The 72,089-nt window shown below is 32.4% G+C and overlaps 4 protein-coding genes, 2 long non-coding RNA genes and 1 pseudogene across 20 annotated transcripts in view; 3 read left to right on the top strand and 4 right to left on the bottom strand.

Annotated features, from left to right (window-relative positions):
- Window positions 1-7,683: 7,683 nt before the first annotated feature.
- On the top strand, window positions 7,684-22,112 carry LOC107934079 (uncharacterized). Its single transcript, XM_016866422.2, has 12 exons — window positions 7,684-7,770; window positions 18,224-18,333; window positions 18,572-18,647; window positions 18,734-18,844; window positions 19,266-19,382; window positions 19,634-19,981; window positions 20,080-20,402; window positions 20,566-20,665; window positions 20,753-20,812; window positions 20,990-21,076; window positions 21,187-21,327; window positions 21,504-22,112. Exons 1-12 carry the CDS (start codon window positions 7,684-7,686, stop codon window positions 21,831-21,833), a joined length of 1,890 nt encoding a protein of 629 aa, XP_016721911.1. The 3' UTR covers window positions 21,834-22,112.
- A 10,129-nt stretch (window positions 22,113-32,241) lies between these two features.
- LOC107934086 (uncharacterized) lies at window positions 32,242-44,356 on the top strand. 11 transcript variants are annotated; one of them, XM_016866434.2, is made up of 18 exons: window positions 32,388-32,568; window positions 32,779-32,871; window positions 34,295-35,994; window positions 36,105-36,476; window positions 36,746-36,910; window positions 37,311-37,708; window positions 37,886-38,376; window positions 38,627-38,679; window positions 38,772-38,879; window positions 38,948-40,725; window positions 40,938-41,043; window positions 41,435-41,615; window positions 42,292-42,359; window positions 42,477-42,592; window positions 42,682-42,997; window positions 43,223-43,536; window positions 43,821-43,914; window positions 44,034-44,356. In XM_016866434.2, exons 3-18 carry the CDS (start codon window positions 34,305-34,307, stop codon window positions 44,048-44,050), a joined length of 6,267 nt encoding a protein of 2,088 aa, XP_016721923.1. In that variant the 5' UTR covers window positions 32,388-32,568; window positions 32,779-32,871; window positions 34,295-34,304; the 3' UTR covers window positions 44,051-44,356. The 11 variants fall into 11 exon arrangements, with proteins under 11 accessions (XP_040930783.1, XP_040930788.1, XP_016721923.1 ...); XM_041074852.1 differs by having other exon boundaries at window positions 32,391-32,568; window positions 32,782-32,844; window positions 37,889-38,376; XM_041074849.1 differs by having other exon boundaries at window positions 32,242-32,568; window positions 32,779-32,844; window positions 37,889-38,376; window positions 42,682-43,536.
- A 919-nt stretch (window positions 44,357-45,275) lies between these two features.
- On the bottom strand, window positions 45,276-50,073 carry LOC107934088 (O-fucosyltransferase 29). Its single transcript, XM_016866435.2, has 9 exons — window positions 49,288-50,073; window positions 49,094-49,184; window positions 48,586-48,662; window positions 48,246-48,334; window positions 47,956-48,145; window positions 47,389-47,570; window positions 46,776-46,878; window positions 46,299-46,627; window positions 45,276-45,814 (listed from the first exon to the last, which is right to left on the bottom strand). Exons 1-9 carry the CDS (start codon window positions 49,522-49,524, stop codon window positions 45,490-45,492), a joined length of 1,623 nt encoding a protein of 540 aa, XP_016721924.1. The 5' UTR covers window positions 49,525-50,073; the 3' UTR covers window positions 45,276-45,489.
- An 11,101-nt stretch (window positions 50,074-61,174) lies between these two features.
- LOC107934078 (protein NONRESPONDING TO OXYLIPINS 2, mitochondrial) lies at window positions 61,175-64,101 on the top strand. Of its 5 annotated transcripts, none has more exons than XR_005899809.1 (5): window positions 61,179-61,477; window positions 61,623-61,796; window positions 62,811-62,875; window positions 63,476-63,487; window positions 63,854-64,067. XR_005899809.1 is itself a non-coding variant. In XM_041074855.1 (4 exons), the coding sequence occupies exons 1-4, from the start codon at window positions 61,311-61,313 to the stop codon at window positions 63,877-63,879; spliced, it is 324 nt and encodes a 107-aa protein (XP_040930789.1). In that variant the 5' UTR covers window positions 61,177-61,310; the 3' UTR covers window positions 63,880-64,101. The 5 variants fall into 5 exon arrangements, 3 of the variants coding, with proteins under 3 accessions (XP_040930791.1, XP_040930789.1, XP_040930790.1); XR_005899810.1 differs by having other exon boundaries at window positions 61,623-61,741; XM_041074855.1 differs by lacking the exon at window positions 62,811-62,875 and having other exon boundaries at window positions 61,177-61,477; window positions 61,623-61,741; window positions 63,854-64,101.
- A 1,126-nt stretch (window positions 64,102-65,227) lies between these two features.
- LOC107934085 (S-norcoclaurine synthase 1-like) lies at window positions 65,228-67,124 on the bottom strand (annotated as a pseudogene).
- Window positions 67,125-67,540: 416 nt separating this feature from the next.
- LOC121204631 (uncharacterized) lies at window positions 67,541-69,000 on the bottom strand. Its single transcript, XR_005899811.1, has 2 exons — window positions 68,175-69,000; window positions 67,541-67,879 (listed from the first exon to the last, which is right to left on the bottom strand). It is a non-coding gene; the product is annotated as an uncharacterized lncRNA (long non-coding RNA).
- A 1,546-nt stretch (window positions 69,001-70,546) lies between these two features.
- LOC107934073 (uncharacterized) overlaps window positions 70,547-72,089 on the bottom strand; it is a 5,270-nt gene continuing 3,727 nt past the window's right edge. The window contains exon 5 of the long non-coding RNA XR_005899812.1: window positions 70,547-71,407. This is a non-coding gene — a long non-coding RNA (uncharacterized lncRNA). The remainder of the gene's footprint in view (window positions 71,408-72,089) is intronic.

The following is a 72,089-nucleotide window of genomic DNA, read 5'->3' on the forward strand; positions in this document are numbered from 1 at the left end:
TAATATTATTCACTTTTATCCAATTCAAAGGTATATAATCCATTTGTCTCAGTCATACTTTAGTTCACTGTTTAATATCAATAAACTATATTCAACTATTCGCTTCTCAATCAGTGTTCTGTACTTATCCATTTCAACAACAGTCATTATTTTTCTGTAACGGTCAATTGATCTTTATTATTTAGTAACAATCAATCATTAAAGAAACCAGTCATTTAGTATTTTTATTTATCCCTATTAACATGACTCGAACATTGACGGATACATGGATTCCAACCCAAACACACCAGTACGGCACATTGTGCCTAAACAGTACTAGTACCTGATCAATATACGACACATAAGTGCTTGAAACGACACACGAGGTGCCTAATATGACACACGAGGTACGTGATACGACACATAAAGTGCCTGATCGGCAAAGCCGATAAATACCGTACCCTTCTAAATCCTATGGTATGCCAATTATATCCGACTCAACCCGACTAGTTAATAGGGTATTCCATATTACTTTTCAATTTCAATTTCATTCTCAATTTAATTACACTCAATTCAATATAATTCAATTCACTTTTCAATAACAAATATTCGATTTCACAATAGTCACTTATTCATACTAATTTCAATTTCATTCTCAATTTAATTACAACTCAATTCAATATAATTCAATTCATTTTTCAATAACAAATATTCGATTTCACAATAGTCACTTATTCATACTAATTTCATCACATTTCTAACCAATATATTTTCCAATATAATGTACATTCAATATTCAATTTCCACCTCAATCACATATATTCATATAAATTCAATAAATTTATCACATGCTAAATCAATTCATTTCAATTATAAAGACACAATACAAATAATTCTCATCTTAATTATTTATCATAACATTTACTCAAAATTCAATTATCATAATTGCACAATATCACATTCACACACATATATATATTTATAATATATAATTCAATTTAATTCAATCAATATAAATTCATCAGACACCAAATTAATCAATTTCCATTATAAACACAACAATTCTCACTTCAACATTTACTAAATGCATTGAATAAAAAAATATAAAAATTAATAACTAGGTTCGGATTATAGAAATACAAACCGTAATTTCCGAGCTAACCCTCGTCGACTTTGCCTTTTTCTTGCTTAGCCGAGATTTCCGGCACAATGTTAGTTATTTAGACTTCAAGCTTCAAACCCTCAATTTTCCTTTTTTTTCTTTCCTTTCTTTCTTTTTTTCCTTCCTTCTCTGTTTCGTTTCTTCTATTATGTTTCTTTCCTTCTTTTTCTTTCTTTTATTTTCATTAAACTATTATATATATATGTATTATTTATACTTAAATTAGTAATACTTATTTATTATTTATTTATATGTATACTATTAGTACATATGTATCCATTTATAACCATACATTTGTCATAATTTAATTTATTTATTACATAAAAATCTACATTTGTCATAATTTAATTTATTTATTACATAAAAATCTTATAATATAATTATTTAACTAATAAATATCTTTTACTTAATAATTATCTATTTAATAACTAAATACAAGTATTACAAATATATGTATTTTTATTAATACACTTGTATCAAATCATCATCACACATTTGTCTTTCTTTAATTCATTTATTTATTTACTTTATTTAATTAATATACAATAATAATTTTAATATAATAATATTTACTTAAATAATAAGTAAATACATACATGTATTATAAATGTATGTATAATATTTATTACACATTTATATTTTTATTACCACACATTTGTCACTATTTTAATTTATTTAATAATATAATAACTTAATATCAATTAAATAATAATATCCATAATAATAATAAATTAATTATTCTAAGAAAAATCTTAGATTTTTCCATCTTTTGCCGATTAATTTGGACAAATGGCATAATTATCATTTTGGTCCTTTACATTTTCTTTTAATCTATAATTCAACTTTTATACTGTATTCAATTTAATCCTTATACCTATTTAGCCTCAATTTAAGCTAATTCACCTTATTAAACTCTAATTAATCACTCAATTAACTTCGTAAATATTTTTAATAAATATTTATGAATCCATTTTTCAGAAACGGAGACCTGAAAATGAACTTTTTCAATAACCATAAAATTCGGGTCGTTTCAGGAAGATAATCTTGTTGCGTACCCGTTCATTAGTCCTAGATTAACTAGTGATATTGGAAGATAAATCAGAAATAATTCATCTAAGTCAATAAAATTAATATCGGAAGATAAAATTGAGCCATTTAGTAATTTAAATGATTTAAGTCCCTTGTCCGAGAATCAGTGAACCACATCAAAATCAACCGTCACTAGTCATTTACTGGTTAAATTCCTAGTTTTATATTATTTGCAATCTAGTCCCTAGGTTAGAATATTTAATTTTCTTGCAAATTCTTCTTGTTATGATTTGTCGTACTATAAGATCATATTAGTAGCCACTTAAACTCTATTGTGTATGCTATCTATTGCTCAATCGCCATCTTCTTTGGATTTGATCGTTGGAATACTCTGATATTCCATTGTAACACTACAAATATTGCAACTGACCTATACATTTGCAATAAAGTAGCGCTTTAAAATTGTTTTATAAAATCATTGATTTTATGCGCACGGGCAAACAGCCTAGCATATTGGCTTGTGTTTTGGCTTTGTGTCCCCTACATCTTTAAAATTTCAAAACAGAATGCTCAAAATTGACCCCTGCACCTACACATGGCCTAGCTCACAGGCCGAGCACACGGATGTGTGACTTGGCCGTGTGACCCAAGTTAGAGAGTTACACGGGTATAGACACGAGCTAGGACACGATCGTGTGCCCCATTTCAAATGCCCACACTGCTTGAGACATGGGCGTGTGTACCCCGCACATAGGAAAAATTTTGAAATTTCGCGAAAAATTCTCTGAGTACCCGGTTTAGTCCCGACTTGTTTCTAATGTATGTTTTGGGCCTCGAGGGCTCATATAAGGGACTTTATGAATAATATCTGACATGAATGTTAAATAATATGAAATGTCTGTATTTGATCTGTTTATTTCAATAATGCTCTATAACCCTATTTCGGGGACGGATACGGGTTAGGGGTGTTACAATTTGAGAGACTACAACACTTCTTTTATGGTAAAACTTGGGTATAACTTGATGAAGAATTCTAATGCTCTGTGGGTACATATCCTTAGGTCGAAATCTAGGATTTAGGATGGAATCCCTGAGAATATTTCGTGAGAAAAATATTCCTTCATTTGGAGGATACTTTCAAAAGTTTGGTCTTTAATCTGATAAAAGTTACTATAGTCAGTGGGTAATGGAAGAAATGTTAAATGTTGGATAAACCCATGGATTCCAAGTGTCGGTTCATTAGTAGATCAAATTCCATCCCATGATAACCTCAAGAGGGATTTTTTACTTAGAAATATGATTACTAAAGATGGTCATTGGAATCTGGATTTCTTTCAACTCTGGTTATCAGGATATATTATTAAGATGATTGCGGGGATCCTTCTCCCGAACCCATTAGCAAGGGCAGATAAAGTCGTATGGGCCAACACTTTCACAAGTTATAGCCTACCCCAACCCAACTAGAACGACCTAAATAGGTCAATGTTGTAACACCCCTAACCTGTATCCGTCGCCGGACTAAGGTCACAAGGCATTACTGAACATAAGCACAGTTCTAAACATTCTCATATTATCACAAGTCATATTCTTATTTACATGTAGAGCATATAATTAATTAAATATAAGCATATTACATATATAAATCACAGGTTAATCACTTTAATGATAAATGAATACTAAAATAAAAATTAAAGATTTTATTTCTTAATTCTATACATGCACAGGATTAACCAATTAAGTCATATTACAAGGCATTATCAATTTCATAAATAATCAATAATATTTCATTAAACATTTAAGTAATATCAATTCCATCATTCAACTTAAGTTAGAAGTTTACCAAATGCATATCCGCATACAAATATATACATATATATGTTACTTATTAATTAACCATTTTACTATCAATACATTCCTAACACATACTCAATATTTACCTTCATCAATTGTACCTATTTTACAAATCATATAAGCATGATATATGCATATGCATTTCCAAAACAAACCGAATCATAAGGACAGGTATTATTCAATTTTACACATATACCAACCATAATATAAGTGCATTTATACATATACATTTATAAATTCAACTAACAAAGCATTTCTGATTAAATTAGCACATATCTTTTGCCATAATAAACAATTCATGAATTATACATATCATTATTCCGAACCATAAGGGAACACCAAATATACCCTATGCATGTATCTTAATTGTCACCTAACTAGTAGGTGATATACTTAGCTCATTTAACAATCATTATATATCATGTAGCTGAAACACATAAACAACTTCATAAGCATTTTAATACCTTGGATATATTTTTAACATAAGTTTAGTCCAAGACCAAATATTAACACATCCCTTATCATATAAACTACCGCAATTCACATGAATATATATATGCCGAACTAATAATCAATTATAGTCAATATCTCTTACTATCATTTAACCGAATGTATTAGTCAACTAAATGAGGTTATTACTATCATTACAAGTCATAACCGAAGCATTTCAACCAAAAGTAACATAACAAATATACTTCATACTTACCAGTATACCATGGTCGAATCATTCAAACCACATCCAGCTCACCAATCAACTTCAATGAACAAAAATGCATATCACAAATATTATTCAACCATAGTACCTAATATTATAACTAAAATGAACACAAACCATAATTTAACGTAACCAATTTCAAGCAAGGTAGTTAAGCTATTTTCGCATGGCTTTAATACATACTCATTCAAAATAATTAACTTTAAGACTAGCCTATGCATGCCACATAACCGAGTCTCAAAATATTATTTACTAAAATGATAATCGTATAGTGTGATGTCATCTCCACCGACTTCCAACCCGAGCAGATCTTCAAAAATCTATAAACATAGGAAAAACACACAGAATAAGCTTTGAGAGCTTAGTAAGCTATAAGCAAATAAATAACTCATTGTCAATATTGATTTAATTACCAAACCAATTTATACTATCATAATCACATTTAACTTCAAACTTGTAATTTCATATAATACATATACTTTCACTTTTACCAAATATCCATACAACTAATATTAATATATATATCATTCAAATTTCAAAGCCACATTATCAGTAATTAACTGAATAAATATATAAACTCATATACGTATATTCATGAATCACTTATAATTATTCTTTCTTTATATCATTTAGGCAGTATATAATCATTTATATAAGTTTGCACATAGGCCACAATATGACATCACTATACATAACCTTTGAACGAATGTACTATAATGATTATCAATGTAACATTCAATTTTAAAACCATAATACCATTATATAATCGAATATACACACCCACAAACATATATTCTTGAATCAAACTTTAATATCTCATTCTTACACTTATCGTGTAGCCGAATATACATGTATCTATACCAAAATGTCATGCACTATGAAAATCATATTATTAATGCATAAAGTCGAATCTTTAAACACTTGTTTTCATATACTCATGTCTCAAACCTTCATACCACATAATTATGCTTAACTTTGGCCGAATATATTTCATAATTACTCACAAATTTTAGACTATCATACATATGTTTGTATCACATATCAAATAATCAACTTACCTTATTTTCAAGTAAACAAAAAGCTAACTCATACTTGATCATTTAGCTCGTTTAACGTATTCAATTACCATATCAACATAAAGTCTTTTAGGCATAAACTTATAATAATTCACCGGCATAAAGCCTGCTAGGCCTAAGCCTGAATCTCACAGCGGCACAAGGCCTGCTAGACTCAAAGTCTGATTTTATACACCGGCAATAAGCCTGCTAGGCATAATCCCGATTTAATTCACCAGCACAAGGCTTGCTAGGCTCAAAGCCCGAATATCACTATTATAAAGTTGTCCCATAAACAATTCATATATCAAAAATTCCAGATATTCCATATAGTTCATACGGACTTTCAAATGTTATAACTCAGTCGAAACGAATACATGAACATAGTTACCATGCTTATACACATTCGGCATTAGCATATATTTCTTCATATATTTCATTTAAGCATATATAATTTGTATTTAATTAAAATTAAGTACGTTTATTTGCTTGTAAACTTACTTCAGACAACAGTAATTGAGACGAGACAACTAGTCGACAACTTTGGTTTTTCTCCGGTCCAAATCCGATTTCTACATTTCTTGATCAAATCAAGCTAACCATGGCCGAATGTTCAACAAGCTTTCATCTTTTCCTTTCTTTTGATTTTTGGCAAAAACAAAGGTGATAATGGCTTTATTTTCATGCATTTGTTTATTTTATTAATTTATTTTACTAATTTACAAAACTAACCTTCAAAAATAATCCATTTAACAACTTTTCCAAACCATTAATTCCACTAACTTTATAATGGTCCAATTTCATCATAAGGACCTCACCTTTATTTAATAAAAGCAAATAGGCACTTTTAACAAATGGCTAGCCATTTTTACATTTTACGCGATTAAGTCATTTTTTCAAATTAAGCACACAAATGATAAAATTTCCACACGAAACTTTCACAGATATCAATTCACATATTATAAGCACGAAAAATAATATTAAAATATTTTTATAACTCAGATTCGTGGTCCCAAAACCACCGTTCCGATTAGGGTCTAAATCGGGTTGTTACAAATGTCCCTTCCTAAAGGTCTCATGTTGTTATAGTACAACCAATTGCCTCTTAAAAGTGCCTACTAGAATTTTTATGAGACGATATGGAATCTGAAGTACGGGGTATGGCAGATTCCCTAGAAGCTTCAAGGACCACAAAAGGTGAGATTCTTTATCTGGATGGCATTTAAAGATTAACTCCTTACCTATGTGGAATGTGTAAGAAGGGGTATATGGGTAATAGTGCATGTGGATTTTGTGGCCATAACTTCATGTGAGAAGGATGGTGATGCTTTACATGTTATCAGATATTGTAGTGCGACAAAAGTTATTTGGGCTCAGGTGGTTCTAGTGGACAAACACATGGTTTTTTTTTCTGGAAATTTGAAGGAATGGTTTACGGCGAATTTACAAAATCATTTGAATATTTCTATAGGTGTGGTGGATTAGCATGTTTTTTTAGCTTAATTTCCTGGCCCATTTGGAAAAATCACAACCTTCATGTGTTTCAAGGTGTTTCTTGAAGTATTGATGAAGTGATCAAATTTTCTTTTTATTGGGCCAAATAGTTCGCCTCTGTTCAGAAACCAAATATAGATAAGAGGTATGTAATGTTTTCATCTTTAGCATTGTCAGGTAATTGGATCTAGATGAACAATGATGGCGTTGTTAAGGCAAAATCAGGCTTCGCAAAAGCATGAGGAGTTATGCGATATTAGAGTGGGAAATGGATTTTAGGCTTTAACCAGTATTGGGGGATATGTTCAGTTTTAGAAGCTGAATTATGAGGCATCTTCAATGGCTTGGCTCTTCTCTTAGATCAGGGACATGATAGAGTATTGATTAATACATATAGTATGGAGGCAATTCAGGCTATTCGAGATAAGTTATCAAGGGACTCAAATTCTGTCTTGATCAGACGCATTCACCAGCTATTGGCAAAGGTAGTTCAATGGCGAGTCCAACATATTTCTAGAGAAAAAAATAAAGTTGCAAATTATCTAACGAAAATGGCTTGTAGTAATGACAATGAACTTAAACTGTAGAATCATTGAACGAAATAATCTAAAAAAGGAATCTCAATGTGAACACTTTCTGATTTTCAACATGGATTACAAGTTTTCATCAACAAATTCGAATAATAATTTTTAAAATTGTTAGTTTAGCTCTCATGTTTTGTACGTGAAGGATGTCATAATGTATGTTTTAAGTAATCAACATAATAGTTTTTTTGGATAAATTACATTTAAGATTATTAAACTATTAGAAGTTTACATTTTGATCATTTAACTTTAAAAGTTACAAAATGGACACTGAATTATTTGAAAATTTTCATATATTTAAATCACTTTTGTCAATTTTTTTTTTAAAAATCCAACTTGTGAGCTTCAAATGACAATTTGACAATTGTTATAATAGCTCAATACCCATAAGCAAGTAGAAGAGCATACCTTAGATCTAAGTGAATTTGACGATTAGTTTCAGAGATCGAAGAAGAAAAATATTTGGATTTTGGTTTGTATATCCATAACATTCAAAGATATTTCATGAAAAATTTTGAATTGAGGAAAATAATGGGAATGAGAACTTTCGATTGGTGCAAGCATGCGAATAAAGGAGGCCATACAACAACGATTTTAATATCTGAATGACTTAAATGAAAACTTTCAAATTATTTGATGACCATTTTGTAAATTTTTGAAGTTGAGTGACCAAAATGTAAGCTTTCTAATAGCTTAGTGACCTCAGGTGCAATTTACTCTTAAAAGAAACTTAAACTTTGATTGCTTCCCTTGATACAACTTCTCAAAAATATTTATGAAAATAGATTGATTTTATGAAAAAGTTAATTTTTTTGGTATTTAGATGCTTTTGTGTAAAATATGTTTCATAATTTGGCAATTTTTTTTAAATAATTTTTTAACGGTGTTTTTTTTAGTGCAACAAACATGTCTAAAATGAGAAAGGCCCCACATATGTAGGGTATCCAAACTGCATAATCATCTTTTGTGTAATTCATTTTTTTGCACTTTTAATTATGCCTAAAGCACTTGGAACTAGTCTTAGGGCTAGTTTAGTATTGCTTTTGAGAAATGTTTTTAAAAATTACTTTAGAAAAGTTATTTGAGAAGTACTTTTGAAATTTTGGTTTAAGATTTAAGTAGTTAGTATTTCTATAAAAAAGTGCTTTTGAGAAATAAAATGTCCATTTTAGACATGGTTGTAATATCCTGATTTTGGGCCTAGTCGGAATAGTGGTTCCGAGACCACAAATATGAGATAGAAAGAATTTTTTTTTTATAATTATTTTGAGGTCTATGATATGATTGCATGATTGTGTGAAAATTTCGTGAAGAAATTCTATGCATAAAGTGCTTAATTTGAAATTAGGGACTAAATTGAATAAATTGCAAAACTTGTGTTCTAGAAGCATTTTGCATAAAATTGAATTAGATTATTAATTAGAGGTCCTTACAGAGCAATTTGACCAATTTGTAAGTCTATGGACAAAAATTGGACATGGATGGAATTTTTGGAAAGTTTAGTAGTAAGGGCATTTCGGTCACTTGGATATTAAATGAAATTATGTAGTATAGGAAGTTGTAGATAAAACGGAATAAAAATGAGGTATCGAGACCTCGAATTCATAAACCGAGCCATAAATATTTTTAGAAATATTTATGGAGTGTAAATAAGTTAGTATTAAAGTTTCGTCAAGAAATTTTAAGATTTCGGTAATTAATTAGGTGAAAAGGACCAAATTGAACTAAGTGTAAAATTTGTGAGATGTGATTAAATAGCTTAAGTATTTAAAAAGATGGATTTAAAGAGCAATTAGACCCAAAGGTTAATGGCTGGACGGTTTGGGTATGAAATAAGCAAGAAAACAATGCGAACAAGGGGCAAAATTGGAAATAGCATAAAAGTTAGTAATTAAATAATGATGTAATTGAAAAATCTAGACATTTCTTCATCTTTCTCAGCCAGAAACGCCGTAGCAGGTCTCCTATGCTGGTTTTTCATATGTTTGCACCATGTAAGTTCAATTTTTACTTTTTCTTAGTAATTTTTATGTTTTTGTGACTTTTACAATTAGGTCCAATCATCTAATTCATTAGTTTTTGATTTGGTGGATGAAATTGGAAGTTACCCTGGCTGAGTAAGGGCAATTTATGATGAATTATTATGAAATTGAAGTTCTAATTTCATATTAAGGTTGTTTTATTAAGTCATTTTGATAGAAAATGGTATTTAGGACCTAATTGTGAAAAAAATTGTGAATTAGATGTTGGTGTTGAAATTCAGAATATCAAAGGTTGTGAAATAGTTTATAATGATAAAACAATTCTCAATTAGTTCAATTTATGGGTGAATTGAGTAGGGACTAAATTGTAAAAACTATAAATTTTGGGGTAAAAGTGCAATTTTGAAATTTAAACAGCATAAATTGTGAAGTGAAATAGAAGTCAAATAAATGCTAATGAGTAGAAATATTTTACATTATAGATCAAGAATCCAAAGAAGAACGAAGAAAAGAAAAAGTTGCGGAATAGTCCCTAAATTTCAATATCTTCTACAAATCAACCAAGTAAGTTCATGTGTAAATAATATAGCATAATTGTTATTTTTAAGTTATTGATGTTAAATATATGATATGCTGATTTTTACCATGAAATATATGCTTTGTGGTTATTTTCGAATAAAATGCAAATTAAGTGTATTATTTGTTAAATATAAAGTGCTACCGAGTATTGGTTTCGGTATTTTACGGAAGATGGCAAGGAGATGTGTTCGAGGAAAATCTCGTTTGAACCTTAGGAATAGATTAGGATACAAGTGACATGTCACTAGGATGGTTGAGCATCCGAACTCGTTGAGTTGAGTCCGAGTTCACTTATGGATGCGAATGTTCGAACTCGTTGAGTTGAGTCCGAGTTCGTGAGATGTAACTAGGCATCCGAGCTCGTTGAGTTGAGTCCGAGTTCACTTATGGATGCGAACGCCCAAGCTCGTTGAGTTGAGTCCGAGTTCACTTATGGGTGGGTTACATGGTAGCTTGGCTACATATGTGGCACTTATGTGCAAACTTTCCATTTATCCGAATTATATTCCAATGTGTTCAACGGGTAAAACTCTACTCAAATGGAGGAATACTCGAGATGAAAGGGACGTATTGGTAAATGTTGTGAAATGGATACTTTGAATAGGTATGTACTTAACCCTCGGGTTGAAAACTCGACATAACAACAATATGGTAAGATGATAAATGAAAATGTGATATGAATGTCTCGGTGATGATTATACAAACGATGTTGTATTAATTTTGTGAACAATGATCATGAATGAGTAATTTAGCCTTGACAGATTTGAGTTACTGCAGTAGTGTAACTTTGAAAATACACTAAAAATAGTGTAAAATGAGTTAGAGGCAGAATAAAATATGGGATTAAAGCTTAATGAGTCTATTTTCACATGAAAGAAACAGGGGAAGAAAAAGAATTCCATATTGTGTGATATTTGAATTCTTGTGAAACAGGGTTTGAATGAATTCGAGATCCCCTGTTCTGAATTTAGAAATTCACCAAAAATTTTAAAAAACTTATTAAGAGTCATACCTTACATGCATGGATTCATTATTGAGTCTATTTTTAGGGGAAATAAACGCCATGGTCGTTGGAATTTTGTACAGGGAGAAATTCGGTTTGTAGTGCACAGGGGTCAGAGTGGTCATACCCTAAAACAGGGGAGACTTTAACTAATAAACTGTACTAATTGTCCCAACCAAAAAAAATTATAGAAAAAATTAGTAAGTAGACATATGAGTCTAGTTTCAAGAGAAATAGACGATAACATTATTCGAGTCTTGTACTATGAGATAATTGAACTTTAGTACAGAAGGGTCGGAACTGTCAGACAATGAATCAGGGATAACTTTGAGGAATAAACTGTACTATTTAGATTAACCAAAAATTCTGAAAATTTTATGGAAGAAAGGAAAAAAAGTCTAGTTTCAGGGAAAATTAACGGAACTTAATTCAGAGTTTCGTAGCTCCAGATATAAATAATTTAGTGACCGTTGCTCAGAAAGACAGCTTGTAGTGAACTTGAGAATATGTTGTAAACATTGATAAAACAAGTTAATGGGTGCTTATTGTTTTCATATGAACTTACTAAGCGAAAGCTTACCCCCCTCTTCTTTCCCATGTTTTCTAGAGTTTCGAGGTTAGCTCGGGTTGGAGGCCGCCAGAGATATTATCACACTGTCAAGCTAACGCTATTGGTGTGGTGATTTCAAGTACTTTGAGCCTATGGCATGTATAGGAGTTTAAATATTAGAGTATGTGATATGGCTTTAACCATATGTGTTGGCCTATTTGGATTATGGGGTTGTAAATCTATTTTAATTATGCATGCATGTGCTATGGTATCATGTGATGAGTTTATAATGATTATAGTATGAATGTGGTAAAGATGTGAGTAAAATCTATGATATCTATTGCATGTGAAATTGCCATAATCATGACATGTTAGGAATGTTTAAGTACCTAATTTTGCCATGTTGTATGTTATTGTATAAGTATGCGTGTATCTATTGTGAGTGTGACAAAATGGCTTGGAAAATAGCCTTGTATTTGTCCAGGTTTTTGGACACGGGTTTGGGACACGGGCGTGTCCCTAGCACACGGGCGTGTGCTCTATACCCATACGGGCGTATGAAGCCTTGATGCAAGAGATTTTCTAAGTTTTTCATGAGTTCTCGGTTGCGTCCCGAACCATTCCGGATGTATATTTTGGGCCTCGTAAGCCCGTATATGGGACAGATTGTATGTGAAAATAAAAGTTTTTAATTATTTGAGATTTCATGGCCCTGTTTAGTATGGAATTGTTAGTAAAAGTCAGGTAGCACCTCGAACCCCGTCCCGGCGTCGGATGCGGGCGAGGGGTGTTACAATGGTGTTGTAAAGTAACAAATAAATATTTAAATAATATTTAAATTAGTTAATATTATGATATTTTAGTAAGAATATAAAAAAATAATTTATTATAATTTTTTGTTAATGTTTTATTATATGAAAAATAAATTTTAAATATTTTTTAAACAATTAACCAGAGAAAAAAAAGAATTGTGTATTGGAGGGATGAAAAAGTAATTATGCTGTCAAAAGTACTTTTGGGAGAGAAAAATAAAAAATTTTAACTTCTCCATTGGGGAAAAATGCTTTTAAAAGCCAAAAATTTCCTTCAAAAATTACTTGTTTAGCCTTTCTTTTACTTTAAAAGTGCTTTTCATGTCAAAAGTACTTTTAAAAAGAACTACTAAACACAACGTTAGTACTACTTCTGGCATTGCTCAAAACTACCTTCGAATATCAATGTGATCTCAACATTACCATTTAAATATATATAATAATAAAATATTATTTTTATTTTTTTTAAAATCAATTAATGAATTTACTTTGAGGAGAACCTAAGGAATTTCAATTTAATATGGGGTTTAATGAAAATATATTTTATTAATATTCTTTTAATTTAAAAAATTGAATAATTCCTTTTTAAAATTTTAAGGATAAATATCCCGTTTACTCTTTATAATTTTAGAAGATGAGGGATTTATTATATATTTTCGAACTTTTTTGTACAATTAATATTTTAATGATTTATCTGTTAAATTTATCAATGCGAATACATTCACGGGCCTAGCTAGGGGCTGACAAGGCCCCGACGCCCCTAAAATAGAAAATTTTTCATTTAGATCATTTATAATTTTTAAAATTTTAAATTAGTAAAGGTAAAATTACACTTTGTCTTCTAAAAATGACAAAAAAATTGATTTAATCTTTTAAAAATTATAAAGATATAAACTATTAAAATGGTGAAATTGTATTTTTACTATCGTAAATATTACAATTTAATTTCAGCCCCCTAAAAAAATTTCTTAGCTTCGCCCTTGATTGCACTTGTCATGCATGTAAATTTTCAAACCAATTTAATATCTTTATCATATTGATCTAAAGTACTATATATATTTATATTTATTGAATGGTTGAATTTTTTTTTATGTAACAAATGGTTAGAAAATCTTAAATTTACGTCAAATTTGATAAACATGATCTATTATGAATGGAATATAAAATATGACGATTAGATCATTAAATTATTAATTGTACAAAAATATATAAAAGGGTGTTAACCCGTGCAAGTAGATCCCTACCTATTTTGGAATTGATACTTTTATATAGTAAGTATATATATATTTAGATTTGAGGAGGGATCCATTTACACCCATGTAAAATGTAAAATTGAAGTAGTTTTACATCCTTTTTATATTTTTGTATTATGAATATTTTAATAATCCCACCATCATTGTAACACCCCTAACCCACATCCGTCACCGAAACAGAGTGACAAGATGTTACTGAAGTTTACGGAATAATTACACAAAAATTTCATTATTTACTTATATTCACATCAAAGCTGTCCACTTGAGTCATAGTCACTTAATTATTAATATAATGAGCTACGAAACTCCAAATTAAGATCCGATAATTTTTCCTGACACTAGACTCACATATCTTTTCCTACCATAAAATTTTTAGAATTTTTGGTCTAGCCAATAAGTACAATTTATTTTTTAAAGTCTCCCCTATTTCGCTGTCCGACAATTCTGACCCCTCTTCACTAAAAATTAATTATCTCCTCATACGGGATTCGAATGATGTTCCCGCTTGTTTCTTTTAAAAATAGACTCATTAAGGATTTTAAGCATATAAATTATAACCCATAATTTTTATTTTATAATTTTTAATGATTTTCCAAAGTCAGAACAGGGGAGCTCAAAATCACTCTGACCTTGTCTCAAAAAGATTCAAGTATCTCCTAATATGAAAGTCTTTTGCTTACAACGTTTCTTCCATGTAAAACTAGATTCAATAGGATTTAATTTCATATCTTATCAACTTCTAATTTGATTTCCATAATTTATGGTGAATTTTCAAAATCGAACTACTGCTACTAACCAAAAACTGTTTTAGTACAAAATGTTGTTAACTAGTTTATAACATCTTTACTTCATTTCATTTAAACTCTATACATGCCATATAAATCTTTAAACATAAAACAAAAGCTACTGGAATTGATCTGGATAGTGAGCTTTGTTGTGATGATCCGATCTACCAACTTTCCTTTAATTCAATCTACATAAAAATATTAAACACACACCAGTAAGCTTATTGAGACTTAGTAAGTTCATAGGTTTAAAAGTAATGCTTACCAATCATAATATTTCCAAACAATAGTAAAACATTTACTATAGTTCCCTGCCATCCACAACCATTGTTATAATACTTCACTTAGTTGAGCTCAACATTAGCAACTACACGGTCCCTTTTCATTTTAGTTCACACCTTATATATTACTTATTATCAAATTAGGAAACGTCTTATGAAATTGAGTATGTCGTTGCTCAGTGCCACGTTTCACAACTCAATATGGTTTTCCTTATTGAAATACCATACCTACATTTCACAACTCGGTACGGGAAATGCCATATCTACGTTTCACAACTCAGTATGGATGATACCATACCTATGTTTCACAACTTTGCCATGGATCAACCATGGTCTTATCTGTCAATTCATCACATGTCACGATACGAACATACTCAATCCTGCGTTTTTCCTAATTTGAATTTCCACCTTTGTTCTTTCATTTTAACATAATTTTCACAATCCCACAACAAATTCATATATAATAACACATTATATCATTCAATCATTCATAAATAAACATGTAAATTCAACCATATGAACTTAACCGGCTGATTTGTAAAAGATTTCGAAATCTAGGAACTATTCCGTAACTTTTTCTTTTCCTCGTTCGTCTTTGGATTCTTGATCTATAATATAAAATATTTTCACTCATTAGCATTTATTTCCTTTCTATTTCTCCTCACAATTTATGCTCTTTAAATTTCAAAATTACACTTTTATCCCAAAATTTACAGTTTTTACAATTTAGTCTCTACTCAATTCACCCATCAATTGAACTAATTTTTCTCAATTAACACTTTATTTTATCATTATAATCTATTTCAAAACCTTTTATATTCTTAATTTCAACACGAACCTCTAATTCACAATTTTTCACAATTAGGTCCTAAATACCATTTTCTATCAAAATCACTTAATAAAACTACCTTAATATGAAATTAGAACTTAAATTTCATAATAATTCATCATAAAATTCCCTTAATCAACCAGGGTAACTTCCAATTTCACCCACCAAATCAAAAACTAATGAATTCTATAAGTGGACCTAATTGTAAAAGTCATAAAAATATAAAAATTATTAAGAAAAAGAAAGAATTAAACTCAAATGATGTAAAAATATGAAAAACCAGCTTTCTAAAGACCTCATATGGCGTTTTGGCTGAGAAAATATGAAGAAATCTCTAGATTTTTCAATTTTGTCCTTATTTTATATGTTAAAGTTGTAAAATTTCCAATTTTGTTCTTATTTCCCTTATTTTTCTGCTGATTTTCTTGCCCTTGCCGTCCAACCTATTCATTTTTAGGCTTAATTCCCTTTAAATCCTCTTTCTTTTAACACTTGAGCTATTTAATCCTTCTAGCAAATTTTACATTTGTTACAATTTAGTCCTTTTTATTTAATTGACTACCCAAACGTTAAAATTTGTCAATCAAAATTTAACACTAACTTAATCATATGCCACAAATATTTATAAAAATATTTATGGCTCGGTTTTCAAATTTGAGGTCTCGATACCTCGTTTTTTGACCGTTTGACCTAATAAATTCTTTTAATTCACTAAATTCACAAATTCTTCTAAATTCTTACTTGACTCATAACTATTAAATTACTATCTTATTCAATCTTACTTGTCGGATTTAGTGGTCTCAAATAACCATTTCTGACATCACTGAAAATTAGGCCGTTACAATCATATTTCATATTTTATTCATATAACTCATGCATGTCAAATTTGTCATAAATTAAAATTTTTTGACTATTTTTTTTACGTAAAAAACTTTCAACCATTCAATAAATATTCATATAAACAATATTTTAGATCAATATTATAGATATATCTAATTGATTTGAAAATTTACATGCATAACAAATATAATAAATTCAATAGTTAAATTAATAAAAATATTAATTAGGTAAAAATATATGAAATCGTATAAAATTGGAATGTAACCCATTTAGATGAGGTTTAGATATAGATTACTATAATTATTTACATAATTTACAATATTTAACTCCAATTTCCTTGTAATAATTGTCTTAGTAAATGCAAGAAGTTATTTTGTTTATGAATTTAGGGTTGTTGGTAGAAAATAGCATGTTCGCTAAAGTTTTGTCCATTCTCTTTTGTTTCTTCTTATTATAAGCATAATTATAAGTTCATTCTAACCATCCGTAGGATTGTTAAGCGATAAATGCTTTGTATGGAAAGAGGATTACAGCCTATTTTACTTTTAGATGAATCTCGTATATGTAAATAAAACTTATGGTGATATATATATAGTTAATAAATATAAGAAAACGTAAATTTAAACACACTGTAACGTATTATCTTTATATTTAAAATTATTTAAAAATTTAAAAATAAAATAAAATAAATCAAAAGTGAGCTAAATAAATTACTTACTGTAATATTGTCAGAACCCCTTTTAATTTCTATTGCACGGTTTTATAGTTTTAACCTATAATGACTTTCCTTTGGCCTGAGTCCCGACCGACTAAACAGGCAACAGAATTCTGGCGGGAAACTCAGTCAATCAATGGAAGATTAATGGCAGACATCCATTATACTTTTGTAGAACCCTAATGATTCTGCAATTTTCTCATAAATTTCAAAATTCTAACGGTACCCTTTTTTTTTTTCTCGAGAAAATATTAAAGAGCAAGACAGAAAAAAGATGGAAGTGAAATAACTCCTCATATTCAATGCACTCAACAACTCTCTGTCTCAAGTGCTGAAATTGAATTCTAAGCAGGCAACTACCCGGTCCCATTGGAGACTCATAACTGGTAACCTTTGCCTTATTTATTTCATATTCTTTTTCTCTTTTTTACAAACTTAAAAAAATCCCATATTTCAAATCTCAGTATTAAAGTTTCCTCTGAATTCAATCACTGCAAACATTTGTACCTCCATTTGATGTAACTATAACTCTCAAGCCTTGCCCTTTTTGTCACAACAATCATATATATTTGTCGGGTTTTATTTATTTTTCTCACGTTTGAACTTATTCTGTCAATAATATAATGGTAAACCATTGTTATATTATATAGTGTTAAAGAATGTGAAAGATTAGAATAGTGTGTGTAGAGTTGATGACACAAGGGCAATGGATGGTTTCCATTTAGGCCAGGAAGAAGCAGCTGCAGTTGCCACAAGAGGAGAAAAGAGAGAATGAAGATTGTTCTTGGTCATCATCATATCCACGTGTTCAGGCTCAACATAGGCGTTCGAAGAGGTCACACTTCTTCACTTTACTAGTTTCCTATGCTGGTAATCCAGCTTCTTGGGTTTATTTTTCTTTGTACTTGGATGGTGCTTGCTTCCTTTCTTCCTCAAACTTTCTTTTCTAATGTGGTATTTTTAGGAGGTTAGGCTCTTGACATGCTTTTAACTTGATCAGAAAGTGAAAGATTTGGGACCTAATAAAGTGAAAATGGTGCATCATGATGACAGTTTACTTGTTTTTCTTACAGTGCCTCAGGCAGAGATTTGGATGTTTCAAGAGATGGAGTTCTGCATCCCGAGAAGAAACAACAGGAGGAGTTACATGTGAGAATCAATTCGTAAAAATGCCAAGAAAGTCTTCTCTGTTTTTATGTTTTCACTATCGGTTTTTTCGAATATGAACATTGCAGGCATCTCCATTATCTACTAGGGCTTATAGGACTCCAGGTCCTTGTCTTGACCGGTCTGCTTATAGAAACAAAAATCCTTCGTTGAACCAGCGAGCCTCTTTGGAGAAAGATGTAAGCCTTGAAATTAGACAACTTCCTTTGATTAGAATGTTGGTTCTGCAAATACTGGATGTTCACTTTTAAACACGATTCTCACAATTTTCCTTCACATAGATGACAGAAAAGAAGCATCTTCACCACTGACAGATACAGTAAATTACCATGATGTTATGTTATTGTGCATTTGTATTCATATATTGAGTTAGACACTCACTTTCTGTACAATTTCTTCGGTGAAGATGAACCGTTTTAGTTCCACTTCAGTTGGGCAATAGATGGGCAAATACTCTTTATTCTATACATAAGTCCTTAATTTGCACAGAAAATAATGGCATCACTGGTTTGGCTAAAGCTGAATGGCTGTATTATGAATTATGAAGTCTTTTGCTGCATTTTCAGCAATAGCATTAACCATGGTTTTCCCCTTTTACAGATTGAACTGCTGCAATTACGTTTGCAACAAGAAAAATCTATGCGAATTATGCTTGAGAGAGCAATGGGGCGGGCTTCAAGCACTTTATCTCCAGGACACAGGCATTTTGCTGCACAGGTAACATTACGACTTAGAAACATGTGACTTCTTAGCAGTTAGAACTGTTTGAAAATTGTATACGAGACCTTGGTCTACTCTAGGTTTCATTCTCTACAAGACAGAAGTTACTATTCAGCATGTAGATTTCATAGAGTTGCCTGCATATATTAACATGTTTTACATATTTCTGATCTATATATGAGTTATGTAGAGGTCTCTGTGCTTGAATGTATACTTAACAACTACAATACTGAACTGATTAATTTCAGACAAAAGAATTGATAACTGAGATCGAGTTACTTGAGGAAGAGGTTGCAAACCGTGAGCAACATGTACTCTCCCTCTATAGGAGCATTTTTGACCATTGTGTTAGTCGGCCCCCTTCTGGGCAAAGCTCCGGCAAGGCTTCTCCCGCTCGTACAAAACATACATCAAGGAAACACCCGAGTATTATTTCAAGCGCATTTTGTTCATCAAAAAAGTTTCCTCTGAGGCCTTTGCAAGCTCTAGTTTCCACTAATGACTCAGGGAAAAGAACCTCTAGAAGTATTGATGCTTCACAGTTCTGTGGAAAAAGTGAAATTCTATTTGACATGTCTTGTTCATACCCAATTAAGGTAAGAAATGTTTACACCTATATGAATACTAGGTTGGCCCGTCATATAATGCCATGCATGTTTTCCTTTGTACTTTCTTATCCTCACTTAACTTTCAGGTTCAGGAGAAGGTTCAGGGGATGGAGAAAAACTCAGTTCTGCAAACCCTGAAAGCACAACTTTGCCAATGTCCAAGCAAGTTGTCTGAGGAGATGGTCAAGTGTATGGCAGCAGTATATTGCTGGCTTCGTAGTGCAACATCTCTGAATTCCGAGAAAAACCGATCACCTTTATTGTCAAGGTCATCAACTAATGTTGTACTACCTAGACGCGGCATTGGAGAGGACCAGGATTTGTCTTGCACATCCAATATTGAGATATCTTGGATATCAACGGATAAGAGCCAATTTTCTCGTGCATCTATTGCCATTAGCAACTACAGGTTGGTCTATTACAGATCCACAGTTACATGCATAACTATGTAAGTAAAGACTAATTAGATAAAGATAGAGAAACTTTGGAGGAAAAGCTTCCTTAAGCTCTATCAGTTTAAGAGAAACTTCTTTAAAGCTGACATAATTTGTGCATCATTTCTTCAATTTCAGAGCTCTGGTAGAACAGCTAGAAAAAGTGACAGTAAGTCAGATGGGATATAGTGCTCAGATTGCATTCTGGATCAATGTGTACAATGCCCTTATTATGCATGTAAGCTTATATTTAGTTAACAACTCATTGGTTTTGTCTTTGTTTTTATACACTATTATTAACTCTCTTCTTTGCCTTTTATTTCTGGCATATTTAGCATATGGAATTCCCCACAGTTCTTTGAGACGTTTAGCCTTGTTCCACAAGGTAGTCCTTTTCATTATCTAATCCAAAACATATTCTGGACAACTTTTAAGATCAGGCTTTCAAAAAACACATAATGTTGATATTTGTTGGTGCAGCCAATGCATCTCAGTATCCTTTTATTTTGATCTAGTCGTTATTAGATTGATATAACTGAGGTTTTTTTACTGTATAGTGCAGGCTGCATACAGCATTGGTGACCATATCATAAGTGCAAATGCCATAGAGCAGTCAATATTTTGCTTTTGCACACCTCGAATTGGACGGGTATTACTTTTCAGATCTGAGCGTTCTTTTATAGAAATGGGTTAACATTTCAGAAGGTTGCAATATTAACATTATGTGTTTATATCTGATTATGATTTGTTGAATAACAGTGGCTAGAGACCATCCTCTCTACTGCCTTAAGGAAAAAATCTGGTGAAGAAAGGCTATTTATCAGTTCAAAACTCGGTCTTCCATATCCTCAACCACTTGCCTGCTTTGCTCTTTGTACTGGTGCATTTTCTGATCCTGTGGTAACTTCTACTTCTCTTTTACATGGTAAATGCAGAATGAAACTTTGAAAAGATAATCGAACCATCATTTACTCGGGTTTGACAACAAATATTTGGAGGATAAACAAATCTGTATTCTAAATTAGTGTTGACAACAAAATTTCTACCACGTCTTAACTTGTTCTTTTTTATAATAGCTAAAAGTTTACACTGCATCAAATGTTAAAGAAGAGCTGGAAGTTGCAAAAAGAGAGTTTCTTCAAGCAAATGTAGTTGTGAAGAAGTCAAAGAAAGTATTTCTACCAAGAGTGTTGGAAAGGTTTGCAAAAGAAGCCTCTATCAGCTCAGATGATATCCTGAATTGGGTTGCTAAAAATGTTGACAAGAAGCTCCACAATTCGATACAGAAATGTATTGACCGTAAATCGAAGAAGAAATCATCGCAGGTTATTGACTGGTTGCCTTATAATTCAAGTTTCAGGTATATTTTATCGAAGGACTTAACAGAGAAACCATGGTGGGTATGAGTTTGACTGGTTGCCAGACATTTAAACAGGTTTCTCAACATCATGTAAGCATTGTTACACGGATTGTGGCCGGAGGTGACGTATCCAGTCATCTTTACTTGTAATCACGTAACCATTTCATTGTATATCCTAATCTTTGCTCGTATAACTTATTCTTAATCGATCTAGAGTTCACGAAAAGTAGTGCTGAGTTTAGGCTTAGCTAGGAGTTATGACATTTTTGTTCTTGTGAGACAGGCATTAAATGATGTTATCAGATTGACTGCAAATTCTTAGTTAGTACATAGTGCCATAGTCTTCACCTATGTTTTCCAAACTTCCAAAAACTTTAAAGTTTTCCAAACTTTTAACTGTATAATCCATTAAAAAAAAAAACACTTCAAAAGGGATTGCTGGTATTCTTCTTAAAAGCAGTGTAAAGACTCAAGATGGCACTAAATGTCAGTTCTAAGGCAAATGATTTCATTCAAGCAACTTGTTTAGGCCTTGCATGTTTTCCATGATTTTCCTCTTCCGAGATTCCCAGTTTTGTCCGGAGAGCAACTTTGCACTTGCACATGACATGGGAACAATATTATTTTTAATTCATACTGAATTTGATAGTACTTATAAAGTTAGATTATTCTCTCTTTTTACTCTTTTCCGTGGCTTCAACTTCCAAATTCTAGCAACATTATTGGCCAAAAAGAAAGTAAAAATTAAAAATCTAAAGAAGCATCACCCAAGATTCTCTGTTTCAATTTAACTGATAAAAGCAACAAGATGGATGATAACTGTTCCGACAAAGATGCTTCAATATCCCAATGTTACATTGGATTCAGAATCAAATTATATTAAATCTCTAAATATTTCAACTCAACATAGTAACTTTGATGGATAACTCTAATAATCTAACTTAAGATTTAAATTATCTAAATTTGGTGTATCCAAATATAATTATATATTTATTTTTTATTCTTTTATACCACGTGAATATCAACATTTTTTTCACTTTGGTCTCTAGATTTTATTTTTACTCTACATTAATCCTTCACCTTGACAATTTTTTTCAATTTTAGTTCATGTTCATGTCATCGCCTAGATTTTTTATAAAAACTTATAATTTTTAGGTTATAATATGACATAATAACAAAATATCATGTCATTACATAAATTAAAATTAAGAAAATTTATCCAATTTTAAGACTAATATGAAAAATGAAATCCAATTTTTTAAAAATTTAAAAATTAAATATTACTTTATCCTTTTGGAAAGCAACCATAGAAACTTTACGATGAGACCACTTTTTATGTACTAGTAAAGTTACTAGTATTTAAGGCGCACATAAACGTAGACTGCTAGGTACACTCTACACATTGTATCGAAGAAACCCAATTTTTTCTTGAATTCAAATTAATGATTCTAACGAAACTATACAAATATTGATGCGGTCGTTGAGAGCACTAAAAATATCCTATTCCCTGTAAAATAATAAAAATAACAGTAAAGGGGAAGTAGGGTCGAATCCTCAAGGATCGGATTGTACGAATGCTCGTTTTTTAAAATCTTGGACAATTTCTTGGCCAAGAAACTTGCGTTCCTGAAAAAATAAAAAAAAAACAGAATTAAGAATTTCTATTTGGAAAAATAAAAATAATATTTAAATTAAATTGAAATTACGAAATTAAATAAATGACGGAAATTGAGATGGAGAATATATAAAAATAATAAAGAGAATTAAAGAAAAATAAATTCTTATTGGTAGATTCCAGCCTCCAGTTGTCCCATTCCGCCTTAGGTTCAATCCTCGACTTTTAAATAACCCTTCTCAACTCAAGTAAGCCAGATATAGTGGAAGAGGACGCCTACGACCACCAGCTCCAAAAATTAGACTTACGATTTTTAGGGAACCTGACTCTAGCCAGTAATCTATGCTAGATCAACTCTTCTCAATGGCGAATCCCACGCCATTTTGTCTCTTTGGCTTGCCAACCTCTGACGCAGTAAGTTAACGAACCGACTGTGTAATCCTTCCAAAACATACAAAGCGGCCGTCTTTGCATATGTTGAAAAGCTTACTTCTTAAGGGCCATGGACGGAAGCGTCAGCCCGTAGTGCGGAGAAACGATGAATACTTGGCGAGAAGGCTAAGTATGGATTCTAGGCCTCAAGAACCCTTTTTTGGGAATATTGACAACTTTCGGCTAGATAGGTTTTAGTGGCCATGATAATGGTGGAAAAGAAAATAAATATAAAAATAGAAAAGGGGATTTTATTGAAAGAAAATATGAAGAAATAAAAGCCTAGACTTTCAGGGGAGAGTGTTTACAGAAAATGATGAATCCCCAATAGAGTTACTTCACCCCCTATTTATAGTGCTAGGGAGATAGTCTAATTTAACTTAAATTCTAAAAAGATAAATACAATTAATTAAAGATAAATAAAGATAAATAAAATAAAATCCTAAAATTAAATAATCCTAATAATTATCTTAATATTAATTATCCTAATAAAATAGAGTCTTATAAAATAAAATCTCTTTTTTTGCATTTTTAGTCCTTGTGTCTTCCATGCTTGCACTTTTGGCACAATTTTGTTCCTGCGTCGCATATCAGCCCATTGTGTCTTCAAATTTGCACTTTTGTCCCTTAATTTTGCTTTTGCCTCCAAATCAGTCCCTAATCGATAAAAAGACATGAATAGCTCAAATTAGTAGGATCAAACCCAGAATAAGCACATGATTAATACATAAAATACGTTATTCTAGAGCATTATCAAATTCCCCCTACTTAGCCCATGCTTACCTTCAAGTATGGTTCCTGTCCACTGTGCAAATTAAATCCTACCATGAAAGAAGTACTACTCCAAAGTTTAATAAAAATTAGTGAAACTGCATACGAAAAATAAAGAGAACCTTTAGCTTGATTTAAGTAAAATTGAAAAAGTGTTCCAATTAACACACATAAAATTAAGATCGACTTGGATTATTTCATGAAAATTAGGTAATTTACCAAACCTATCAAGACACCCTATTCGTTTTTACCTTTAGTCCTCACATTTTATTAATATGACTTTTTTTCTTTTTTTATAGAATTTTGATTTAATTTATTTATTTTTACTTAGGAATATATTGAACCTTTTAACACGAAGACAGATGACAGCCAAGCACCCCACCCCCGTTACTCAGCCCAACATACTCCTAATTTTTAATTTTTCTAAAAATATATCGAACCTTTTGAGGCGAAGAGAGATGACAGCCAAGCACCTCACCCCGGTTACTCAGCCCAACACATTCTTAGAAATTAATTCCGGTTAGCGGAGTTTTACCTAACACGTCACACAATCTTTTGACGCGAAATAGGATGATAACCCAAGCACCCTACCCCGGTTACTCAGCTAGTCACGTCTTAAGCTGCACTCATAACCATGGAAACATTATTATTATTATTAAACGAAATTTTAATTTTGGTGGACTTAGGAAAAACAATCAAGTGTCAAAAATAAGTTTCAGAAACCACCTTAATAGTCATGAAAATATTTTAAGCATGCAATTATATTAAGTTTCCTCTTGTATTTAGACTTAATCAAATTTACCAAAATCAAGATAGGGTTAACTTCATTAATTATAATTATTTAAACTAAAAGAAATAAAACAGTGGAGATGAAATCTATCAAGCAAAATCATAATTAACTCAGTAGATAAGACTCATGCATGTGGGTCAAACAGTGGGCAAGTCGTGGTCAAATTCTTGGGCAAGAAAAGAGGCAAAATATGCTTAAAAAAATTATATGGGCAGCAACAACCAAATCAGCAGCTAAAATGACAGAAATAATAAGGAATGCCTCCCCCCTACTTAAAACACATAGTCCTCGATGTGGAATACATAAAATAGGAGAAAAATGTGTAGAGGAACTCCCCATATAATTACTGTCGTTCAAGTATGATGGTAATGAGATCCACTAGTTGCTGGCCAAAAGTGTCGAGTAGGGGCTGTTTGGCTGCAGATTTTTCGTTTCTCCTTTCTTCCTATCTTCGTTTCGATTTACCTAAAAGAAGAGAATTTTATTAATATATGAAAATAATAAATAATAAAATAATAAGATAAAATAAATAAAAATAAAATAAAAATTGGGTTGCCTCCCAACAAGCTCTTGTTTAACGTCGCTAGCTTGACGCCTCAACTAGTATTAGGGCCGTTCCAGCTAAATTCTTTCGTTCGTATGGGCTTTGAAATTCTCATTTTTTATCACGTCCACCATATTTGGGTTTAATCGTCTTTGCGCCTCTTTCTTTGGTTCCGTATTTTCCTCCAAGGGGTTGATCCCTTTTAAGTCGGCAATGGTCTCATCATTATCTAAAAATGTGCATTTGAGATGTTCGGGAAGTGGTTTTAATTTCAGACCTGGTGCCTACACAACAAAAGGTAGAAGTTTAGTATTCATAGGAGCCAATAATTTATTAACAGATTCAAAATCATCAAACATCATTTTAGATTTATCTCCATAAGATGGCTCAAAAGTTTTTTCTACTGATGAGTCAATTATGTCGACACGGTTTACGTCCAAGACTTCACTTGGGTGACTAATAGTGCCATAAATGTTAAACTTCACGATCTCCCCATCAAACTCCATTGTGAGGATTCCGCTTCGTACGTTAATCTTAGTATTCGTAGTACTAAGGAAAGGTCGCCCCAACAAGATGTCTGAAGACCCAAGAGCGTTATCCTCCTCCATTTTTATCACGTAGAAATCTGCAGGGAAGATAAGCCCATTAAATTTGACTAATACGTCCTCGAGGACTCCTTCGGGATGCACAATGGACCTGTCTGCCAATTGAATGATAACACCTGTCTTTGTCAAAAAACCCGCGTTAAGTGATTCATAAATAGAATAAGGCATAACATTTATGGAGGCCCCTAAATCACACATAGCCTTCTTAATTCCTAAATGACCTATTTTGCAGGGTATTGCAAATATGCCTCTATCTTCACATTTTGCTGGCATTTTCTGCTGTAACACTGCAGATACATTCTCACCAACACTTACCTTTTCATTACCTATTAATTTTCGTTTGTTGGTGCAAAGCTCTTTGAGGAACTTGGCATACCGCAGAATCTGTCTAATGGCATCTAACAGTGGTAAATTGATTTCGACATTCCTGAATGTTTCGAAGATCTCCTTGTCTTCCTTAATTTTTCGTCACTGATTTAACCGTCCTGGGAATGAAGGTTGAATTTTTGGCAGTGGGGGTTTCGCTCGGACTTGTTCATCATTTTTGGGTTTTTCCTGGGCAATTTCTTGGCCAAGATTTCTGCCAAGAATTGGTTCCGATACCTTTCCACTTCGCAATGTCACTGCATTTGCGTGTTGTCTTGGATTAGGTTCTGTTTGTGACGGCAGCTTCCCTTGTAAGTTTAATTTCTCAATTGATATGGTCAATTCTCTTAAAGATGCCTCGGTTTTTTGTTGAAAATCAAGCATATTAGCTGCTAATTTATTGACCAATGTTTCTAGAGAATTACCTGAATCTTGTGGCTGCTGTGGAACCCAATTTTGGTATGGCTGGTTATATAGTGGATTGGCCCCATAACTTAAGTTAGGCTGGTCCCTCCATCCTGAGTTGTAGGTATTTGCGTAAGGGTCGTATCGCCTTTGTGGTGGCCTAGAAAAATTTCTCGCAGCATCTAAATGAGCCATAGTATCATCATTCAAACTGGGACATGCATCAATTGTATGTTCAGGGGTAGCACATATTCCGCATACTCGGGCTGTCTTTACTTTTTTTGCAACAAGAGAATTCAAAATATTAGCAATTCTATCAACTTTATCTTCTAAGGTTGAATTACTTAACTGATGAACCCTTCTAGGGGGTTCAGGATTAGCTCGGAATTGCTGAGAATTTGCAGCCATCGTGGAGATCAAGTCTCTTACTTGTTGTGGAGTCATATTGACCAACGCTCCTCCACTTGTGGCGTCTACCATATTCATTTTCATGGGTTTTAGGCCTTCATAAAAGTACTAGAGCAAAGACTGTTCCGTTATACCGTGTTGTGGGCAACTTGTACACAACTTCTTAAATCGCTCCCAATAGTCTTATAGAGTCTCTGCGTTTTTTTGCCTTATGCCCACGATTTCTCTTCTTAACTCAGCCGTTCATGATGTAGGGAAAAACCTATTAAGAAATAAGCGAGATAGATCAGCCCAAGTTGTAATGAATCCAGGAGGTAAATAAAATAACCATTCCCTAGCTAAATCTGCTAAGGAAAAAGGGAAAGCGCGCAATTTAATTTGATCCTCAATTACCCCCTGAGGTTTCATACTCAAACAAACCATATGGAATTCTTTTAAATGCTTGTGGGAGTTTTCATTTTGTAACCCACGGAAAGTTGGCAGTAGCTGAATCAAGCCTGACTTTAATTCAAAATCAGTATCCATAGTAGGATACGCGATGCATAGTGGCGGTTGTTCTGTCTGCGCTTCGACCAGTTGTCGAATTGTCTGAGCCATAGGTTGAAGTGCTAAATTAGGGTTTTCGTCAACCCTAGTGTTAAACACTTCTTCAGGGGAATCGACTTCGACTTTTTCGCTTTCAAAAGTTTGAGTAGGGTTTTCGTTAACCCTAGACTCTACTTCGTCGTCGATTCTGATTTTTGACGGTGGATTGCTTTGAGTTCTAATCACCGTTGACTGCTTTTTTCTTAGCTTTGTTTCCTTGCGATTAGATCTCGCAGTCTTTTCAATCTCCGAATCAAACGCAAGAGTTCCTGGAGCAGATCTGGTCATAAGAAACAAAAAATAAGATTAGTACGTTATCGATCCCCAGCAACGGCGCCAAAATTTGATGCGATCGTTGAGAGTACCAAAAATATCCTATTCCCTGTAAAATAATAAAAATAACAGTAAAGGGGAAGTAGGGTCGAATCCTCAAGGACCGGATTGTACGAATGTTCGTTTCTTGAAATCTTGGCCAAGAAACTTGCGTTCCTGAAAAAATAAAAAAATAAAAAACAGAATTAAGAATTTCGATTTGGAAAAATAAAAATAGTATTTAAATTAAATTAAAATTGCGAAATTAAATAAATGACAGAAATTGAGATGGAGAATATATAAAAATAATAAAGAGAGTTAAAGGAAAATAAATTCTTATTGGTAGATTCCAGCCTCCAGTTGTCTCATTCCGCCTTGGGTTCAATCCTCGGCGTTTAAATAACCCTTCTCAACTCAAGTAAGTCAGTTATAGTGAAAGAGGACGCCTACGACCACCAGCTCCAAAGATTGGACTTACGATTTTTAGGGAACTTGACTCTAGCCAGTAATCTATGCTAGATCAACGCTTCTCAATGGCGAATCCCACGCCATTTTTTCTCTTTGGCTTGCCAACCTCTAACGCAGTAAGTTAACGAACCGACTGTGTAATCCTTCCAAAACATACAAAGTGGCCGCCTTTGCATATGCTGAAAAGCTTACTTCTTAAGGGCCATGGACGGAAGCGTCAACCCATAGTGCGGAGAAACGATGAATACTTGGCAAGAAGGCTAAATACGGATTCTAGGCTTCAAGAACCTTTTTTTGGGAATATTGACAACTTTCGGCTAAATAGGTTTTAGTGGCCATGATAATGGTGGAAAAGAAAATAAATATAAAAATGGAAAAGGGGATTTTATTGAAAGAAAATATGAAGAAATAAAAGCCTAGACTTTCAGGGGAGAGTGTTTACAGAAAATGATGAATCCCCAATAGAGTCACTTCACCCCCTATTTATAGTGTTAGGGAGATAGTCTAATTTAACTTAAATTCTAAAAAGATAAATACAATTAATTAAAGATAAATAAAGATAATTAAAATAAAATCTTAAAATTAAATAATCCTAATAATTATGTTAATATTAATTATCCTAATAAAATGGAGTCTTATAAAATAAAATCTCTTCTTTTTGCGTTTTTAGTCCTTGTGTCTTCCATGCTTTGCACTTTTGGCACAATCTTTTTCCTGCGTCGCATATCAGCCCATTGTGTCTTCAAATTCGCACTTTTGTCCCTTAATTTTGCTTTTGCCTCCAAATCAGTCCCTAATCGATAAAAAGACATAAATAGCTCAAATTAGTAGGATCAAGCCCAGAATAAACATATGGTTAATACATAAAAATACGTTATTTTGGAGCATTATCAAATATTATATTCCTGATTGAAATTCTAATTTCCTTGCCAAATGATGGATTTTCTTTAAGTGTTACAACTTTAAAATCACTCAATTACAAATTTTATTCAATGTAACTTACCTTAATAGAATTTTCTTTAATCTAATGATCGGATTTTTATTTTCCCTTTTGATTTGAGGACTCATTTCATTACATAACATATAATTTAAATTTAATTCTTCAATCGATACTTATTTCTTACATGTTCAATAAATATATAATGTTGATTTACATCGATATCATTTGATTAAATTTTATGTAAAATAATAAAATTTTAAATCACATTCAAATAATTGACAAAAAAAATCATATTCAAATACATATGTGAAATGTCTATTGTAACTCGATTACTATCTCTTTCTAGCAAGGCATTTATCCAAAAATACCCACTTTAGATCGTATAAACCTTCTTCACTAACGAGATTCCGTCCAAATATCTTTTTACACTCAAAACTCTACTAAAATGGAATAATATCACAAATGGTTTCTCATAATTTTATCAAAATTTCAAGATAAATTAGAAAAAAGGAAATTAAAAAATTAAAGGTCATATTTACTTCTAGTTCAAACCAAATTCTTTGCTTCAAACCTAATAATATAGTTTTAAAATGAAAAAAAAGCAAAAACAATTGAAAGGAACTATCATGAAAATTTGGTAAAACATGAGGACTATTTATAATAATTTTCTATTTTGCATTTGAGCCTAAAATAATATATACACGAAGACGGCACCTGGAGCGTCAAAGTTGGGTGCTCCAATTGCCCATTTCGACTATTACGTTAATTAAATTTCAACTTCTACCTCCATTGGGGATTTTTATATAAATAACCTAAAAATATTAATTAATTATAAAAATAGATTGGAGGAAAAATTATTTATAAAAACAATCCGTTTGTTATAGTATCTATTGATGCTTCTTGACTAATTAATGGCACCATTTTTTTCTCTAATCATGATCCAATCATTTATGTTTCGAAAAAAAATTTCTAGTGGTGTTGACTGACACAATGATAACACTATATTAAATTATGATTATATAATCTAAAAAAAGATGCTGTATATAGTAAAATCAAATTAAATAGTTTTCAACTTTTAATCTATTTGCATGTTAAGTTTGTCATCTTTTAAAATTATATTCAAATGGCCTTAAAAAATATAATAATAACAAAAATAAACCTTTTTATTTTTTATTTTTTTAAAGTAATAAAATTTAAAAATTACATAAAATTTTTATTTAAATTACTCAAATTTTATTTAAATTTAAACATAACATATTTTCTTAAAATTCAAAAGCTTCAAGTACAGTCAAAATCATTTTATTACTATAACTTATGTATGAATGTTTGCAGTCTATTGAATTGAGTGGGCATTTTTGACTAATAAATATCAACAAAAGACAAATAGATATATATATATGTGAAAATTACGAGATTTAACTGATTAAAATGTGTTTAAAAATAATTTTAAAGAATTTATAATTTAAGATAAAACTTTAATCAAGTGATAAAATTAATTTTATCGAACCACATGTCATAGTATGCAAATTATAGATAAGGATATTTTTGTTTTTTTTAGACTAAAGTATTCTAGAATAAGATGACATATTTTAAATACAAAAAACCATTTTCATATTTTTTTTTCTAATTGAGTTAATCAAATATGAAAATTTTCCTCACCGAATTGTAAAATACGAAATAATTTTTTAATCAAATTAATATCTTGTTGACTCGTAATACAAATTTAATTAGAGATTTAAATAAGAGTATAAATAATGAACTTTAATTGTATTTAATGTAGATTTTCCTAAATTGTTTATCACTATTCAATTACATCCTTATGTTGCAAAAAGAAAAAAGAAAAAAGTATTTAATTACATCCCAACTGATCGGTCGTTTACTTTTTGGCAACATCTGCAATTGTTGGACTGATCAATCTCATCAAACAGTCCAAAACTATTTGGTAACAAGATCAAGAAAATATCGGACCGTTGATATAAAATAGTAGATATATAATAAGTCTCTAACCAACCGTCCTCCACCACGTGATCTTCACTAGATATGAGACGACTTCGGATTTTCCCATTTCCTGTTTTTTTTTTTGTTTTTTTCTATTTTAAGAAATAAAGAAATGAAAAGTTAAAAACAGTCAACGTAATCAAAATTACCGGTCACAGTTACCATCTTCACCGTCCATTTTCACACACGATTCATCAAATCGCACCGCCAGGAACTCGTCTGTCGCAAGAGAAAACGGAGGGGGGACTGTATCGTTAACATTATCAGAGTTGCTTTATCAGCATTTGAAACAAGGCACGTGTGATATTCCGAAATATTGCGGGTCCATATGATGATGTTTGGAGTTGAGTGAACCCTCATTTTTATCATTTCCGTTTACGAGAAAACGAGACCCAAACAAGTCTCTACGTATTGTTATTATTACACATCAGAAAAAAATTTTTCTTCCCCTTTCGCTTCTTCTTCTCTTTCTTTCACTGTCTTCTTTTTTACTTCGATTTACCGGAACCCTACCTCGATCCGCGGGAAAATTCAAGAGTCCGGTTAGTAGCATATACTAATAAACTGTTCAATTAAGTTACTCTTCCATTAGCTTAGGTTTTACTCGAGCAATTTATGTTTTCCTTTTTCTTCTTGATTTCTATCTTTTGGTTTTCTCTTGCTAGTATTTTAGTTCCTTCTTGCTTTTTGCTATCATGTTATGGTTAAACTGTTGTTTGTTTTGAATTGGAGGTTTTTTTTTTCTGGTGCAGTAGATGACCGTACGACTAGGGAAGAGTTGAGGTACGGCTTGGGATTTCATCACCGAATGGAGGGAGGTAGCGTATCTAGACTTACTTGCTCTGGTAACTGTTCATATTCCTACTTGGTTTTTAAATAAACAATCTTTTAGGGTTTTTCGTTTTTAATTAGAGCTTGAAAATAGTTATCTTTTTAAGCTGGCAAATTTAGTGTTAGTCAAAGTTTAGAGTTTTTTTTCCTGCTTAAATAGATTGGAACTAAGGTTTTCTGGATGCTTTTCAAGGTTGTCTGTAGCTCGGTCAATTATGTTGAACCAGTTTCTTCTCTTTTAATATTATGTTCTAATCGTTAATGTATCTGAGCTAGAGCTTTTGTTTAATCCAATTCGCAGTTGACTAGTTAGTGGCTTGAGCTAGGGTTTTGTTGAAAATTGGTGGTATTGATATCTGAGTGCAACTATCTGTTAAGTTCAGGAAGAAAGATAGATATTCATTTTTAATTTTAAAGGATTATTATTTTCTATACTGTAATGGAGTTTTAAAACTCCAGAGGTGGGTTTATAATTGCTGCCTTTCCATTTACTAATGCCTTAGTCTGATACTTTAGTTTGCCTCCTTATATAGGAGAGTGAGACTTGGCAATTATGTATACTTGCTTGTAAGAGTTCAATAAAATCCTTTTTTTCTTAATTCTGATAGCGAAACAGACCTGGTCGTTGAGATATTTCTGTTTTTTAACATTTGTAAACTCAAATTGATTTATGTTTGAATTTTCACATTAAATTAGCATGTTGACTTCTATTTTTTTGCTTCTGCAACTTGTAAAGCTGAATCCTCCAAGCTTTATATGCCAATGAATGAAATTCTATGCGCAGTTGCCAAGATTCCCTCTACTAAATATTTTTGGGAGAAAACATGCTCATTTATTAAAAAAAAAACCCCTATAGGGTTAAGTTGTTGGCATGTTCTAGGTTTAGATTAACCTTTTTTTGGGGCCTGGGTAGTGAACCATGGAGGTGCATAAGTTTTATTTTCCCCTATGTTTATGTAATTTTGGTTCAATGGTTAATCTTAGTTTTTTTTTTTTTTTTACTTTTTTCTCTTTTTTTGGCGTGATATGAAGTTTTAATTGTTAAATTTTGCATTTATCATGCATGTTTACTGCAATTTTATAGTTTATCAGATTCTATACCAGGAAACATTAAAAGATTTTGTACCCATTGTTTATGCAATTTTACTCTTGTTGCATGAGCAGTTGGCATATTTTCTGTACTTCCATTGGTTAATTAATCTAGTTGAACTTAATGTTCATTAAACTGTAATTTAGCATGCAGCGGTATAGGAAGTACTTAGCTGGGTAATGTGGGTTGTTCTTTTGGAGAAAGTATCTAAATTTTATTTGTTTCCTATGCAATGCGCACTGGACCAGGATAATCTTAAAACTCTGATGCCTCACCACTTTATCTGTGTACTATTTGAACTGCAATTCAACATCCCATTTTCTTCATTAAATGTTTTCCTGTTGTAGGGATTCACTCATGGATAATGATGAAAATGATTCCCAAAGCCACAATCGTCATTTAGCTGGTGAAGGGAACAATAAATTTCCTCCTGTTTTACGCCCTTATGCTCTCCCAAGATTTGATTTTGATGATAACCTTCATGGGCATTTAAGATTTGATAGTTTGGTTGAAACTGAAGTTTTTCTTGGCATTGAAAGTAGTGAAGATAATCAGTGGATTGAAGATTTTTCTCGTGGGGGTACTGGGATTGCATTTAGTTCAAGTGCAGCTGAATCTTGTTCAATTTCTAGGTGCAACAATGTCTGGTCTGAGGCAGCCTCCTCAGAATCTGTTGAAATGCTATTAAAGTCTGTAGGACAGGACGAAACTATTCCTGTTCAGACTATTAGTAAGAATTCAGATGCCTGTGATGAACTGGGCTGCTTAATAAATCAGATGGAGCCTACTTTGAAACATGGAGATGGTGGTCTTTCTAAAGTGGGGGATGACTTACAGCCTGCATTACAGTCAGGAGAGTTTCCAGGGAAACTTCCTGGGTTGAAAGATGATGTAGGAGGAGATCATCTGCTGGTTGAAGGTGTTTCTCAAATGCATGAATTTGGCATATCTGTTGATAGCACATTGGAAGATCTAAATACCAGAAATACTGACTTGCCTGTGACTAAGAGAGATGATTCTAAAGAACATAGTGTTAACGAAAATCTAGTGGAAGCTTCTGTTGATCAATCTGTGGATGACAGGGAGCAGGAAGATAAATGTACTGGTTCACAAGTTGATGCTGTGATTCACTCCGTGCAGAACACTTATGCAAGTAATGCTTTGATAGATAGTCAAGATACCACACATTTAAAACATGATCTCATTGATGAAAATGTGGACGGTTCAGCAAGTCAAAATGTTGACTTGAGCCAAGAAATTCAAACTGATGGTCAGAACGTGAGTGAGAATGCAGTTGTAAGTGTTACCTTGCTTGCACAGAAGAATTCAGCCTTGGACGTGCATTCTAAGGAAGATGGACATGCTATTGGAAACATTACGACTGCAGGTGAGCCTGTTGATAGGATATCGAAAGGGAATTCCAACCTCCAGATGGTGGAAGGGTGCAGCGAGGGCTTGAGGGTAGAAAGTCCTTTGCGGACTAGCATTTCCGAAGACATTGTCTTGTCTGAAAGAAAATTACATGACATATCACCAATGCCTTTTTTTGGTGATACTGACCTTAAGGAACATGGAAGTGAAGTCAGCAATATGGATACTAGAAATTCTATGAGTCTAGAGTCAAATATGGATTCAACGGTGCAGATAGCATGTGATGCTCTTGAGAAGAAGGATTCGTTAGACAGTGATAGCCACCCTGATATGAAAATCTTGAGCAGCAAGTCTGAAAAATCTTTGGTAGTGGATGATAATGGTTCTAAGCGTGAAGGTGAAGGTTCCCACAATACTTTGGGAACAGAACCTATGAAAGAATGTGAAGAAAGTATAGTCGTTGAACATAGTGATGATTATAAATCTGATCAGACCGTTTCAACTGCTGCAAATCAGAACACCAAATTGTCTTCCGATTCTAGTAACACAGATTGTGGGGAAGGTGGATCTGTGCCTGTAATAAAGGGAGTTGACTTCTCATCCTCCGGTACAGGTGGCACAGCTGATGAGTTAGCTTCGATTTTACAATCTGATGTTGCCATTAGTGGCAAGTCAAGTATGTATATATTGAAGCATTATGTCTGATAATTGAGCTTACCATTCTTTCATTTTGTCATCTTTTATACATCCTGCGTCATTTGCTAAATTGGTGTTCCTGTGTTACAGTGGAGTGTGTTCTTTCGCCTTCTGGTAAGGATCTTCCTGCTGCTACTGCTGCTGTGTCTGATCAAAACAAGGTTCAAGTGTCATCTTCAGAAACAAGTTTCTCAATCATGAATACTTCTGGAATGACATCGGAAAAGGGTGCACCTTGTGAGACTAGTGGACAGTCCTCTTGTAGTAAAGTTGATCAGTCCTTGTCAATGGAGGGTACTTCTATTGATGAGGGCCAACATGGAGACCAGGCAATTCATGGACTGTCAGTGGAGGTTGTAAGGGATAAGCATGTATCATCTATCGTCTCTGATTCAACGGTGAGAGGAACTGATGGTGCTGAAGCTCAAGTTATTTCTAAATCGGGTTCTTCAGAAGCTGCAGGTGACCTTTAATGATTAGTAGGGTTTCTTGGTTTACCTAGTATGGTGCACCTGTTTTACTGTTGTCTGTACCTTGTCATTATGGTGGTTTTCCTTGACACGTAGTTCTCTCTTAATATATAGTTTTCTGATGATGACTTCTTGGTAATTATTTTTCCAATGATGATTTGTTGGTTTTGACCTACTGTTGTTTTTATTATGCATATCCTTACCGTTCTGTCACTGGAATCTCCATAAGATTAATGTCTGACAACAAAAAGTTCCCTTCAGGTGCTGTATCAATACAACAAAATAACCAGACATCAACAAGTTCATCGCCTTCAACTTCAAAGGAACCTACCTGTGATTCTGGCCAAAATCATCCTGAAGATAGTGACCCCAAATTACTTATAAAAGAGAAGAACAGTGATCACGTTGCTATGCATCATGTTGATGGTGAGTTTATTTTATCATTTAATTTTGAAGTAATTAGATAGTTTAAGCCTGTCATGGTAGAATTCCTGGTTTACTCTTCTCAGTCTTGTTCTTTAGATCTGTTATCTGTCGTTTTGGTGGTTGGTTTGTTTTCCTATTTCTTTTTTACACCCCCTCCACCTCTTCGATGTTCTCCCGAGATGCATCTTCTTTTGTTTGTATCTTCTGCTTTTGAAGTTATGTCATGTTTAAGGGTTTTCTATGACCTATCTACTTGTTTCTATAAATGTACACTTTACAAATTAAATGCATGCTTAGCCTCTTTCATGGCTCTATTTTCTTTTGAGACCATTTAATCAGCTTTCGCTTTCTCCCACTTTATCTAATGTTATTCATCTGATGGATTATTTTGATGTTGCAGGCGGTCATGCAAAGACTGATAACAGCTCCTTTCCTTCTGCACCCTCATCTGAATCTCAAACTAAGATTCACATGATGGGAAGTGGAAGTAGTAGTGCCGATCTTGACAATCCTTCATGTGGCTCTCCTATTGTCATTAGAACATCTGAGCAGTTCCCAAGTAAAATTGGAAATGATGATTTGAAAGGATCCGAGGGTCGGAGTGCTTCAATTTCTGGGGTCATTAATGGGGAAGAGAACAAAGACCAATCTATTTCTGAGGATATGAAAAGAAATTATGCATCTCCTGGAGACAGAACTTTCACCTTTGAGGTACCTCCATTGGCAGATTTGTCTGGAAAAGAAGCTGGCAAGAATTTGCAACTTTTTTCTACCATGCAACACGACACAATATCCTCGGTAAAATTTGTTTTCCATAAGTGATATTCTTTTGTTATGTGGACCTTTCTTTTCTCTTATGTTTTCCTGATTCTCATTTCGAGTTGAATTTTTAAAAGTTTCTTCTGATGCTAGTACCTTTTTTGTTATTTATCCTGGTTATGCTCACTCTATCTTGCACATGCTCTCAACAACAAGAAGGTCAAGGGAACACAATCAACTGCTAGCTTAAGCAAAGTGGGTACCAAGGCTGCTCAGGAGGTGAGTCATGCAAATCTTCAGGCATCTGAGAGTGAGAATGTACGTGGTCGCTCCAAAGGGACGTCTGAGGGTAGTGGCTCCAAAGGGACCTCTGAGCGTAGAGCAAGGCGAGTAGGTGGTAAGAGTGCGGGGAAGGAAGCTACTAAAAAGGGAATTGTTGCAAAAGAAATGACTCCCGCAAGTCGATCAAAAAGAAGTGCATCACTCAGTTCAGCTGGAATTGGCCAGCTTGTTCAATCCAATGAGGTGAAGCACTCTGGACATATGGAAGGGGCAACCACGAAGCCATTTGGTGTTCTTTCTACTTCAGTATCTAGCCTGCCAGACTTGAATGCCTCAGCTTCTTCATCTGCAGTTTTCCACCAGCCTTTTACCGATTTGCAACAAGTTCAGTTACGTGCTCAGATTTTTGTATATGGAGCTCTGATGTAAGTCGTTTATCTTTTCTTTTTTTCATTTATATACATGCAGAGACATGTTTTGGCATTATATTGAGTCTTTTTGCAGGGGTTTGGAAATTAACATTGATCAATATACATGGAATATGTGTTGAGATTGTTGTTACATGGGTTTTGATATCATTGTCAAATCTAATTGTCTAGGGTATTTTCTTTTCTCTTTAGGATCTTTGATCATTTAAGCATATCTATCTAATTTTTTTGAATATTGTTGCTTCAGTCAAGGAACAGCACCTGATGAGGCTTATATGATATCAGCATTTGGTGGACTTGGTTAGGTTTTCTCATCTCTAACTATGTTACTCTGTGGCTCTTTATACAGATTTACTGACCCCTTTTTTTAAAAAAATATCAAATACATGCAGATGGTGGAAGAACCATGTGGGAGAATGCATGGCGAGCATGTATAGACAGGGTACATTCTCAAAAATCTCATCTTGTTAGCCCTGAAACTCCGATGCAGACGCCTTTAGGTATCTATCTTGACTTCTTGAATTTTTCTTCTGATTCTTCTGTCTATTAACCTAATTGAGATGCTCAGGTGCCAAAAGTTCTGATCAGTCAGTCAAACGAAATGCACTTCAGAATAAGGTTACATCCTCACCTGTTAGTCGGTCCACCAGCAAGGGTACTCCAACAACAATTGTAAACCCAATGGTTCCCCTTTCATCACCACTTTGGAGTATTTCTACTCCTTCCTGTGATGCTCTTCAATCTACTGGCATTCCGAGAAGTGCAGTTATGGATTATCAGCAGGCACTTTCTCCATTGCGTCCTCCACCTATAAGGAATTTTGTTGGACATAATGCTCCTTGGATGTCCCAGTCCCCTTTCCGTGTACCCTGGGTTCCACAGACTTCTTCTTTTGATGCTCGTTTTCCTGTGCTTCCTATCACAGAAACAGTTAATTTGACCCCTGCAAGAGAAGCCTCTGTGCCTCATTCTTCTGCGATGAAGCAGGCGTCCACAGTTCCTATGGTCCAGAGTGGCTGTCCTGCTAATGTTTTTGCTGGGACTCCCCTGCTTGACACAAAAAAGGCAACAGCAACACGTGGTCAGCATTCTGCTTATCCAAAGCCCAGAAAGAGGAAAAAGTCTACAGTTTCTGAGGACCCTGGGCAGATTAAACCGCATTCTCAATCAGAGTCCGTTTCAGCTACTGTTGCGACTAGTAATGTGTCTACACCAGCCGCTATTACAACCCTTGCCACTGTTGTTTCCAAGTCATCCACTGACAAATTCGTTACATCTGTCCCTGTTGACCATCTTGAAAACGGTGAACAGGATTCAGATCAGAGGGTTGCTCTGTCTGAAGAGACCTTTGGTAAACTCCAGGAGGCTCAAAAGCAGGCGGAAGATGCTTCTGCTCTTGCTGCAGCTGCTGTTCATCACAGTCAAGAAATATGGAATCAGTTGGGCAAGCACAAAAATTCTGGTTTGGAACCAGATTTTGAAACAGAATTGACTTCCACTGCTGTGGCAATAGCAGCAGCTGCTTCTGTTGCAAAGGCTGCAGCTGCAGCTGCCAAGGTTGCCTCAAATGCTGCATTACAAGCAAAATTGATGGCTGATGAAGCATTGGTTTCAAGTGGCTACAAAAATTCTGTTCCAACTAATGCAATTGCTTCTGATAATGTCAAGAAGCTTGGCAAGGCTACTCCTGCATCCATCTTAAGGGGTGAAAACGCTACTAGTAGTTCAAATTCCATCATAATTGCTGCAAGGGAAGCTGCTAGGAGGAGGGTAGAAGCTGCATCAGCTGCCTCAAAGCGAGCTGAAAACATGGATGCCATTGTTAAAGCTGCTGAGCTGGCGGCGGAAGCTGTATCACAGGCTGGGAAGATTGTTGCTATGGGTGAGCCTTTTCCATTGACTGAATTGGTAGAAGCTGGTCCTGAGGCATACTGGAAAGTACCCCGAGCATCTCCTGAGTCAAATGGTTCCGTCAGAGAGCACATAGACAGTGGTCGTGTGGAAGGCCCTACTTCATCTGCTAGGCTTCCAAAAGAGGTTCAAGTAGAAAAGAGGGAAAAGCAAAGTGTTGAATATGGAATGTCACCAACTCTTAGAGAGATAGCTAGAGAGTCTATAGAGGATCATTCTAGATTAACAGGTGGAATTTTGGGTCCTACTGCAGCAAGCGGAAAGGATAAAAAGGGACCAAAAGGCCGCAAAGCTTCAGAAATTGCCAAAACTAAAGGAGTCACATCTGAATCCGAAATTGGGTTTGGACCGCCTTCCGTGATCACTCAGAGTGAACATGGGAAAGGAGGGGAAACTTCAAAAAATAACAATTTAAGGGAGGGTTCCCGTGTTGAGGTTTGTAACTTTTTAGTCAAATCTAAGTTGAGCTTTTGATTTTTAGCTGATTACTCCATTAAGTTCTGAAGTTGTATTTGATGGAAATATGTGGTGTAGTGGTATTTGAATTTTAAAATAGTTTTGAATGCAGTCCTAATTACTGCTGGGAAATGTTGTTGTTGACATGTCATTTTTATTCTCTTACAATTTTACCATTTCTTTTTCTCTAGGTACTGAGAGATGGAGATGGCTTAAAAGTAGCATGGTTCCCAGCTGATATTCTGGATTTAAAAGATGGCAAAGCTTATGTGTGTTACAACGAACTTCGATCAGAGGGTGAGCTATGTGCATGTTTCATGTTGAACTAACTAAATGGTGATTGCTAGTAAAGAAGATCTGTCAGACAATCATTGTTCTTAATTTTTATGCAACTCCTTGATGTGTATCCAATTTCGCTTTCTCTTTTGGGATTCTTGCATGATTATCTCTATTCTGAATCAGGAATTTGCTTGTGTGATGTTTGCTTCTGTTGTGGAGAGAAAGTATTGATTAAATGCAGGAGGCTATCTTACTTCTCTAATGTACTCACTACGTACCTTGTACATTGTGATTTTTGGTTTCTTATGTAAAAAGTGCTTTCTTGGTAGTGAAAATTAGACATTATGTCTCATACACTTGTATTGAGTATGCCTTATTAACCAACCTTTTTTGATTTCTCATCTTACAGATGGTGATAAGCTAAAGGAATGGGTGGAACTTGAAGGTGAAGGGAATAGAGCACCCAGGATACGTACTGTTCGGCCTGTTACAGCCATGCCATTTGAAGGAACAAGGAAGAGGCGCAGGGCAGCTATGGGTGACTATAATTGGGCTCCTGGGGATAGGGTTGATTCATGGATGCAGGATAGGTATGCATGTACTATTTGCAATATCTTCTTTCTTTTCATTGGATACCAATGGTAATATTGAAAGTAATCAAGGAACTAATATATATATACACATGTATATATGCATCTATGAGGAAATAGTGTAGGAGAATTTGTCAATATTTGCTATCCAACTTGAACACGAGCTATTTGTTGGATTTCCCTAAAGCAGTATTGCAAGATGAATTTGTAAGCATATATTAACTCTCACTAACTGTTCTAGAAGCAATAGTGGAAAGGATGTATAAATATTGTCTTGTAAATACTGAGATAAATTAAATCTATCACATAGATTGTGCTTATCTTGTGGACAAGTCAATAAAACAACTTAGCAGCAATCCAGTGTTTATGAAACCAATATTTGTCTTAAGGTGGAGTCCTAAATTTATTCATTTTTTAATCTGATAAGTTATCACTTTTTAACTTTTGAACAAATTGATGTTCAGCAAAGGTCTTAACTTAAAGTCGTACAAGATTGCATTTTAAGCCTTTTTTTTGTGGATGGCTTTGGAGCACTTTATGAGTGTATCTCCTTTTCATCCTGTATTTTCTTGTTGTATTTAGAGAGAAAGAGAATCTCAATTGCATGAAGTTCTCCCAACATTAGTGTCAAGAAATGAACCACTGTTTGAAACTTTATTTGTTATTTGCCTTTCAGCTGGTGGGAGGGAGTTGTCACTGAGAAGAGCCAGACGGATGAAACATCATTTACTGTTCACTTTCCTGGTATGTGCGTATTTACGACACTTTTAAACAAATTTGGTTGTAATGTGCTTAGTATTAAAGTCAATGTGGCTTGTTCATTGAGAAATAATTAAGGCTTTTTCATTATATTTATTAAAGCTCGAGGTGAAACATCTGTTGTCAAAGCATGGCTTCTTCGTCCTTCTCTGATTTGGAAGAATGGTAGTTGGGTTGAAGGGTCCAGTTTTCAGGATAATAATGGCTCTTCCCACGAGGTGATATGTTAGCTTGTATTTATGATTGATGTTTTCTCTGGTGATACTTTAATTGCTTCTTTATACTAAGTAATTGATCTGTTTTTCAGGGTGATACCCCTCAGGAAAAGCGACCTAGGATAGGCGGTCCTGTTGTAGAAGGCAGAGGGGAAGATAAGCTCTCAAAAAGTTTAGACCTTAAGGAGTCTTGGAAACCTGGTGACATGAGATTGCTGGATTTATCTGACAACGAAAAAATATTTAATATTGGTAGAAGCACCAGAGATGAGAATAAGCCTGATTCACTCAAAATGGTACGTACTGGTTTAAAGAAGGAAGGATCAAGAGTTATTTTTGGTGTTCCTAAGCCAGGAAAGAAGAGAAAGTTTATGGAAGTAAGCAAACATTATGTTGCAGATCAGAGTGGTAAGACTCATGAAATAAGTGATTCAGCTAAGTTTTCAAAATATTTGATGCCTCAAGGATCTGAGCCCCGTGAAATGAAAAATAAAATTGAACCAAAGGATAAACGAGCAGCTGTATATAGGCCTAAGGTTCTCAAGTCTGGAAAACCACCTAGTGTTTCTAGTAGAACTATTCATAAGGACAGCTTATCAAACACTCTGGTTTCTGAACCCGGTGATTCTGCAGCTGCAGATGTAAGCCATGCGGAGAATATATCAGGAAAGCATAACATCATGGAGTTTAGATCATTTTCAAGTTCTGATGGAGCAGCAAAAGGCCCGGTCTTATTTTCTTCTGTGGCTTTCTCATCAGATGCTCCCCCAAAGAAAAATTCAGCATCAAATGCTAAATCTGAACGGGTTAGCAAACCGAAACTTGGACCAGCTTCTGGGAAGTTGGCCAAAATTGAGGAGGAAAAAGGCTCCAATGACAATTCAATGAAAACAGTATCTGAAGTTGAACCTCGGAGATCTAATCGGAGGATTCAACCAACGTCAAGAGTAAGTAAACCGATAAGGTTGTTTCTTCTTTGATAAGTTGGGATATTACGAAAATAATTCTTATACTATTTCAGTGTTGTATTTGTGGAAAATTAATTAAAAGACTTGTTTGCTTGTCCGTTATGTGCCACTGTAAACCTTGAGTAATTCTATGCTAAATTCTTTGCTTGATAAAGAAAGGGGTGAAGGAAAACTTGTTATTATCACTAGCAGCAAACACATTGTTGACTTTGTCCCTTATATTTTGATTTGATCAGCTTATGGATCTTGTTTGTTGTCTACAGCTCTTGGAAGGCCTACAAAGCTCATTGATCATCTCAAAAATTCCTTCTGTTTCGCATGACAGAAGTCACAAAAGTCAAAACAGGAGTAGTAGAGGTGAACCTTAAATTTCGTGGTATTCGTGAAGTAATGTTGCTGTTTTTTTCCCTTGTTGGTTGCCGAACCGAACATGTTGCTGTTCATGTAGCATAACTGTGGTTTAACTCTTTTAACAGGAAATAACCAAGGGTGAGAGGGAGGGAGGTTGTTTTGCAACTTCTGAATCCAGTGTCAACAACCGGTGTAGCTTTGTGTAAATTACGATTAGAGAGAAAAGCTGGGAAAGAAAATGGCTTCTTGGGCATTTGCGATGTAGCTGTATAACTGATTTTTAGGTTTCCGTTAAAAATTATAATTATAACCTTATCTTTCTTGGCCATGTCTTTCTCTCTAGGTTGTTGTATATGGAACTCTTTCCATGTAGTTTGGCTTGACATTTTGCAGAGCAGCATTGCCAACTGATCAATCCTTTGTTATTCCAGCGCTTCAAGTTGATCTTCGGGCTGATGTTTCTTTTTGTTTGTTGCTATTCCTAAGGTGCAAAACAAATGAGAAAAATAAGTTTACTTGAAGACACTTCAGTAGACAGATTCTAGCCTCAACGATCATTCTGCCAAAGCATTTTTATCTTTAATCATGATAATATTGGAGAATTAAGAGAATGATGAACACATGCAAAGGCCAATATGGGTTGGCTTAGTTAAAGTATTCATTATCATACTTTTACAAGTGTCCAAGTTTGAGTCTTAGTTGGCTTGCTAAAAGGTTCACACACGAAAAGAGAATAAAAGAGACGTATAGTTATTATGCAAGTATTTATGTGATACAATCAATAATGGAATAAGATAGTGAAATAAGAAAGCGATATAAAATGATCTAATACCTTTCGGTCACGAAGCAAAGATTACAAAGAAACCTTTGAGCGGGCACCTAATTGGCTTTTAAAAGCTACAAAGTAGATCTAACAACCGACATAATAAATAAATAAACAAACAAGTGAAGCAGCTAACACAAGTTCAGGTGAAAGGGACTAGTACGGGCATGTCTACAAATGGCGGTTGCTGGATCCTTTTGGCTGCCATGGTAGCTAATCTGTCCACTTCCTGTTGATTCCAGTGCTTATGTAAAATGCTATTTATAGGTTAAAATTATTTGTCTCTCTCTCTATGTATTTCTAATAGAGAAAGCGATTTGCATTATGCAATGTTTTTCGCTCTGAACTGAGATCGTTGGATAGTATTATTATATGTCACGGTAAGCAGTCGGATAAATTGGCCGAGACCAGAGTACGCGCCATGAGCCATCTTAGTATATAAAGTTAGCGAGCAGAGAGACGAATATTTTTAAATGCCCCAAGTTGGCTTATGTTCAAGGCATGAAAAAGAACTGCAAAAGAAAATAGGTCCACAATCAACGAGTATTGGTGAATGAATTTGATCATTAACACTAGAATAAATATAGCCCACCTAGCACAGCAAGCTCAGCCATCGTACGTTCATCATAACAGTTTACTAGCTACAATAACTATTTTAGTGTTTTACCTAACCGAAACATATCATATATATATATATATAAATCAAAAGTTGCATTTTCGTAAAATCTTCCCTTTCTCTGTACAAATTTTGTTTCCCCTTAGGCTTCATTATCCTTGGCTCCCAAAACCGGTTCTTCTTCCTTGCTTCTCTCCCTCAATCCTTGATTTCCTTGTTCTGACCGAGGATCTCCCCTTTTGTTGTCTACAACATCACTTAGTGGTCTCTCACAGATACAAGAATATGGATATTCATGAAATTCACCACGTCCAGGTCTCATCTCATCTGGCTCTCCCATGAATCCTTTTTGAAATGCCTTCACCTTTCTGGCGAAGGTATCCCAATCCATCTCATCCCTTTCCATCATCAAAGGACCAAGCCTCTTCGCATTTGGTCTTACAGTCCTCTTGTGCCCCATGTACCTCCTTCAAATCCCAATAAGCAATCATGAATAGTTAAGTAAAGTCCAGCGAGCAACATCACTACGCTAAATATGTAATAAATGCTGAAGATGTAAATGCAAAGAAATAAAAAAGGAAAGCACATATGGAGCCTATACTAAGCAATTTGATACCTGCACATCATACAAAATTAAGTGAATTTATTTTTAAAAAATTTTAGATTATATGTAACTTTTAACATCTAATCTAACACATGGCCATCAAAGAATTTCATTTTTTTTATTATGATTTCGATCCCCATACCTATGTTACAGGTATGCAAATTAACACATGGTCATCTTAAGAGCATTACTCTTGCTCATAGTTGACGTCATTCAAGCTTGGTTTAAATTTCATGTCTTCATTAAATTAACTCAACAGTTCAGTTTCTAGATTAACTTAAAAGTTAGCACTATATGGAAGATATGGGGCTGTAGCAGTTGATACAAGAAATAACTGCACTGCTCACCTTCGACCTGCAAGAATCTTGGCCATATTTCCATTATTATTGGTGACGAAAACATCACTTTCATCACAAACAATGTAGTCAATGGCAGCAAGGCGAGAAGAGAATGGAAGAAATGGTTTTATGTCTTCATTAGCAAGCATCTCTTTCGTATAAAAGTTTGGAAAGAGATCTCTTAGTGGTCGAAGCGTCTCTTCTCCACCATATATTTCTCCAGATGCGACATAGATGTACGAGTCATTTGCAAAACCAAGTGCCCTCAGCATCAATCCTACTTCATGAGGAGTAAGTGGACATCTACCTCGCCTCCTCTCTTCATCAGCATCTACATCCTGCAACAATACAAGGATGAGTGCAACTTTACTAGATTCCAGGATGCAAAAGAAAAGAAAAAGCATTAGTACTCATACTAAAAACATTGTCTTATGCTGTATATTAAAGAAGGAACTGATTAAGGAGTCAAAAAAGATGATATCTCACTGTCAATGTTTCCCATCTCTTTCGTATCTCGCCAAGCTCATTCCTCTCCTTGTCACCGCCACCAAAGTAACAACCAGAAAATGCAAGCATATCCGGTTCAAATCTGTAATTAAAAGAGTTTGACTCATACAAGGAAAATAGGTCTTCACAGAGTTCAAAATCATACTTCAGAATGTTTCTCCATGCATATGCATATGAGCCAATGTGCCGTTATTAAATATACACGCTCAGATTTGAAGTGCTGGAGCCGTTGATGCAGAAAGTAGTTGTTGGATGCAAAGTCAAAAACACAATGGTTAAATAAACTCACTGAAGTTATATGCATTTCCAAAATTTTGAGGATTTGGCACTTAAGTGAAAGGCATTCTATACTGTCACTAGATTGTCTGGTTTGAAGTCATAGAGATAACCACATGAAATTAAAGGGATTTCGAAATAAGTGTAATCATGCTCATTCCAAAGTGTGATGAGTTATTTTGCAGATATTCCCATGGATTACTGACAAAACCCAATTTCGGGAGGCACATCTCATCTGGTTACAATGTCAAAGTTCCTTTCGCTATGCACATAAATTAAAAAGCTAAATTCTACCTTTCTAGAATTCAGAACAAACCTCAAATGGACTGCAATAAAACGGTTTGCCATTGCACGCATTCTCGTTACAAGTTTCTGCCCAAGTTCTTGAATAGGTTTTGTAAATCTTAAAGCATGATAATTAGCCCGGCAACGCAACTTTTGTAGCTCATCATCGATATTGTTGGCCAGTCTGTAATCAAACTTTGTCAGTTGCAGGACCTACAAAATTTTCAGAGTGTTAAACTTAAAAGCTGCAGGCCCACATGAAAACCAAAATATACTAGAAAATGTCTAATAAGAATATTCTACTAACATGGTGCTTGGATTGGAGAGATACAAATAAGAAAAAGAACACTCTTTCCCTTTGAACCACAAAGACAGGAGAGAGAGGGAAAAGGGAATTGAAGTTAACAACTTTTTGTTTGATCTCTTATTGACTCAAAGACACAACAAGTGTTGACAATTGGAATTAAATACATTTAATTTTTACAACAGGTACACAATTTATGGATTTATATAGACAATTGAAAAAGCAAACTAGAAACAGAAAGTTCAATCATAACCAAAATAGGATTAGTGATATAGTATCTGAAAGTGATCTTACAGATCTTCTTTGAAGTATTGGCAGAACTTGATCTAGATAATATTCTGGAGGGGATTTCCTTGGGACACGCATCGTGTACGGAGGTTTATCCATTGATCGCATGAACTTATCAGGAACTCTTCTGACAATAGTAACATCTTTTGCAAGGTAAGAAATGAACCAGTTGACATCGAAAATGTTAGCAAAGTCACTGCATGTCAGGCAAAAAAAAAAAAAACACTTAACAAGGCAAATGAAGCGAAAGGAAGATGTCACTTTTGCACTAATTCTAATAAACTGGTTCAACTTACCTATCATCCTTCCAATACGAACGATGATCCAATTCAGGTATGACTAAGGTTGCATTCAGAATCCGTGCAACAACTACAGCATCTGATATCTACATGCCAGAAGCAAATTATTATCTATAAAGAAATAAATTTAGTAGGATTCCCCCGTCTTAGATGCACATCAAAACTAAATTAGTTCGAGTGATCTAAAGCAAAACTTATTGGTTCAATATACATAAAGCAGGAGCAACAGCACTCAGCAGATACTCATAGATAAGTTACATTTTCCATTGGTGCAATTACAAGATCTTCCATTAGGATATTACCAAAAAAATATAACATAATGTACGTTTCGACTTACTCCTGTTCTCTGTTGATTCAATCCTCCACTTGCTGCAATAAGCAAATAACCATTTGATGATCGCTCACGTATAGCAACTGGCATAAATGAAGAATCAGCGAACTTGAGGGACTGGTTTGGTGAAACTTAAATAAATAAAAAGTGGAGAATGTACTCTTTTCTAAATGGTAAAACAGATGATACAGGACATCAAGTATTTAGAACCACTTTACTAAAAACTTATGCTTAAAAAATAAATTATTAGCAAACTGCTTGGACTGAGTTCATTCCATCTGATTCAATTACTGTGAGAAATCATAGATAATCTAGTTTTAACCTACATCTAAAGCAACAACTTTGTATGAATTGATGATATGTTATGAATTAAATACAGGAAACGAGCATTGAATTACAGCTAAAAAAACATATTTTATGATCAGAGTAAAAAATCCTGTTAAGATTGAAATTTCCTAATGATCCAGTTTCTAAAACCAAAATGCGTTTGAAATTAATAAATACAAGAACGTACGAGGAAAACTACGACTTCTTTTGCTGCATCCATAGAAGTATTTTGCATAATCAGATTGCCATATATCAATCGGTCCTTTATTAATTCCCTCCTACAGCATTTGCAACAAAACCAGCGTCATAAAATATGTCCAAAAAATAAACTTCAAATTTTTAAATACATAAATGAAACTAAAGTTTCCTTTTTTTCCCTACCAATTTGAAATAGGATCTTCGTTTCATAAGTCGCTGGGAGTACCACTCGAGATCAGATGCCACATGTCCGGTGAAGAGCGAGATCATGCCTAAGCAGAAAAGCATCAAGCCGCAGATGAGCGACCATGAGATCGGCTTCCTCGGCTGCGCCGCAGACGATCGCCACTTACAACACTCAGGCTTGTGGCTTAAAAGGCTGCCGCCTGGATGCTGTAACAGCGCCAGTTTGTCCGACATCACGCTAAACTCCACGCCTTAGCTACGCCCATCACGGACTCAACAACAACAAAAGCAACCGCCGCGACTCACCCTTTAACTTCATCACTTATTTACGCCAAATGCCACTCCCAATGATTTTACCACACCATCAAAAGAGTACAAAACCGACGGAATGTATAACTGTAAAAATTGCGAATGCAGAAGCTAAAATTCAAAGAATAATTAGGGCTTTTCTTCTTCCTTTCTAGCGATCCACACTCTCAAAGCTTTCCGAAACGCGGCAGACTTTGGATGTTCCCTTTTTTTTGTTCACACAAGAAAAAAAAAGTGAAGATTGAAGAGAGAGAAAGGTTAAGCTTTTGTTTTAAATATTAAAATGAATAAATTATTATAAAAAATGCAAAATTGAAGATTAAGATTTTAGAGACATAGGAGAGCTGCTTGGCTTCACTTCACTCCGTTGTATAGGAATGATTGATAACAACGGTTTTATATCTGTTTATGCCTTTATGGAAAAATATTGGTGAAGAAGATGGTCAATTCTGTAATAACCCTTCATTTTTAAGGTTAATAACTTGTATCTTACATCGATGTGTGTTCTTTTTGGGCAAATCTTACACCGATGTTTATAACTTATAAGATCCTTTTTAAGACAATAATATTGTCTCTCCAAATTTTTTTAAGCTATATCCTTCTTTTTAATTACAATTTCCAGATCCAAATTTATTTTAATGAAATAAAAATATTTGAAATTTAATTTTTGTTAGAAATTAACGTGAATAATGGTAACATAGAACGGTTGCAAAAAATAAAGAAAAAGGAAAAATAAAACATACCGATTTTATATGAAAATTTTTTCGAGAAAAAATATAGACAGAGGAGGAGAAAGTCCACTAAAGTTGAAAATTAGACGATAGGAGAAGAGTTACGATTACATCTATTTAAAGATTAAAAAATATTATTCTAATTAAAATCAAATAGAAGAAGTGTAGTCCAATACAGATTCTTTTTGTATTATTTCTTTAACAAAAATTTAAATCATACAACTCTAATCATTTTTATTTTAGAATTGTATTTTATTTATTATTTTGATTTTCACTTTGCTTTTTTAAAATAGTACTAAAGAATCTTACAATTTCATATTAGTAGTTAGGTGAGTATTTTTTTATTTTAAAAATATTATATAATTCAATTTAATAGTATATTTCAATTATTAAATAAAAAATACTGAAATTTTAAAATTAAAAATATAAAAATCAAATTTTAAATGGACGAAAAGTACAAAAATTTAGAAGCATAATTAGATCTAATTTCCATTAATCATCGGTAAGGTATGCAGAAAATATTAAATTCGGATAAAAAATGTAATATGATAGGAAACCTGATTAACCCATGGTTAAATGGTTGATTAAGTACGTACCCTACAATTTAAGAACATAAATTATCTGTATTTGTTGCCAAACTTCTAATTTGGTTTATGTTATTTTATAAGTAAAAAAATATGAGAGGCTTTAATTGGTTGATTGAAAACATCAACAAATGAAAACAACAGCTAAAAGACATTATTTTTTTGATTTAATAATTACTTACAATACTAAATAATTTTAGAAAGATAAATTATGAATGGAAGAAAACATCAAAGAAGGTGGGTTATTTTCACTCTGTCAGTCTTTTTTTTTTTTTTTTTGTCCTTCCACTTTCTGGCTAAGATGAAGAGTTACCATTGTTGTATAGTAAAACAGTAAAAAAGCATTATCAGCATCACATATCAGCCCTGGATTATTGACAACAATAATTTGGAGATATTTGAAGAAAATGAATTATGGAACCCACATTCAAAATATACTCAGTTTCAACTTATTTTGGGGTATTTTTGTTTTGGTTCCCTCCTTAAAGATGCCACCATAGAGTGTGCTTTGAATCATCCAAAAGCCTGTAGGAAGGCCTAAGAAGAAAGGGGTGGTCCTAGATTTTTTCTATTTCGGTACCACCAATTTATTTCATCATCATCAGAACCTGAGGAAACCCTATAAATATGCCTTGTTACTACATGTAGATCTAAGGCTCTTGTTTTGACAGCAATAGAATGGGAGCGGGGGATTGCCATGGCCCATTCACATTCAATGAAACCAATAATTCATATCTGCTTCAACTGAAACCTATTTTCAATGTCTACAAATTTCATTATATATTAGTTTATTTGGAGCTGGATCAAGTAGTATTTAATTTCAAAAAGGATTTTTGAATTCAACATCTAATCTATTTGGATCCGATCCTCTTTATTGGAAGAAGAAGAAGAAAACAATGTCATTGTAGTAAACAGGGTTTAAGCTTTGAGAATAATAAAAAATAAAGGGACCCATATGTATTGATTACATTCCCACTTAACTCAAGAAATTGATTTGTCTCGACAAAAGCTAAAAAGCCTTCATGAAATCATGATCTATTTAAAAACGACATTTTTTTATCAACTAATCATGTTGGTTGCTGCTGTCATTGTTAAAACTAGAAGTAAAAAATAAAGAGTGTTTTGAGCTGCACGTGAGACAATTTCATGACAGTTTTGCATCCAATATCTACAACTTTAGCTGGTGAAAACTAAAACGAAACCGACTTATGTCTCTACTACATTTCTCTTGGCTTACTTGTATGCGACCATCATTTTCCCTTATCATCTTTTTAACTTACTCCCTCAGCTTTGTAAACCTTTCTCCATTACCCTAAAATGTTATTTCAAATTACTCTCGGCTTCCTTCAAGATGAACATGAGTTTGGAGCATTAGCGTTTGTACTTCAATATGCCCTCCGATGTCAAATCGGTTCAAGGGCTTTGTAATAAAGAAAAGCAAAACAAATAAGGATGCATAAAATGAAGATGAGATAAAAGAATGAGGTCATCGCGGATAGGAGTAAGCAAAACTCGATTCAATTTGAAAAAATCGAAAACGTTTTCGAATTAATCGAATCGAGTTATTCGAATCAACTCGAATAACACGATTTGAGTTTCACAATTCGAATAATTTGAATGCTCTTTTGATCCCTATCAACTTTGAAAATAAGTAAATTGGTCTTTCACAACAAAAATTACAAAAAATATATTTAAATTATTTTTTAAAAATTCAAAAAATATATAAATTTTTAAATTTTATATTTTTAAAAAAATTTTAAAAATTCTTAAAAGAATACATTAAAAAGTTGAAATTTTAAAATTTTCTAAAATAATAATTTTTGGACTTAATTAATAATTCAAATATATTACACTCAAGCATTTTTTTTCTTTGAATTTTTTTAAATATATATGGTTTCAAATTTATGTGGTCTAACATGAAACTAGTTATACTGTAACAATATTTTTATTTGACATATTTTATTTTTTTTAATTTAACTCGAACAATTTCACCCAAATCGAATTTCATTTCACTCTGCTCGATTCGAAAAAAATTCAAATTAAGTTAGGATGACAAAATAGGACTTGTGAACTCAATTGACTCAAAATTTTTTTACTCGATTCGATCGAACGCTCAACCTTACTCGCGGAGGGATAATACATGTACCCATTGTTTATTGTTGGCTCGTAAGAGTAGCTAGACATTGTACAAAATCGGATTGGGTTTGTACTAGGCAAGGACAAAGATAAGGGTTCACGCAATAGTAACGATAAATTTGTCATTTAATCCCTTAAATTTTAATGAAATTACATGTTATTATAATAGTAAAATTACACTTTCACCTCTCAATAATTAATGATTTATCTCTCACCTTCTATAACAATTTTTTAACTTCATCTTTAATACTTAAGGAACTGATTTTTATATTATTATAGCATAACAAACTCCATTCAATCTTTTTTTTTGGGGGGGGGTTCCTATATAATCGAACTTATAAGCCTTTTTAATTAACATAAGAGCACTTATCAGAGCCATGCCATAATAGGGGGGGAAGGCTGATCAAATGTCAACTATATTGGTAGACAAATCGTGCATGCAATTTAAATGCTCCGATGCCTCACTTATTATAACTAATATCATATATAGTATTGAGTAAAAAGAGCCATATGAAGCTGAATAATTAATTAAGAACAGCGATGTAGGAACGCACGTGATCAGTGATAACATGAGATGAATGAATTGGTTGTCAAAAGAATTTAATTACAAATAGCAATGTTAACTCACTACGTAAACACTACACATGCAATGGAAATCCTATAAAACCGCTAAAGATACTCGGCCAACACTCGAAGCACCCTTAGATATAATAGGGTTGACCAAATATGTACGTGTGTGTCAGAGATGTGGCTGGGAAGGGGAAATTGTCAACCGAAGGTGATGGATTGGATCATGGAGAGTAGCGGAGTTTCAATGGCGCTGCTTAGGTTCATGGGTAACATTCAAAGTCCCCATTGGGAGTGAATAAAGGGAAAGAAAGAGAGATTGATTTAATTAATTAAAGGTGTAGTTGCCTTATTTTGATGATTATGTCTTAAAATAAGGTTTTTAAGTTATGAATAAAGGAGGCTTACTTGAATCATGATGTTTTTTGACTACTGCTACTGATTTTTTTTGGTAAATTACAGCAATTGTCTTTGACATTAGATTAAAATTACGTTTCAGTCATTTAACTTTTAAAAGTTACATAATTGTCATTAAAGTTATTAAAATGTTATATTTTGGTCACTCATCCATTAACTTCCATTAAAAGGATGACGTGACAAGTTAGTTTAAAAGGTTAATAACTAGTTTAGCCCTTGAACTATAACTAAAATATCATTTTGATACTTCTAATTTTTTTCTTAATAATAATTCTAAACAATTTAAAGGGTAAACTATTCAGATAGTCACTTAAGTTTTAATGCGTTCCTATTTTGGTTGCTGAATTTTTTTGTTAATTTAGTCACTTTCGTTAAATTAATTGCCATTTTTAGTCATTTCATCATTAAAATGCCTTGATCACTAAACGGAATGATGATGTGGTAATCTTTTGATTGGTATAATAATAAATTTAGCCATTAACACTTTACACAGTCTGTCAAGTTACTCCTAAATATAAAAGAATTCAACAAATTTAACTCTCAATGTTTGCATATTTTGTCAATTTCGTCCAAATTCAAAATAATTATAATTTTAAAAACTTGAAAATATGTATAATTTATTTAAAAAAAACATAAAACATAAAATATTAATATATATTAATATATAAAAAAGTATACAAGATGCCTCGGTAAGTTTTCCAACACATGCCATAAAGAGAAACAACAGCGTGTAGCAGGAAATACAATAGTCACAACTGCTTTTATGGCATTGTTTTGATCAGTAAGCATCACTAGCGGAGCCTGTTCCCTCATTGCTATAAACCAAGTTTGCATCAGCCAAATAAAAGTATAAATCGTTTCATCTGCAATCAAAGCGCAACCAAATAATTCTTTTAAATTTTTAAATTTTTTATAATAAATTATATATATATATTAGTTTTAAAATTATAGTTTTTTGAACTTGGACTAAATTGACAAAATGTGCAAGCATTAAGGGTTAAATTTGTTAAATTTTTTAGAATTAAGACTAACTTGAAAGAATGTGTAAAGTATTAAGGGTTAAATTTGTTATTATATCAATCAAAAGACTAAAACATCAACATTTTGTTCAGTGACCAAGGCATTTTAACAGTGGAGTGACTAAAAATAACAATTAATCTAACGAAAATGACTAAATTAACAAAAAAAAATTTAGAGACCAGAATAGGAACGCATTAAAACTTGAGTGGCTATCTGAATAGTTTACCCTTTAAATTTTTTAGAATTATTAAGAAAATTTTAAAAAATATCAAATTAATATTTTAATTATAGTTCAGGAGCTAAATTAATTATTAACTCTTTAAATTAACATGCCACGTTATCCTCTCAACAAAAGTTAATGAATGATTGATCAAAATGTAATATTTCGATCATTTTAATGATAATTATGTAACTTTTGAAAGGTGACAAACAAAATTTAATTTTGATCAGGGAAAATAGATATAGTTTTGCCCTTTTTTTGGTTTGATCCTAGAGCTATCGGTCAGTGGACTTTACACTAAAGCTGTTGATATGAAAAGAGTTTTAAATTCATATTTAATAAGATGGGTAATATTTTAATTTTAAAAACTTAAATATCTGTTTTTCTTTTTCAAAACTGGCTTTTTTTCTAAGACAAACCATGATATTTCATATAAAAACAAATGTTTTGAAGGTCCGGCATTTTTTTCATTATTTTTTATATACTATTATTCGATAAAATTTTAATTATTATTTACAAATATGGCTCTCAAGATTAATAAAAAAAATTGTACATATAGGAATTTTAGTTATTATTTAATCAATAAGAATTATAACATAGAACGAAGGTAAAGCATTAGATTTAATTTATTGCACCTATTTTCCATTATTGACGTTAGTTGTATATTTTCCTTCGTTTTTTTTTTCAATCTAATTGACCTAAAATAATTAATTATTTACTAAAATAATTTAAGTCGATATTTATGTATGAAAATGGCTTGTTCTCCATAGTGTCTGTTGGTGTCGCTTGACACATCGGCGGCATTATTCCTCAATAATGACTCAATTATTGGTTTTTTTAAAATATTATTTTTGGATATCGCCGCTGTGCCATGCGACACTTATATTTATTTTTTAAAATATTCGTAAAAAATATGGGTATTCAAGGAGGGAAAAAAAGAAATTTTGTTTTAAAAAATTCTTTTTGGGTGACGTCGGTATGTCAGGCAGCATCCGTTAAAATTTTTTAAAATAACATTTTTTTAGGTGTTGCCGTCATGTCATTCAACATCGGTGATATTTAAAAAAAAATCATTGTAGAAAGAGTAGTTCAAAACTATGGCCATTGTTTTAAAAGATTTGGAGCCGATTACTGGGAGATTTGAATCGTAAAAGTCAAAGAGAAGGAGGAAATCTCTTCTTTGGTGTCGAAATTGGCACAAAAGGCCACTGTAAACGATGACATCGGTGGCTATTGAGTACAGTGGCTAACGTTTTCAATTGAAAATAAGAAGTAAAAGAAAAATAAATAAATAAATAACAAAAAGGACAAGTGAGTGCGGTGGCTAGGGTTTTCAATTGCGAAGAAGAATAGAAATTCGAATGGGAAAGAAAAAGAGTATATGGAAAATAGAGAATCAAATATGGGAAGTGAAAGAGAATAACATATATGAAAAATAGAGATATGAAAGGAAATTTAATATTTTATGGAAAATAGATAATCAAATATGGGAAAGAAAAGAGAATAACAATTATGTAAAATAGAGATATGAAAGGAAATTGAATATTTTATGAAAAATAGAGAATTTGATACTCTATTCCCTTCCATATCTCTATTTTACATAGTTGTTATCCTCTTTCATTTTTCATATTTGACTTTTCCTCTCTCGTCTCTCTATCTTTCTCTCATATCTCTTTCGCTCTTGTCCTTCTATCTTTCTCTCATATCTTTTTTTCTTACTCTTATCTCATCTAAGATTGTTTTTTAAATAATATTTTATCCACTGATGGCGACATTGACAAGCTAAGAAAACAAAAACCACCTATGAAGCGCACATCGGTCAAGGACTTCCCTCTTTTTTTTTTTTGGTTTTTTTTTCTATTTCAACTGTTTCTTTTCAACTTTTTTTTTCTATTTCACCTTTTTTTTATTAAATTCTTACTGATGCGCTTAACACACTAGTGACACAAAAGAAATAACTTTTTTTTTAATTTATTGACTGGTGCCACTTGACAGACCGGCGACACCCATTAAAAAAATATTTTTTCCCTCCTTGAATACACGTATTTTTAACAAGTATTTTGAAAAATACAGACTGATGCCGCCAGAAACAATGGCGACACTCAAAAAAAATTTTAAAAATGAGGTAATGATTGACTCATAATTGGGAGGCAGTGCTGCCGGTGTGTCAGGTGACACCAACGAATTTTGTGGAGAACGAGTCATTTTCGTACAAAAGTTTTAACTTAGGTTATTTTCGTAAATAATTAATTATTTTGAGTGAGTTGGGTAAAAAAACCTTTTCCTTCAATTGGGGTCCATTGACCCATTCTTCTGATTCCTTTGACATTTCTTTCTTAGGGTTAGTTTGGCAATGCTTTTGAAAAGTGCTGTGGAAAAATGCTTTTGAGAAGTACTTTTGAAGAAGTGCTTTTGAAAAATTTGGTTTAAAATTTGAGTGTTTAGCATTGCCTTCAAAAAGTACTTTTGAGAAATAAAATGTCCATTTTAGACATGTTATTATCAAGAAAATATACATTTAAATAATATTTAAATTAGTTAATATTATTATATTTTAGTAAGAATATAAAAAAATTATTATAACTTCTTGTTAATATTTTAATATATAAAATATAAATTTTAAATATTTTTAAGCAATAAATATTAATTATTTATAAAATTTAATTAGAATATATAAACTATATTTTAAATATTTAAATATAACTATTAAATATTTGTAATTAGTATTTTAAAAAATATTTTTTATTTTTAATTAATGATTTTAACACATTTGTAATTAAGTACCAAGAAAAAAAAGGGAAGTACTATGTTATTGGAGGGGTGAAAAAGTAATTAAGCATTTTGAGAGAGGAAAAGCTAAAAATTTTAGCTTATCCTTTTCAGGAGTGCTTTTGAAAAACACTTCTGAAAAGTTAAAAATTTCAGCCAAAAGTAGCTTGTTCTGCACAGCTTTTCTTCCAGAAGTGCTTTTGAAAAGCAATGCAGAACTGCCCCTTAGTTGTTGGGGTCATTTATTTAGTCGGATCACAAATATGCAAGTAAAGAAAACAGACTAAAGAAAACAGACTCGTTCGTTTTATTTCAGTAGAACGCCTCAGTCTTGTGTTGTTCAACTTTTTAAATATATTTATATTTAATATGTATATTTTGTTATATAATAAAATTTCGGCTAATATCAGATATTTTCTAACAAAACTATTAAGGTTCTAATTTAATCACTAGTTTTAAAATGATTTAATTAAAATTTTAAAGTATTAATATTATATTAGTTTAATTTTTCTTTCAATTTAATCGTTAATTTAAGTATTAAATACTGATTCGTATATGATATAGAGCATATATAAAATACCTTGATTAATTATTTCACTTATATATTTTAAAAGAGAAGTTCAAAAATTAGAAAATGGTTAAATTGCAAATAGGACCATAGGCATCGAACTTCAACAGAGCCTTGATACATTCGGGAAGATCATTACAAGCACACAAAAGATAATTATAACAAAAGGTGCTAGAATTCTGTAACTGTTCAAAACTGCTCCCTAATCAAGCCATCATATCAACACGTTGGTTTCCCTTCCTGTAGATATACGAAAGCGAGGTCTTCTCAAATTTAGATACGAGTAACCTGCAGTCATTAACAAGTGCAACAAGGAAAATATTGTTAGTCTCATGATTTTGGATAAGTTTAATCACAATCAGCATCAAGTTTAATCTCTAAATTAAAAATATTCCGCTGCAATGATAAGGTAAGTACACCTTTGAGTGCCCACAGCTGAGTGTAGACGTTAGTAGCTGATGGGATGTTCCTATATGATCCTTTTACCCATTCTACTTTCTCATTTATGATGATTGTAGCAGTACCACTTTTCTCAGGATTTGTTAAGTTTGAAGAAGCCCATTGTAGGACCGCTCCATTTGACCTGCACCATCTAGGACAAAATAGTGTCACTTAAATTTAAGAATATTATTTTTTAAATATGTGATATTGCATTTAATATCTAAATAGATGACTAGGCTAAAAAATCCCTAAATTGATAATATATTAATATTTTGTAAATTTAAAATATTTTAAAACTTAGGAGGAGTTTAAAATTTTCATCATAATTTTTAACTTAATTAAATCAATAAATTTTAAATTTTGAACATTTGTTTTTGTTATATAAACATTTACATTACACACTTACCCGAATTCATTTAATAGATTGTTAGAAATAAAATCTAATTTTCCTTATTTGTGTGAGAAAAACATGAAAATTTTTAAAATGAATAAATAATTTAAAATAGAAACACCCAGTACAGACAACGCATTCATGTATTAAAATATAATATTCATTATTAATATATAAATATAAAATAAAAATATACAATAAAAAACACACAAATGTCCAAATCTAATTCAAACCTAAAAATGTATAAAATTATTGGTATAAAAGAATTATTTAAAAAATGGAAGTAAAAAAGAATTTTTCATCTCATTTCTTCTTGCTTTTTTACTGTATTTCACATAAATTTAATGGTTAAATCATTATTTGGGACCTGAACTTGGTAAATTTTTTTGTATTAGGGCCTCAATATATTTTAGTTTAAGTTAGATCTTAAATTTAATAATTGTTTTTACATTAGGGGTAAGACTAGACAAATTTTTCTCATATTAGGGCTTGAATCTTTTTTTTTTGTCTAAGTTTTCCCTGAACTCGACAATTGTTTTCATATTGGAGCCTAAACTTGACAATAGTTCCTACACTGGGGGATAAACTTTAGGTTTTCAAGAACTAACTTAGACAAAAAAAAAGTTCAAGATCCAATGGAAGAACAATTGCCATTTTTAGGCCTAACTTGGACCAAAAAAAAGGTTTAAACCCTAATATGAAAAAAATTATCAAGTTTAAGTCTCAATTTGTGATTTAACCCTAAGTTTAAAAGATGCCTAAATTTGGAAATAGCGATTTTATTAAATGCTCAATTTAGAGTTAAATCCATGAGGGGTTTATCATGTAAGGATAAAACATTTTTAAATGAGCAAATAAGAGCCAAACTTTTTTGAATGTGTTCAATAAAGGCTTTTCATGCACTTCATCTAATTTGTAGCATAAAATTAATATTGTCGTGTTTAGAATATAACACATGATAATTGAGTCAAATATACAACATCTGAAAAAAATTTATTTGAGTGCTCTTGAAATATTTAGCCCTTATTTGATATTTTAAAAGATTATATATTTTATGCATCATAAGAAGTCTTTATACTACAAGGTTTTCCAAGCCAAGTACTTTTCTTATGGTAATATCTTTGAGGCCAAGGTGATTGATAAGCCTTTTTATGCTTGGACTAGAATATCACAAGCTATTGAGGCTTTTTCCTCAAGTTATTTTTAGAGATTGAGAAAGGGTAATTTAATCCAACCTTTTCCAAATAGACGAGGTGTCTACACCTTTGAAGATTTTATGATCATTAGATGATTATGGATATGAAAGTTAATAATTTGATGAATAACAATTCGACATCTTAGGATATAGGCATTATGTGTTTTTTATTTAATGGAGACTTAACATGTTACGTATTGTAGTTGATTAAAAAAAATTCGTCTATAACTTTCACATATTAGAGGCTAATAATATTATAAGCTCTTTTACTTTTTGGTAACTCAATTCAGATGACTGTTTTGTGTGGATATTTTTATTTTAATTATCTTAATGTAATCTATAATAAAAATATTTAATAAACTATCTTTTTTTATCTTAAAAAGTTATTATTTAACCTTATTTAATTATTTTAAAAAAATTTATCCCATATCAAAATTTCTCCTAGGAACTTTCATTTTTACACCAATTTTCAATCCACAAGGGAATAAAGAACCCGAGCTTATTTATTTATTTTATTTTTTTACAATTACCACTCCAAACGGTTACCCGACCCGTTCTAACATTTGATCGCATCAGATACTTCATATCGCTAAAACCCTAAACCCTGCCTGCTGTTCTGAGGTTCTCAAAAGTTTTTCAATTCTCCATCTCCTTCAAAAAGTTTTCTTCCCAATGGCTTCAATTTGCAACAGATTCATCAGTAGATCATCACCCTTCATCAAATCCGCTGTTAGATCTAACGGTCCAAAATCCTCTTTTTCCAGATCCGCCGCCGCTCCCTCCATTTCCTCACCTCTCCCCTCCCCTTCCATATCTCCTCTTCGCCGTTTCTCCTCCAGGTACAGCAGTTTTTTTTTTTTTTTTGCTTTTGGTTTTCTAAATTTCATTTCTCTGTTTTCCTCACTTATTTTTTCGTTTTATAAATAGAGCATTACCAGTTCTTTATTACTTAAAGTTCAACTATTGTTCTTTTTATGATGGCAGGTGTCCATCGGAGCTGGGATCTGTGCAGTCACTGTTGCCGCTACACAGCGCAGTGGCAGTGGCGAGGATGACTTCATGCCTAAGCACAACATCGAGGAGTTGCCGGGCTCTTTCTCAGGGTACACTCTGCTGCACCTATCCCGGCCTCTAGTACTGTTTTATCTGTTTTCTATAGTGAGTTGCTTTTTTTTTCTTTTTGCTTCTCTTACTATTAATATGATATTATATATCTGCTATTATTTCATCTTTTTTACTTTTGGTATTGAATTTTCTGTTTAAACTGAATAATTCTTTTTTCCTAGTTCAATTGTTTCAGGAATTAAGATGTTAACATAAGAATTCTGTTTTTTTTTTCTTTAGCCTCGAAAATGTTCTGTGTGTTATAATTGTGGTTGAACGCTTTAAGGTTAATAGCAAGATCATATTGATCAAACAGAGCAATTTCTAACTAACACTAACTCAAATTAATGTATTTGATCAATGCCATTTTTATTTTTGAATTCTTCATATTTCATACTTTTTGAAAACGCTTTCCTTCATCCCTGTAGAAGTAAGAAGCGAGTTGCAAAATCTCTATTTCTCTGTCTTTGAGCTGAGTATTTGCAGTAGACTGTAGACCATGCACTTATCAAAAACCAAGGAATATTATGTTTTTTCTAGAAAGTGAGTTATTGGAAAGATGCATAAACTTGTATCTTCATAGCTGTTCATTGAGTTAGTCAGTTAGGCGTAGAGGTAGCTTTCCTTCTAGGGTATTTGACAAATACTCACCTTGAAATGGATAGGCAATTCATGTACCCTTATAAACATGTTTTTATCAAATTCAGGCTTATTAGTAAAAAAGAGGACTGCAAAGATTATATGGATATATTTTTAAGATGCAAGATTTCATGAATTGAATGATCTGGTCTCAGCTTATATTTTGGATGCTGCTTGGATATCATATCACAAATGCTTTCCATCTCTGATCCTTATAGTAGTTGGTTGAGGTTAAAGGTGGCAGTTCCTATTGTATAACATAGCTAATTAGAAGTAACTTTCAAAACTTTTGTTGCTCAAAACTTGTGGAGGCTATCAGATCGTTGAACTTGTCTTATCTGAGCAAAACAAAATAGGGTCTATGAAATGGGGCTGGCACTTTCATAATGTATCTTAAAGATATCTGACCTGAATATTTGGTTCCTGCAGGCACATAAGTTCAATAAGAGAAATAAAGTGGGAATTTACAGTGACAGGCTCATCCTCATTCTCAAGTACGAAATCATGAGTGCTTTTTTAGTGATCTTAAAAATATTTAATTATGTCAGGATAGAGCCTTAGTCTTACGTTTGTATTTTTATAATCTAAATCAGTTCCATTTTTTATACTCTTCCTATTTTCAGCAAAGAAAAGCCTCTGTTAGACCTAACTCATCGCTTTCTCTTGTCCTTGTGGGAATGAACACTTACTCTTATTCCCACATTTGTGCAGTGATTGGATTGTTTCTTCCTGCCTTCCTGATAATTAGACTTGCTTATGCTATATAGGGAAAGATATAACATCAAGATTTACAAGTAGCATCTGCCACCCCACTGACCTCTTCCATCCAGCTTTGTCCTACAATTGCTTCATTCTTTGCAAATTCTTCTTTTCCCTATCTGTTTAAACATTAGGGTGGATCGTTAACCTATCCTCAAGTGTAGTAGATACATTTAGACCGAGTGAATGCATTCTAAATATTTCTGTAATAGAGGTCAGGATATGGTTAAATCACCTTTGTAGAATCATATATTTACTTAGATTTATTGCACTTAAAAGTGATTCATTATGAGTGATCTAGTCCATGATGGTAACATAGCTGCTCCTTTTCCCAGATGGAATTGATGGTACGTGAGACATGTAGCTGTTTTCGGTGGTGGACCTGTCATCTATTCTTCATTTGAGTTTTATAGATTGAACACTGTTGAAACTACTTTAGATGATCTATTCATAATAACTATTTGAAGTTTTGGTATATTTATAAGTTTGTACAAACCTTCTGGAAAGTGTCCTTAGCTATTCTATTAACATAAGTTCAAAACCAGATTTCATTAATGCCATTCATAAATATTATCTTATTGAGATTAGATTGCTGCACTTGTTTGTTGATTAGGATTAAGTGATATTATTATCATCATCTCTGCTTTATTTTCACATTGTAGAATGGTTTCTGCTGATAACATTCTGATTGAGTGCATTCTGTGTTGGCATAGAGTTTGGTCAATCGGTTCCGAGGTGACTTGTTAGGGATCATATGATAATGAGGAGTGTTCAAAATCAATATGATGGAAGCAGCCAGCAAGGACATGTAGATTGTTATTTGAAAACGAAGTGACATTTCTAACAGCAGAAAAGCTGATTTTGATTCTTACAAGTAATGAGATTGTTTTCTCTAAAGTCTGAAATAAGAATTCTATTGTTATTTAACTTTATTCTTATATGATCCCAACAGACATAACCATCACAATCATCTATCACTTTCCAATTTACTTGCTTCTTGTGATTCTTTCCCTCCTCTGCTGGCCGGCTGGCTGATGCTAATCTTCTTCATCTCCAAGGGCAGGTCACTGTGAAATTACAACATTTTGCTATTAATACATGTGATGGTCCGGGTGTTTCTTTACTTCGTATGACCACTGAGGTCATGTTTTATTTTTTTCTATACAATATTGGGGGTGTGGGAATGGGGATGACATGATTCAAAATCCGAGTCAAATGGATGTGTGACAAGAGCATTAACCACTACTCAATAAGATCCGATGTCAAGTCTTCAGAAATTCAAATTATCAGTTTTCTGTCTGATAAAAGCAAAACCGAATGTTGAAACATGCCAATCAACAACGTATATGCCGTTTTCTAGGTAGATTGGGAAACCATCAAAAGCTTGTCAAAGTTATAGTTTCACGTAATTATTATAAAGCATTGTAGTAAAATAAATTGTTGAATGAAATTTAAGGAAATCCAAATTAATTCTTTATTATTTGTAATACCATGGCCTTTCCTACCTCTTTTAATATCTTCTCATATTTTCTTCACTGTTACTGTTTTTCATACAGAAAAAGAAGAAATTTCACAACCCATTTTCTATCAGAAAGTTGTTTTTATTTGGGTTGTAATCTAATACGTAAGGATAAATCGGACACCAAATATCTTATTAAGTTAATATTACAGATCAATTATGCTCAAATCAGTCATGCAATTATTAAAATACTCTTTCATATACAAAATCAATTATATATTTTATAAGAGGGTTTTCTTTTAATATAATAAAATTTACATAATATTTTTCATCTATATCATAAATTTAATTGTTTTTATAAGGATTATAATCCACTTTGGATAAAGAATTGTTCAGCTTCAGTTTTCCAACATTATATTAAAGTAAAACTTGGATTGTATTCATAACTCCACTTTGTCGGTTTTTGACAACCTATAAATTTGGTTGGAATTATTAACGAAAATTAAAACTGACTTTAGTTATTTTCATAATTTTCGTCACTTACAACTTTGTTTTGTTTTCTTTTAGAAAGAGACAAAAAAGTGAAGAACAACAAAAATGATAATAATAAATATTATTTTATTCTATCTCATGTATATATGTAATAGACTTGGTTACAATCTTACATCAAAGCCTACTTTTATATTTTTCTATACCATTTTTTTAATTTTAATTTAGTAATATCAATTTAGTTCAAGGGAAAAAAAAAGATGGCTAGTGTTCACTTGTTGTGTAGCTTGACAAATTCAATGTGGACCTTTCCTTCCATTTTCCTAGAAAATTTTTCTCTAATATAGTCAACATACTTGATGTTTCTATACAATCTGGGATGATTTTGGTCATCTATCATTGCTTCAAGTGGACCAATTTCTTGCTCATCATCTGGAAACATGAAGGTTGCAATTGATATTCTTGCTTTCTTCTCATTTGTTATGACTCTATGTTCAATGCTTCTATACATTCCATTGCTTTGAATCTGAACCAAAATAAAAAAATAAAAAGGTTATGGAGTTGAACTCCAGTGAACCGAATTGGAATATCGAAATTAAGAATGATGACGTATATATATTACCTCAGTGGCATCATCAATGTTGAGAACAAGTGAATTTGGGATAGGTTTAACAGGGATCCAACCTGCATTGTGCTTGATTTAGAGAGCAGTACTGACATCATCATCTTGCAGCAACAAAGTGAAACTTGTGCCATCTGAGTGAGGGCTAACCCCAAGAACAAGATGGGGCCTTGAACATGTTGGGTAATAATTAATTCTTATGCCCTGTTTAAGTTCCCCTTGTGAACTTTTCAACTCATCTCTTTTTAACCCCATTAAAACTGAAAGGTTTGCTTGGATTTCCTCACCTATCTTTTGCATTTCTCTCGAGTATTCTTCCAGTGCTTCTCTACAATCCATAGGAAAATCAACACGACATAAGATTTGTTACAAGTATGTAATACTTGAAATGATATAGACACACGAATTATCAATCCTTTCGGGGATCTACATGGGATTGTTACATACTTGAAACCTGGTAAAGAGAGGGGCCAAAACTTGAAGTTCCTGTTTTGAGAAGGGAGAGTGCTTAAATAAATCATGTCAGACCAATCAAGCTTTTCGTGCTGAGAGACTCCAAAGTTTTGCCCATATCCTTCAATTTCATTTTCTGCCTTGCCATATTTCTTTTTCTCTTCAATTGGCAGTTCAAAAGAAAGCTGCTACTACGGCTTTCATCTTCCTCAGGATCTCCTCTTTCACCCCATGATTTATTGTCTGTGTTTAAAATTAGTTTCCGTTTGAATTGGTAACCCAAGTGGAGATAAAATATATATATAAGTAGAGATATGGGATTTACCTGGAAAAAACCCCAGTCCTTGCAAGCAAGGTGTAGTTTATGGACTTCATCTTCATCACCTTTGGCTAGAAAAGAGAAATCTATGACAGGAATTTGAAGTGAATTAGCCGAATCCAGAGAAACAATAGGACCATCCTTATTATTTTCATGAACGTATCTTTCAGGAACTGATTGAGAATCGCTTCTCACAATCTCTTGGACGCTTGGTACTGGCGATGATTTTACCCAACCCAAATTTTCAACTCTCCCATCCATTTTTTTTATAGTTTCTTAATATTGGGGTTCAGCTACTTTACGAACTAAATAGTTACTTAATGAACAAAATAAGCAAACCTCAATCTTGTTCTGAGTTTCTCATGCTTGTTTTTAATTTCGACTCTTACTTGAATTTTGATTTTATTTTTTATTTATTTTCAATCTCAATTTTTTTTATTATTCTTGTTGTCATTATTAGTATTTTAGTTACTTTTTGTTTACTGTAATGGAATAGGACTGTAATTGAATAGAGCTGTAATGGAATAAAGCTGTAGTGAAATAGAACTGTAATAAGTAATTCAACTGTTTGGTTGAATGGAATGCAATAGAACTGTAATAGTATTCTTGTGTTCGGTTGAATGGAATGATGTTGTAATAGCATAAGGAAAAAAATTAAAATGACCAGAATAGTCTTAGTAGAATTTTTTTTAAAGTAGATGATTATTGTTATTGTTATTAAATTTTAATAAGATTATTATTGAAAATGATTTAATAAAAAAATATAATTTAATAACATTATTAATATAATTGTTATTATATGAATTGAAAAATCAAAATATATAATACTATAAAAATATACATAATCTACTTTATTATTTTTAAACTGCAATACATATTTAATGTGCTAAAATATCATTACTAAAACAAATAATTTAATTATTCTATAATAAAAAATAATTAAATATTAGAAGTAATAAATAACTCATTGCTAAAAAAATAATAAATAACTTGAGAATTATATTTTACATCCAAGCATAATATTCATATATTAACAAAAAGTTATATGATTTCATTAATTTTTATGTCATAATCCATATGTTTTAAAATTTTACATAAAAAAGTTACAATATTGTAATGACATTCTATCATGTCATTATACCATCCAAATATTACAAACACAAAAAGTTATCAAAATATCAACACAACCATGATTTTTAATGGTCGGGCTTAAATTTGCCCGATGCCCATGACTCAAAACCAAAAAACAAAATTTTAAACCAAAATAAACAGCCCAAACTATCAATCTAATGCAAAAAAATATCAGCAGAACCCTAGGAACGTTCAGCCACCGCCCCACGCCTCTTCGTCTGCTCGCACGTTGCTCCATCAGTCGCCCTCCACGCGTCGTCTGACATCTGAAACAAGCACAATAGCAGAGAAAGAAGCATGCGAGCGCAGAGAAATAAAGAGCAAAAAAACAAAAAAATAAATAAAAGGGAATCAACTGTAAATGGCTTTAAAAGCCCGGATCTACTCTCCTGTAAGTTTTTAGAGACATTTACAAGCAAGATTAATCAAAAAGAACAGAAGTTTCGAAAGGTGGATTTCTTTTTATCTATTTTCGTCTCTGCCTCTTTCATTTTTATTTTTATTTTTTTATTTTTTCTAACAAAAAATCTTTCAAAATAAAGAAGGAAGAAATAAACTTACCTGAGTAGCCTCACGTCCTCCGTCGTCGTGGTTGTTTCGCCGGCGCCGAGGGCCTCACAGCTTTTTTAAGGCTGGCTACAAGGACCAAAGTCCTATTTATTCGTCTTTTTGTCACAAATAAAGGACTAGACCTTTAGATCTGGTCTGAACGGGACTAAAAGAACCGTTTTGCGACTCACCGACCACCATCTACGATGGAGGAGCGGCGGTCCGGCGAGGATGGGCATATTACCATAGCCAAATGGGAAAATTAGAAAAGGGAGAGAGAGGGAAGGAATGCTCTCTGTTGTTTTTTTTAAAACACTAAGAAAAAATGAAACAAACAAAAATTTGGGGCCTTTTATCAGGCTACAAAACGGTGCCGTTTAGAAAGGGGGGTCCGCATGTTTCCCTTAAATGGGAAATTACCCACTTTGGTCCCTCCCCCTTTTCCTAATATTCGATTTAGTCCCGATTTCTTTTTTTTTCTTTTTAAATCTAGCCCGATTATTTTATCCCCTCTCTGATTTGGTCCCTGATCTGGGTTAATGAAACGCGGCGTATAGACTTGGGACATTACTACAGTTGGTCCTCGCAAGTCTCAGCGCGTTTCAATTTAATCCCTGGTGGCCCCCTTTTTTATTATTTCAAATTTATACCCTGAAATTTTGATTTGTTTTTATCTATATCCTAAATCCATTTAATTTATTCTCTTTACATCTATCTTAATTTGTTTAATATACTGTTTGTTCATATCATTATTGTTTGTTGTAACTCATTTTAATATGTTGTTTATTCTAAATATTACTTTACCTCAACTTACTTTATGTATGTATTATTTATTTTATAATCCTTACTTATCATATTTGTATATATACACCATCCATTTCAAGTTTCTATATGTTTGTTATTATTTCAAAACTGCTTTGCTATATACTTATTTCAAATTATATTACGTTGTTTATTCTTCAGTTATGTATTATGTATATCTAATAATCCTTTATATATTATATCTAAATCGTTATTATAAAGTATAGATATATTGTCTATTTTTAATTCTTTTACGTATCATATATTCTAAACTTCTTATTAATTACTTTTAAATTAACTTATTTATTATTTATTTTAAAACTATTCATATATGTCATTCTTTAATTTGCTTTGTGTATTATTGATTTTAAAATGCTTTATACATTATTTATTTTAAACTTGTTTTATGTATTATTCATTTTAAATTGTTTTATTGTTTACTTTAATTTCTTTTCCCTATATTATCAATTTCAAATTTTTATATGTATTATCTATTTTTTATGTACCACTTATTTTTAAAATTTTTTTTACGTTACTTACTTTAAATTTCTCACTACATAATATTCATTTTAAACTTATTTTTATTATTTGTCTTAAATCACCTTACATATCATTTATTTTAAACCCTTTTTTTTATATAAGTCATTTTGAATTATTATATATATGTTAATCACTTTACATTTGCTTTTTATTTATTTATTTTAAACCTTTTTTATATATTATTTTTGAATGGCTTATTATTTTTAAGTTTATAGAATGTTTGTTCTTAAACTTCTTTTTGTATAGATCACTTATTTTGAATTTCCTTATGTTTTTATCTTAAACTCTTTATACATTATTTATTCGTTATATGCATATATTTATGTTAAGTTGTTTTTATATATACTATGTATGTTATTTAAAAAAAATTATTTTTACATATTACTTATTTTAGACTTTGAGTTAATGGTTTTAAAATTATTTTTATTATTTACTTTAAGTTGCTTTTATAGTATTTATCTTAAACCTTTTTCACGTATATTTTATATTTAAGATCATCTTATTATTTGATTTAAGTTGTTTCATACTATTGCTTCATTTCTATATTTATTAAGCTTAATGTTAAATAATGTATGTTGTGGAATTATTGCTATTGCATGTATGTAAATTTGCTTACTCACGTTCATATTATTGCCATGCGCTTGTGGAATATTTTATGCGTGGATCCTTGTTCTATGTCGCACTATACTTCATTTCATATCATTACCTCAAATTAGACCCCAATACATTTATCCAATAAATCACCTTATTTTAATCTAACAAATACACGTCGTTTAAATATTGTATTCGCTACTATTCAAAAACAAAATTTTCCAAATAAGGCAATGTTATGCATTTTGAAATATTGAGGAGTTGTGCCCTAATTTACGAGGTTTCGATTTTCTCGTTGTTTCTAAATAGCTAAATATCCTTTTCTAGTTTTAAAACATATGAAATTCTCATTAAAAGAAGACTTTGTGCTCGGGAATTCATGGTATTGTGTCCTAACTTACGGGATGTGATACTCCGATATCTCGAGAATAAGGAAATCTTTAAACAATCGATTCAAGCTAATTCAAGAATTTTAAAATCAATATTAATAGAAAAGATCGTATTTCAAATCCATTTCCGATTTTCCATTTTCAACATCAAGACATTAACTAATCAATTTGGTACCAATTTTTGGGCGTGTCGAGGGTGCTAATCCTTCCTCGCACGTAACCAACTCCCGATCCCGTTCCCTTGAGTTTCGTAGACCAAAAATGCTATTTTAGTAAACTAAAATGTTTTATTAAAATGAAGGTGATATGATCACACCTAACAAGGATCGGTGACGACTCCCGTTTTAATTTTCGTTTTCAAAATCAAGTCGATCCTGTTTTCAAAAAATGGTTACGACAGTCAGCAAGAAATCTTCTGACCCATTCCAATCGCACAGTAGAAGGTAAACCAAAGAAAATGAGCATTTGCGTTGGGTGATCTGGAATTTTGCTCAATGCTCGATAGCGTTCATCCTCAGTTAAACCTTCCACTTCACATAATGTTGGATATAATTTCAGAGCACTTTCTTGAATGGTCATTTCTGACTTTTGTTGAATTACCACTTTGGATGCAATACTCTCATTGATTTCAAGGCCAATGGTTCGTATATTTTCCGCCAATAAAGCGGCAGCATCATTAAATGAAGTAGAAAAATCACTTGCATCAGAAATCTTTTTTTTCTTCTTTGAAAATGCAGAATCACCTTGGTTTCTTGCTTGTTGCGATTCTGGTTGCGATTGTGTAACTGAAAGATCCATGTCATCCAAAGAGACATCAGCTTCAGATCCATGGAAATCATTTCGTTCTTCATGAGTATTTGTAGCAGCTACATCCTCATCATTTATTTCTTCAATAATATCAGCAGCTAAATAAGATGCTCAACTCTGGGTGAGGAAGCAATCAAACAAGCCAAATAAGAAGATGAAGCAATAACAAACTGTCAAAGAAAAAATGAACAATACATATTAATAAATAGGATAAGTTTGTTTAAAAATATATTTGCTTATGTATAAGAATAATTTATCAAGCATTTACTAGTGTATAATAATAATATCATTTTCAAAGTTTTAAAGTTTATTGCAACTGAAATTCAATCTTATTTTCAAAGAATTTCATGTTTATTTATATAAATACAATTATCCAAATAAATATTTATTTAAATACTCACATCTTTTAACAATAGATATAATTATTGAAATAAGTTTAAGAGGCACAAATTTTAATAACTAAGAAACATAACTCAATACTTATACTTCTTCACTTATAGTTGTTAAATCACTTTCAACATTTTACATGTAGTCATTGAAACGTTATAAATATTTTACATGGAATTGAAAATTTTATAATAATGATATAAGTAATAAGATAAAGCACATGAGTGTAAACTTTTGAATCATGAAATAAGATCATTATTTTTTAGATATTTTATAAATAATATTCCATAACAAAGATATGAAATAATAAGGTACTAATAAATATATATAATTGTTTCACATATATATATATATGTATAACTCAATTCACAATTTTTAATAAAAATACATTTTAATAAATTTATAATCTTTT

Source organism: Gossypium hirsutum, chromosome A08, assembly GCF_007990345.1.
Source record: "Gossypium hirsutum isolate 1008001.06 chromosome A08, Gossypium_hirsutum_v2.1, whole genome shotgun sequence".
NCBI classification, from domain to species: domain Eukaryota; kingdom Viridiplantae; phylum Streptophyta; class Magnoliopsida; order Malvales; family Malvaceae; genus Gossypium; species Gossypium hirsutum.

Excerpts from the sequence above, each read along its gene's own strand:
- LOC107934086 (XM_016866428.2), top strand. The coding sequence starts at position 34,305 with ATGGATAATGATGAAAATGATTCCCAAAGCCACAATCGTCATTTAGCT. Across the intron at positions 41,044-41,434 it reads CAACGAACTTCGATCAGAGG|ATGGTGATAAGCTAAAGGAA; the intron begins GTGAGCTATGTG and ends CTCATCTTACAG. Across the intron at positions 42,360-42,476 it reads ATTTACTGTTCACTTTCCTG|CTCGAGGTGAAACATCTGTT; the intron begins GTATGTGCGTAT and ends TATTTATTAAAG.
- LOC107934079 (XM_016866422.2), top strand. The coding sequence starts at position 7,684 with ATGGAGGCAATTCAGGCTATTCGAGATAAGTTATCAAGGGACTCAAAT. Across the intron at positions 20,403-20,565 it reads ATTGCCATTAGCAACTACAG|AGCTCTGGTAGAACAGCTAG; the intron begins GTTGGTCTATTA and ends CTTCAATTTCAG. Across the intron at positions 20,813-20,989 it reads GTTTAGCCTTGTTCCACAAG|GCTGCATACAGCATTGGTGA; the intron begins GTAGTCCTTTTC and ends TGTATAGTGCAG.
- LOC107934078 (XM_041074855.1), top strand. The coding sequence starts at position 61,311 with ATGGCTTCAATTTGCAACAGATTCATCAGTAGATCATCACCCTTCATC. Across the intron at positions 61,478-61,622 it reads CTTCGCCGTTTCTCCTCCAG|GTGTCCATCGGAGCTGGGAT; the intron begins GTACAGCAGTTT and ends TTATGATGGCAG.
- LOC107934088 (XM_016866435.2), bottom strand. The coding sequence starts at position 49,524 with ATGTCGGACAAACTGGCGCTGTTACAGCATCCAGGCGGCAGCCTTTTA. Across the intron at positions 48,663-49,093 it reads AAGAAGTCGTAGTTTTCCTC|TTGCTATACGTGAGCGATCA; the intron begins GTACGTTCTTGT and ends CATTTATGCCAG. Across the intron at positions 48,335-48,585 it reads TGAATCAACAGAGAACAGGA|ATATCAGATGCTGTAGTTGT; the intron begins GTAAGTCGAAAC and ends TCTGGCATGTAG.